The sequence below is a fragment of the Hippichthys cyanospilos genome, chromosome 6 (assembly GCF_059441005.1).
Source record: "Hippichthys cyanospilos isolate Australia breed blue-spotted pipefish chromosome 6, RoL_Hcya_1.0, whole genome shotgun sequence".
In the NCBI taxonomy this organism is placed as follows: Eukaryota; Metazoa; Chordata; class Actinopteri; order Syngnathiformes; family Syngnathidae; genus Hippichthys; species Hippichthys cyanospilos.
In genome coordinates, this window is record NC_142374.1 from 7,049,204 (window position 1) to 7,121,292 (window position 72,089).

At 38.4% G+C, this 72,089-nt stretch overlaps 1 pseudogene; it reads right to left on the reverse strand.

Annotated features, from left to right (window-relative positions):
* Positions 1-43,456: 43,456 nt before the first annotated feature.
* LOC148422007 (uncharacterized) lies at positions 43,457-49,566 on the reverse strand (annotated as a pseudogene).
* Between the last annotated feature and the right edge of the window lie 22,523 nt (positions 49,567-72,089).

A 72,089-nucleotide genomic window follows, 5' to 3' on the forward strand; every position in this document is an offset into this window, starting at 1 on the left:
AGTGTGCATTTTATCCATTCATTAATAGATCATAACCAAAGATAGTCAAACACATAATCTGATTTGAATGTGAGAAACATCTCAATCCATTCTCCACCTGTCAGTTCTCATTTCTTTTGTCTTTCTCTCTCTGGAAATGTGTACTTACAAGAATGTTTTTAAATGTTTGAATGAAATATGATTAACCAGTTGTAACATACAGCAGTTACTTACTTACTGCAATACATGAAGAGTTTTGATATTAACAGCCATAAGTGTGATTAGTCAGAAATGTTTTTTTCAAGATTTGATTATGTCCAACATATGCACTCATAATAAAACTGGTGTGCAGGAAAGCTTGTCAAGTCTGTAGGCTGCCGTCGACAACGGTTCAGCCGACATACCACTGACTTTACCTGACGTATGCACTAAGGTATTATTCGAAGTACAATTAAAATACCTCTCAATCCAAACAATTACCAAGCAATCTATAGTAATTGCAGCCTTCTACTGCACAGATAACAGTCCAGTAGATAACATTTTAGCATGGACAGTGAAGCCTCAAACCTAATGTTCTGGATGTAACATGCAAATTTGAAGCCTCTTCCATTGCTCCAGCTGGTGCACAACTATCAGTCTGTTTCAGGATCAAATGATTTATCATGCCACACGATCTAATTTTTTCACAGGCAGTGGTTAATTTGGCATGACTGCCACTCGATTGAAGCAAAAACACCTGCATGCTTTGCAGACTTCAGAACGTTCTACCTGATCAAAATCTTAAGACCAGTTGAAAAATAGCAAGAATTTATCTTTTGCACATGTGGGCCTTAATGAGGTTTAATGTAGCACAATATGCAAAAGCAAATAGGGGCTTTCACCTGGCCCTTAAATTGGCGAAGGGAGAAATTCGGACAACTGGTGTGTGCAGCATTCACTTCCTTTTTTAACAGCTGTTGAACCGTAATTACTGTGCCAAGATAACAATAATGCATTATTTACTTTTTTTTGGCAGACGAGTTGTGAAGGAAATCATATATTAGGTTGTTATCATTATGTGCTTATTTCTTGTCTAGAATAGTGTGCATTGCTATCCATGTATGCAGTCCTAGTTCATCTTGCCCCAGTCCTTAGATAAAGCTGTTGATGCAGGAAAGTGTGAGCTGGGACCTTGGATCAGCTGTTGGTGGCGCCCGACTTACTCTTTTTGTTATGTCTTGTAATGTGCAATGCTTTGCTGTATGAATGAAAACCAGGCAGGGGAGCTTGAGCAGTGGAATTAGTGCCGGGAACACACGAGTTCGTTCGCCGAAGCTTTTTCCCTTTGCCATGGTATAGAAAAGTCAATCTAGGCTGGTATGAGTTACTCTTTTTGCTGCTTAGCAGCTGGGCTTGTCCTAGTCTTCTTTTAGAGATTTCTCTGACACGAGTATTGCCGCAAAGCGAGAGACACGCAACGTAAAAAAAGAAGAATAAAGGTGCTGTAGTAGAAAATATTGGCTCTGCTACATCCCAGAATAATGAAAGTTCTCAGCAATGCTCTGCTTTCTGGAAACACTAAAGTGCACAGAAAGCTGACTCCCCACCACTTGTGAGACAAAAAGTGATTATCTTGACCCGCGACAAAAGCCTTGCGTAGAGCGTAAATGGTGTGCTTTGTCTCGTTCAGTGTGAATGCAAAATCGCTGAACATTGTCGCGTTCAGTGTGAATGCAAAATCGCTGAACAACACTATATATATATATATATATATATATATATATATATATATATATATATATATATATATATATATATATATATATATATATATATATAAGGTATATATCACGATGTTCAGTAGATGTCAGCCAAAAAGGCTACTGTTTAAAGCTATTTATTATTTTTTAATCTGATGAGAATTAAAGTTTCAATGTTTTCAGGGTTTTTTTCATCAATAAAGTTGAAGTTGAAGTAAAATTATTCTTTACAGTCATTTTTATCTGTCATTTGTCTGACATCTACTGAACATTGTGCTTTTTGAAAGGTAAAATATTATTCTTAATATGGCCTTTATTTCGAGCCTGGAACAAATTAGGCAATTTACGTGTTTCGGAACTCACATAACTACTTGGTATCTCACCGCACATGCGTGAAAAAAAGCTGCCAGCTTTTCGCAAGAAAAAAAAGGTTTAGGACGTGAATTTAAGACCCAAACAGTAGAATTAAAGTACTGTACAATCGAGGACATTGACAAATAAATAATGATAAATATTTTCTGCACTGCATTTATAGCTTACCTCGGCCTCTTGCCACTGCTTCAAGTGCTGTCGTAGTGACAATGGTGTCTGTGTACAAGTGAAATCCGTGTGCCGCACTTGTAAAATACTTGACTTCAACTGACTTTGAGTACCACAGTCCTCCGGTAATTAATGATGTGATGCTCATGACTAAATCAAGTTGAAATATGACGGGTGGATTATAATATGTTAATGAATACTTAATGTTCAGAATTCTGAAGTAATAATCTAACCAAATTCAAAAATGGCAAAACAAAAGTACACAAATGTTTTGACAGATTGTGTATTCGACAGAGCAATGGGCATAAAGTGAAATTAGTTGAAAGTTGCTACCAGAAAAGTGGGATCCATCGTTTAAAGATTTTAGACTCGTGCTGACTCGTCTCTCTTTGATCAGATAAATGGGTACAAACAACAACTATTCATCAAAATGAACCTCTCAAGCATTCCGAATTCTATACACAAATAAAAAAAGAAGGTTTCTGCGGTTGTTTTATTTGTCATGTCTGTTTACATTAGATCCAAATATATTCCATCCGTCCACTGTCGTCATATTTATTTAGCTACTATAAATTTTGAACAAGTATGTCTTTTCTTTCTTTCAATGTTTATTTGGAGTTTTGGTCTTATTTAGGGAACAATATTTTTTTTGGTCCTAAATCTTCACGTGAGGATGTTAATAATTTTGCATGGTAGAGTATATCATCCTGAGACCAGCCCTATGTGTGCCCACTGTTGTATCCATTTTGTCTCAACAAGACAGCAAAGCTAATTGCATCCCATCCAAACACATAAGAGATCTTTGGAAAGGCCAGGTTTTCCTTTATTGAGCACACTAGGAGATACAGTGGAACGATACCTCAAATAAGTCAGACATTAAAAACAAATTTCTTCAACAGTGTGCAAAAATTAATAAGCCAAGTCCCATAAATGAGTTTGCAATTGGGTCCTTGTTGGGGCACTTTAAATCCTAGCCCTTGGCAAAGAGCTGCATATTGCGAAAGGAAATTCTTGTTGACAAAATGTAGCATATACCACATATGATGAGTTGAACAGCCATTGTGAAGAATGTTTGGCAAAAATAATCATACCAATAATAAAATTATACTAATAAAATTGACAGATGTGTCCGTGGTAATTTGGTCTCAATCATTTTTAGGGTACACGCCATTAAACTGTTTAAATGAACTTCCTTCTTAGGGTGGTTGCACTCATATTTGCAAGCCTAACCCAAAAGCCTAACTCTACCCCTAACCAAAACATGCAGGATTTACTCAATGTAGAGTCATTCGATCCAGAACTTTTTTTGACTTATTTTGAATGTTTCCCACATGCCTCCCTGGTGAGGTGTGCGATTCTGTGCAACTGAGAGCGGACCAGAAGTCAAGTCAAGCTGAAGCAGCTTGTCTTATAACAAACTCTAGCACCCGTAGAGGAACACAATCTAGAAAGGGGAAGTCTACTGTAGACATTCCTCTTTAGATTTCTCCCTGCGATTTGGAACCAATTAAGAAGAACTAATGAGGAGATCATTTAATCAACAATATAGTCAAGCAGCCACGAGTTGTCTCATAAAACGGTCATGTCTTTTCACACACTGATCTGGGCAAAATTGGAATGTTTTTCTAGACAAGCTCATTGATGATTGGACCTACACACAAAGAGAAAACCTGCAATCGCTAGTTTGGGATAGACACAATTGCTTGTCAATTGCTTGGCATTTCTAACAAAGTATTAATTTCAAGACTGCCAAGGATTATTTAAATGTGAAAACGTTTTTTTTTTTTTATTTTGGATTATAAATTTATTGTTTGTAATATCGCTTCTGGGAATCTTATCACACACTATGCATTTTCAAAATAAAAAGCGTCAAAACTTTTCAATCTCATTTGAATTTTCTTTTTCCAGATAGAAAGTCAGCACTTTCCTTTTAAGGTCGGTGGCTTTATTGCCTCCAATAAACTCATGTAACTGTCATCCATTAGAAAGCACATGCTTTGCCATAAAAACTTTGCCAGCTGGCCAGTCGCTGCTACCTGGCTGGTCTTTCTATTGCCGTTCCATCCAAGATGCTAAATGAGCTCAATCAGTTAAATTTAAGTCACAGTACTGAGGAACAATTAGCTTGGAGAAATTGAAGCCCTTGACAATTCTGCGATGATTTGACTTGCAACAACATGTTAATACTGTCTGTCTGTTTCATTAATAAAACAATTCCTGCAGGGAACTTCAAGTTGCGTGAGATGCCATCAAAGTGAACAGCAAGGACATCATACTGGCAATGGCAGTGGTGAACAAGGTTCCTGTTAAAATCATTTTCATCCATTTTGAGATTATTTGGAAGACTATTTAGCTGAGATGCTTTGTCACATCTTTCCCGTTGAGGTATTAACAGTGTCTATTACGAGTAACTCCAAAACTCCATTATCAGAACTGACCTTCAAAACACATACAGTATTTCCTTATTGTATTGTTAATACACTGTGCTTTGCCTCATATTTTGTACAGATGATGATGTTATATTTACACTGCACCAAGTGATCTCTGCTGTTAAACTGCTGGTTTAACAGATTTCTCAATAAAAGTTCTTCGACAGACATTTTCGAGCCAAGATAAAAAGAGTTATAGGACATTTTAATGTCACTCAATGTCAAAACGGCATCCCAATTTACGCCAGTTCTAATGTGAAAGATTTTAATTATTTTAAAGCTGTGCTAATATTACACAAGGTATGTCAATGGTATTCTATATATGTTATGACTTTGTTAAGACTATGTGGGACTTGAGCTTGTCATTGCAGTATTCTTTCAATTTTGATGCAATTCCATGAAAGACTCAAAGAGTAATTGCTAAGAGCTCATCAAAAATCAAGCTAACCTAACATAATCAAGCATCCCAATTATGTCAGTAACAGAACAAAATGGAATGAGTGTGAAGGGAATTTTGACATGGAGCAGTGGGAAGAATGATGAGGCACTTTAGACAAAAAGTATAACTTTGTGTTATGTTCGTTCATCAGTCTGTCTATCCATTCATTCATCATCTAAGCTGCTCACCCACACGATGGCCGCGAGTGGGCTGGAACCTATTCCGGCTGTCTTGGTGAAGTAGGCACATTGCATTCTGAACTGGTTGCCTGCCAATTTGCGGTGGACGTAATAATTAAAGAACACTCACAGTCACAAACACACCTAGGGATAATTTTGAGTGTCCAATATTCCTACTTTGCATGTTTTGGGAATGCTGGAGGAAACTAGAATGTCCATCAAAAAGCCACACAGGTACCTGGAGAAAATGCAAACTCCGTACAGGAAGACCAGAGCCAGAAGCAAACCCACAACATCTGGATGTGAGGCAGACATGCATGTGTTATGTCACATATATTATTTGATTAGAATACACTGTAGCATAGGGATGCCAAAACCTTTCTACTTTTCCAACAACCAACCCCAAAAGTAAATTCTGCAATGTAGGATTTGGCCCCTTGTAGCCATTGTACAGACATAATATAGAGTATGAAATGTGTTGAATAAAACCGTGCCTACCTTTCTTCCCTATGACCTAACAGTAGTAGGGAGGCTGATCAGGCATGTGTCTCTTTTTAGATACAAACTCTATTTTCTTTTTGAACACACACCACAGCAAGCGGCCGCTAACTCTCCCTGATGCCAAGAGCACTACCCCCTGCCACCATACTGAACCACAATGATCTTTCCCCACAATGAATGTTTTTTTTTAAAGGGCTAGGTTTGGCCTATGTTGTCTGTTCCCATTGGTGTCCCCTCGCTATAGTTGAGAGAAACAGGGAATGTCCACCCCAGGGGGAGCTTCTATCAGAATAGCGGCTATTGTATGTTGTGCAAACTGGAGCCTGTAGCCTGACAAAAAACAAACAAACAAACAAACAAACAAAAAACAATAGTATGACAAAGACCCGCAGTGCAGCATCCACTTTATTTCAACAGTATGAATACATAAAATACCCTGTTCTCTTTTAGACTCAACAACTTCTCGCAGTGCTGGAAAAAAATGTGAAGCGCAGTTATTGCCATGACTCCATCAACATAGAGCAGGGGTGTCAAAACCCGGTCCTCAAGGAGCAATATCCTGCATCTTTTTCAGGTTTCTTCCCCAGATCAGATCATTTTTTATTAAAGAACTAGAAATTGATCCAGTTTGTTATAAGAAGCCATGCAATTTGCAATTTTTATTTTCTAAACTTCAGTTTAGCTGAAAATAAATAAATATACAGGTCCCAGTTGTCAAATTGAATCTGTTGGTGAATAAAAAGGGCTTAATTTTTTATTTTGTTTCCCCAAACATTTGCAATGGAGATCCTTGGAAAATGTGCTTTCGAAAAGGCGTTCCTGACTCCAAAAAGTTTGAGAACCCCTGCTCTTGGCCAGTGTTATCCAAACTATAGCCGGAAGCCTTTTGCGGTCAAACATGGAAGACAGATTGGATTGTGGCTCAGTTTGAGGACCAGACTGCCTTTTGCGGTCAAACATGGAAGACAGATTGTATTGTGGCTCAGTTTGAGGACCAGACTTGGCCAACGCTGGTTTATATTATCGATTACTCGAAAATTTGTATCATTTACATATGTGAAACAAAGTATTGTTTGTTCTTTAGAAAGTCTTGGGCACTGTTTTGCAAATGTTCAACCACACCTTCGAGGATAGTCATGGGACACACAGTAAGCTGTAAATCTTACCTTGAGAATTTGGAAACAAACAAGGAAAAGACATTCACTAAGAATCGGTAGCTTTAAGGGAAGGGCGGGAGTTGTGATGTTTCTGGGCTCAGGAGGATGACAGATTTGAAAGGGTTAGAAAGTAGCTTGCCGCTCTGAACAACTTTGTTGTGGGGAGTAGATGAGACTCGCCTTTTGCTACTCGTCTCATCTTTTATTGCATCTACACACTGTTAGAAATAACAACACCTTCTAAGCTTGTCAGAGGTTTATAAAAAACAGTAGTGTGACCATTGTCCACAAGGCTTATCCTACCAAAAAAGTGCAATGCTTTGTCAAATAAAAACAAAGCAGCTTCTTCAAACCAGTGCAGTTGTGCAACATCAAATGGGATGGATATTGCTGAAAGGATGCATCTTATCACCACTGAAAATTAAATTCATCACGTATACATGAGTTTAACGTGTCTGCTCCCATCGCTCTCTCTCTCTCATTCTCTCTCTCTCGCTCACTCTCACTGCTGTTGAGAAAGACAGCTGAAATAAATCAGACTGTGGGTCCCAGTGTTGCCTGTGTGGGCTGAGACAGAGATGAAGCCACTCCATGCGGCCTCTGGTTTTAATGATGTGCAGTGAGCCAATGGAGGCGTGTAAATCTGCGGGTGGCATCTCATTCTCTGCAGCCTCAATTCCAACCCAGCTACTGAGCTATCGATGTCAAAATCACCTATGCGCCCCTGTGTCAGGTTCAAGTGTAACAATCTCAATGCTAGGTTAAGGAGATGCTCCAACGACTTTAGTTAAAAGAATTGCAACTTCACACTAACTAATACAAGTTATTTACAATGTAATACAACATTATACAAGGGTTTTCATGACACATAAACTTAAACTTTAAAAGAAAAATAGAGCAGTAAAAAATGGTGAATGAGAATTTATCTAAACCTATCATGAAAATGTTCATGTAGCAAATTATTCGCAATCCGGATTACCTTCATAGAAGCACCGAGTCATAATGAAATCATTCATCAAGTACAAGAGGTCACAACTTAACAATTAAAATCCCTGTTTGTCTTGTTCATTCTTTGTGTTTTTTAACCTGTTGTTTAACCTGTTGCAAAATGCATTCATGAAATCACATTCGTCAGCCAAATGCCAATGGTATATTGCTGTCATCGCAGATTTCCAGAGAGATTCATTCATCCATTTTCCAGAGCAGGGTTGCAGGCTTGCTGGTGCCTATCCCAGCAGGCTTCAGCCTCAAGGCTGTGTGCAGTGCACACAGAGATGAACAACCATTCACGCACCCAATAACACTTAAGGACAATTTAGTGTGTCCAATACACCTGCCATGCATGCTTTTGGAGTGTGGGAGGAAGCCGGAGTGCCCGGAGAGAACCTACGCAGGCTCATGGAGAACATGCAAATGAGGTGGATTTGAACTGGGGGCCCTTAACTGTGAGGCGGACGTTCTAACCACTGCTTCGTTGAGCCGCTGCCGTTAAATTGGCAAGTAATTCAAGTAAAGTAAAGAAATTGACTGGAGGTCAATGGCTTACATGTATTTAATGACACGTAACTATCGAGGTAAAAATTTGGACAAAACATACATGAAGATCTGTGCTTAATTGTTGTAAATCCAGTTCAGGGAGGATGGGATGGTGTCCTGGCCCGAGAACGATTGAGGCATGTTAAACATGCATGTAAACCTGTCATTATGCACTTTACACTTCCGACAACCAGAACAAGTCTGTAGGGGTATTTGTTGACATGTTGATAGCCTATCCACAATTTACCATTATTTTCTGCAAATAGACACCTGTACAATACATTGCTACTTGAGCATGGAAAACATCGGAGGTGACTCAAAATGAGTAACAAATTGGCTGCAGGAAACGGACATAGAATTTATTTTTTTTCCTTTTGAGTCAAATGCCTCATAGCGTATGGTCTTCAGGGAAGAATATTGGGACAGCAACACAAGTGAAGCACACGTACAGACGGAACACCTTAACTGTTTCTGCACATTTGTGAATTTTTGGCTGGCTAATGAGCATTATGTTAAATTGTTAAGTAACCAGTCAACGAAGGCCCTCAAGGCAGTGTATCAACGCTTTGTCGATAAATTTGTTGGTCTCTTACACTGTGCTAGTAAGAAATTTTCCAACGTTTTCATTACACTCACCCTAACCCAGCTATAAAATGGGCATAACATATAGATGCATGGAATTAAAAGGTTACTAAAAGAAAAAAAAAAAGAAAACACCAAAGGTTTTGCCATTGTCTGCCAAGTTCAAATAAACTATTTAAATCGAAAATCAAAACATTACCATAGATTGACATGGCTACATAGCACATTAGGCCAATTATGATTCCAAAAAAGGAATGTGATTGTTTCGTAACGCGCTTTACACAAAACATGATGTAGATGAAGCACACCCCATTCACCAGTTTTCAGTCAAAATAAAATAATTCATGCTTTAATGTTACAGGTGATTGTGTCACCAACAACCAGTAGTATAATAATAACCAGTAGACCGAGATGGAGTGGGTCCAGCAAGAGGGCTAAATCTGTTATGCTTCGGAACAGGCTCGCCACTATTACCAAGCGCTTATGGCTATTGTTAACCGGACTTACAGGTCAGCTAAGAGCCTCACTACCCGTTGTGTCCGCCACCTACAATTACCAAATTACTCTGCTCTAGCTGATGGATGTAGCTCTAGCAGAGAAAGTATCTACATTAGAAGTGTGCAAGTGTTGCAAGTGGCGGAAGTGCATGAAGCCATACTTACATGAAAGACGTACATCAAAGACGGACAAAAACTAAAACAAACAAACAAGGACTCGGTCGCGTTGCTAGTCTAAAAAAAACAGTGAACCCTAACCCTTTGAATGGAGGAGATGTGAGAAGTGTATGGGCGTGGTGCAGGTCCACAATACTGCACCACGAAGAAGCAAAAAGGGACATGTTTAAAAAAAGAAAGAAATTGCTATTGACCCATCTTTTGTGGACAAAAGAGTCTACCCATCTTCCATCTAGTCTATTAAGCCTGCCCATAAGTGAAAACACCCACACGTTTTGAACAAGTTACCATGGAGACGCCACCTTGTTATATGACTTGACACACTCATCCTGGCCTGCAGTTACACATTCACATTTGTTTTGCTTAGCCTTTGCTCAAGCCTGCTTTCTTTCTACACCATCTTGTTGAGTGCCATTGCCATCTGTCATGTTTGGCACCCTCTTTATATGACTTGTGTGTATTTGTTGTAAATAAAATGTTATTTGCTATGGCATTCACCTTATCAATAGTTTTTCACCTTTCTTTCCTTCTTTCTTTCATTCCCACTAATATGATGACCTCTTGAGGATATACATTTTTAGAGCTAGATGGGGCAATTGATTATCTAATGGACCTTGACTATCCTCAGAAACAGTCTGTGGAATCTTTTAGAGCATATCCACACAGTACAGTATTTGATATTGGTGACATCTTTTCTAGGGGTACTACAATTCCAAATAAAAATAAAATAAAAAAGTGTGTACTCATTTTAGATTATAGTACTCCTTGGATTTGCCTCCACCTCTCTTCTGAGCTGATCATCTTGCCAGGCATCATTTAAAATGACTAAAAGAAACTGAAACTGTTTTTGACCCATTCAAATCTAAACATCACGCTGGATGACATTACATGTTTGCTGGTCTAAACCAATATATACGTGGAATTCTGATTAAGTTGTCACTTCTGGGAGATGATTGAATGAAGCGTTACCAAATGAAATCAAGTCATGACATATAACCAGACATGCACGTAAGGTATGCAGGTATGCATGTGTGACAGAAGTCACCTGTGCGTAACATTGCATGCTTCAATGCATGCAGTTGTGTAGACTCTATAACTTTCACTGACGGAAACAACCAATCCTGAGCTGAACTGTTTTTGTCCCTAAAAAGTGCTTCAAGATGTGCCATGGCTTAAAGCACCGGTGTGTTTGATAAAGGGTCGAACATTTTCAGTCAACCTTGACAATCATGAAAAGAACATGTGAATGTAGCGCAACTCGTAGCTCACAAAAAAGCGGATCAAAAATTAATAGCTATTCATTTTAACTTAATTGAACTGATAGAGTCATGACTTCAATAGTAATATATACTGTATATAGTATATAATAGTATATAATAATAGTAAATGTTTGTACACATGTTGCAGTGCTAAAAAGGAGAAAAGCATTTGATCTTTTAGTCTCAATGACAATGGCACAGAGAAGAAGAACCAATTGCTTTTGGGTTCATCCAATCAATCGGAAAAGGAGAAGACAATATTGTCTGTGTGGAGTGCTTTTTCTTTATTCTGTAAATTCTGATGTAGATCACGTTCCAGTTTGCTGCTTTCGGAAATGTAAAATTGACATGGTGCATGGCGGCAGAGCAGGTCTTTCTAGTCTATAAAATTGGTGCATCCCTGCATATAACACTCACTGCGTGCGATTTTTGGATCTTACAAGACAGCTCTAGAAGCATGACTTCAAAAAGGAAAATGTAGGTGCCCTTTTTTTTAAAATCAAATACAGATATTTATGCTCATGTCCGTAGACCGGGGGTTGGGGACCACTGATATAAAGAATAAAACATCTGTTGGCTCATCATCATATTGACCCCCAATAAACGCAGTAGTTAGTGGTGATGGGTGGATTACCTAAAATATGGCTAAATATCAATTCCAAGTCAGAATCATTATCGAATTAATTCTAGAAGGATTAGATAGAGTGATTAAAGTTTTATTCTTTTATGCACTGTGGGTGTTTTTAGTGTCTTCAGACAGGCAAAAGCCTTATCGCTGAACTCGCTTCTTCTCAGCGATGAGCAGGCACATGTGGCCCCCACCCACCTTACGTTTCAATGTTGTGCCTTTCTATGACTTAGCAGTGCAAACATGCAACTGAGCTGCTCGCTGGGATCAGCCCGCCCAAATGCCCACGCGCAGCATATGGATCCACAAAAGGTATGGAGTTCCTCGCTGGAGTTGCTCACAATCCTGTAATTAAAACATTTGCTCAGCACAGTGTGGCTTTTTTAACAACTGTATGTGCTCTGTAGATTGCTTCATTGTTTACATTTATTTTATTCATTTTTTTACAAGTCCAATGTTGTTTTTTCTTCAGAAAGAGAAAATAAGTGCACTTAAACTGAGAAACCCAGCCACGGTAAGGTGCACTCCAAGGGTCAGAGCATCAGACATAAAACCTCGTTTTAGGGAGCTAGCACGTAAGAGGCGTAGACACCACCGTAGAGCAGACAACATTAGTTACTCAGACATAATGATATCTGTCGGCTCCAATGATACTAGGTTAAGGAAATCAGAAACAAAGAAAAACACATCTATGACTTGTCTTGTTATTTGCGTTGCCATCAAGTAATATTCCCACTCTCAGCGAGAGGCAATGATGAGAGGTTTAGCAGATTGTTCTCCCTTAACTGGTGGCTGGCTATTTGTTTTTTTGTAGAGGGCAGGGAATCCAGTTTGCGGTTTGGTCATGTGCTTCAAAAAAAGATATGAATTAAATTTCAAATTTACAGAAACGAGCAGCTCGACTTGCCATGTATTGTCCACAACATACCAATGTGAACCTTATCCATCAGTCCTTGTCATGACTAATGGTGGATAGGAGGCTGCTTGAAAATTTTCTTTAGTTCTTTTATTATATTTATCATCACAAGAAAGCTCAAATTTTACACCCATTTATTTTTTTCAGGCAATGACAGGCATGACGTTTCCACAAGGGAGCAAAATGAAAAATGACAAAAACACCAGCAATGCAGATAAATTAACAGTGCTGTATTGCGCAGCTACTCACTGGACTAAGTTATCCTTGTACGTTTAAAGCTAAACATATTAAGTGTTTCGAAATTATTCTTAAAGAAGAGCTAAAGAAAAGTATTTTAAGCTTTTAAATTCAGTTGTTGATTCTCTATTGTGTCATTGCATACTGTGAAGCCTGTATGGTTTTATTTTTAACCTTTTATTTTATTGTTTAACTTCATTGTCTTTTATTTTTGATTTGTCCTCTTATCCTTGAACCTCATGTTTATTTCTTCATTTAAGTAACTGCCCCCCAGACAGACTAGTTGCTATCTAGTTGAGTATCGACTAACAGGCTCTATACACGGTTTTAATGCGCTCGGCTCCATGGCGCCATTTGGACTCACCCAAAGAGGCTTACTTTGTGCTTTACAGAGAAAACTATGGCCCTTAAATAATCGTATAGGAATCTTGAGCAAAATGGCGTTTGACCGAACTTGAGTTCTTCCTTCAGGCTTGGTGTGATAGCTCGCTGAAATAAAAAGATGCTTTCATTTTAGCTAAAACTAATTATTTGTCCAGAACATTTGATCATAATAAAAACAACCCAAAACACTTTTTTCATAGAGCCGCAGTGCTCATACGGCTCACAAGTTCACACTTTTTTTTTTTTAATTCAGAAGATTCAGCTCATTAAGGATGAAATTAAGGATAATGTGTTAATATGTTATTATGAACAGTCAGACAAATGAGTGACTGATAACCCTCTCCCATTTTGAATAAATATCTTTGTAGAGGCTTACACAACTCGTTAGTGCATCAAAATAGACAACATGCATGCTCAACTGGCTTCCCGGTTACTTGTTAGAGAAGTATTTCCGATTTTAGGACCATCTGCCTTATATATTCATAATCACTTCCTCTACTCTGGCATGAAATCAGAAGGTTTTAAGTCTGCTGTTATTAAACTGAGAAATGTATCATGCCACTACTTCTGAAATAACAGTTCTCTCAATTAGCAAGTGGCATGTCCTGACATCTTGCATTTTTCTCAGGCACCATTGCATCTGTGTCAGTAAAGATGGTAAATATTCCACCAAGCTCCTCTCTAATCACAGTATCCTCAAAGATAAAACTGTCTCTTCTTAGTGTCAGATCATTGACCAATAACTCCTTTCAGGCAAGTGAGCCAATAATCAACATATATATATATATATATATATATATATATATATATATATATATATATATATATATATACACACACACACACACACACACAAATAAACTGCATGTTATTTGTTGAAACCTGGCTTGGTAGCATTGCTGGCACAGCAGTGGTCTTGAGGCCTGTCTTAGAAATCATCAATTCTATCAAACGGGCAGGTAAAATAGGAGCGGAGGGGGAGTTGCAGCAATTACCTCTAAGCAGTTTTGACCGTGCTGGTTTTTATATCATTTGATTATCTTGTTCTTCAAACTTAAGACAAAACGTAACCGACTTCTTGATAACATTTACACCACCTGAATACTTCTCAGCTTTCTCATCAGAATATGCAGGACTTGTCCATATTTCTATCACAAGATGAGAGGATGATACAGTCATCATATGAGACCTGAAAATCTACATTAAGAATCAGAGAGACCCTAATACCATGGAGTTTGTGAAATTGCTTGACACAATTGAGCGCCTCAAACACATAAAGGAGGCTGCCTGTCAACATGTGACTCCCAGGATTTAGTCATAACAGCGGAACAAATGTTGCTCTGTTCATATCTGTTCATATCCGATAATAATGTATGTTTTTCAGTGACCCTTAAGCATAGGCCAAGAGGAAATTCTTAGTTCATAAGAGATGTGATGATGATGATGAAGCTAATGCTAAATTTGTCAGTCTCACAGGAGATTGGCAGCATTACACCTCATTGTTTTTAGGATTTGCTATTGTAACATTCACAAGCTGGGACTGTGGACTTACTTACATCAATTTCATTTGCCAGCAGGTTGTCAGTAAAGGGCAAAATGACAGCTCTCTTGAGATGGATCAAATAGGCATTTTTTTCTGCTTAATGCATACGCCACAAATGAAATATTTTTGAAAAGTTGTGTTCATATTAGCAGGGTCATGTGAATATTTATTTATTTATATGTTGTCTGCTTTAATAGGAAATAACATCCTGGAGGACGTTCCAGTACCAGAAAAAAAACACAGACCTCCAAATATAAGACGTACTATTTTTTCCCCCAAAAAATTAAGGTGAAAAGTATCAGTGCATCCTATTATTATTATTATTATTATTATTATTGTTGTTGTTGTTGTTATTATTATTATTATTATTGTTATTATTATTATTATTATTATTATTATTATTATTATTATTATTATTATTCAACGCCTTTTGAATAAGATTGCATCTGTCAGCCAAAAAGGCCAAGTTTGGAGTTACAGATGCACATTTTTATATCGACCGTATTCTTTCTTAAAATAATTACTGAAATGGGACGAGCTAGAGAACAGGAAGCAGTTGGCTGTTAGCAGCCAGGACCTGAGTTGCAGCTAACAGCCACTCGTGTTAGCTGAGGTAGTTACAGTCATGGCATTATTTTCAATAAAAGATGTGAACAGATTGAACGTCTGAATCCATCGTTGTTCACGCACAGGAATATTACAGTTGGTGCAATCTATACGCGGTAAAATAGAAAATGCCAGAATTGGCCCCTAAAATTAAGGGTGTGTTGTATACACAGCCTATTTGGGGAGTTAAGGGACAATTGCTCTCAAACATATGAAAAGAAGGTCTACTCTCAATTCTTATCTTCTAAGGGGCATATTCTCCCGTGTGCTTAAGTCAGAAAAGGCATGCTGCTGCTGCTGCTGCTGCTCACTTTTTTGGCTGCGCATTTTCCCTGAACAACTTAAGTACTGTATCTCACTTAGGAACTATCATGAAATGAACGCATTCTGGGTGGATCAGCCTTCAGAATCAGGATGATTCCTGAGAAATTTGTCAACACCCGCATTCCCCTGGATGCTTATGTGTTTTGCACATATGATTCCTGCCACAGGAAGTGATGACTGTCAAAGGGAGACTCAGTTGATTCCTACTGAGTGTGCGCGTGTGTCTGTGTGTGTGTGAGTGTGTAAAAAAAAAAAGGTTAGTGCTGGTGGACATTTTTTCTTCAACTGTGAGGAGCATTTCCACGTGCTTACACAAGCTGATGGAGGCTTGGAGTTTTGAAGCACTAATCTCAAAAGAACTACAGTCATCAGCCAATGGTTTGAAGACTTTTTTTTAAAGCGCCCCATGAGCAGTATGTTGCTTAGCAACTTGGTCAACTCTCGATGAAGCATATTCCCACATAGACATTATGTTAATTTCTTGCACCCTTTCAAGGTGATGTGATTCCGTCTCGGCCATTTGCACACCTACCATAAGTAACTCGGAATTTCACACAGAGCCACCAAGAAAGCGGGATTTAGTTTGAGGGTGCCTCTAAATTCTAGATTGTGGACATTTCATGGGGCAGGTCAAATGCATAAAGAGCCACTTTAAAAGTGTTTACCAGTTTTATTGTTGAGTTCCACGTGTGCCATGGATCCGTAAATCATTGTCAGTGATGTGTGCATAGGCTGATGTACAGGCTTCTTTGAAGGGAATTAGCATATGTTTTTACATTCTCTTTAGTTCTAATACAGTACAAGTAATTTAATCAGAATACTGTGCTCATAATGGAATGCTTAGAAGAATGTGCACAATAAGTTGAACAGGTTGCCAAGCAACGCAGTGTAGTGATTTAAAAAAAAAGAAGTTGTTCTCCTCTTTGCATCTTCTCTGGTAAGTGGCAACAAGTGTCAAATGACATGAAAATGAAGATGGTTCAACATCATGCTTAAGGGGGAGGGTACAAAAAGATTTTCAGCTGTCAGTTTCCATGTGAGGAACAGGAGTGGCAGGCCAAGAAAAATCTCAAATAAGCAGAGGAGGAGTATGGTAAGAACAGTCAAACTCAACCCACAGAGCAGCTCCAAAGACCAACAACATGATCTTGCTGAATGTGGTGTCACTGTGCATTGTTCAACTATTCAGCGCACTTTGAGCAAGGAGATGCTGTATGGGAGATTGTTGCAGCAGACGCCTGTCCTGCGCACATGCCCCAGAATCACTTGAGGTATGCTAAAGCACATTTGGACAAGTCAGCTTCATTTTGGAATAAGTGCTGTGGACTGATGAAACTAAAATAGAGTTATTTGGACTTAACAAGGGGTGGTGTGCGTGGCCTGAAAAGAATACAGCATTCCAAGACAAACACTTGCTACCCACGGTAAAATTTGGTGCTGTTTCTTTCATGCTGTGGGCCTGTGTGGCCAATGCACTTAATGGGAATCTTGTTCAAGGATTCCAGTCAGTATCAGCAGATTCTTGCAAACGATGTTCAAGAATCAGTGACAAAGTTGAAGTTGCGCCAGGGATGGATACTTCAACAAGACAACAACTCTGAACACTGCCTAAATTCTCGTAAGGTGTTCATGCAGAGGAACAAGTACAACATTCTGGAATGGCCATTTCAGTCAACAGAGCTGAATATTCTTGAAAATCTGGGGCTGCCCATGCTAGAAAACCCTCAAGCCTGACTAAACTGGAGATGTTTTGTAAAGATGGATGGTCAAAAATAGTTCAACCAGGATCCATACCCTAATTGGAAGCTATAGAACGTGTTTAGAGGCTGTTACCTCTGCAAAAGCAGTCGTCGGAAAATTGTTAATGTGGCCTTTTTTACCAATACCCCCAAGTTCTGGAACTCACTACATTTTTGTCAGAGCAGCCTACTTAATAAATACTGCGAATATCAAAAGTAGGCTAATAATCATCAACAGCTCACAATCATACTTGTTTACATTAGCCTCAGCTTTAAACAAGTCTTGCTGCAGCATTATATGTTTTAAATACCTTGCATGTATGCTTTTTTTCACCGTTCAAAGTGTTTAGTACTAAAGTGGCTATACATCTTTTCAATTACCTACAAAGTAGCTCAACTAAAGCATGTTACGAACAAAACTTTCAACATACTCTTTTTGTGATGTTTATAAAGGCTTTGATTATCGAGGCAAAATCCATTTGTGCATTTATTTTACTTAAACATATCTTAAATTCACCACACAAAAAGTTCAATATTTCAAGCAATTGTTTCAGTGTGGTGGATTATGACAGAAAAAATACTTTTTGTTTTAATCTGCTTTTGAAAACGTTAGTATATAATGGTAAAGTTTACAACTGTAGGCTATGCGTCCCATAGTTATCAGCTATAATAAAAGACCTCTAAAACAATATGCAAAAGCTTAATGCTTATGGATGAATGCAAAAATGTCCCTTGGTTTTGCCTCATGGTTTGCTTCAGTGTCATTTTCTCTGCTGCTGACTGCATTAAGTACTTCAGTTTTGTCATGGAAAACTTTTTTTTTTTGTCTATTGGTTTTATCTTTCGGCTTTTCCACTCCCTATAGAGACTCGTGACAACATGGCTCTTCTTGATAGGGAACTGCAATCTTAACAATTCAATTTGCAACGGAAAACATTTGCTCATTACATTTGCAGAGAAAATGCTTATGTACTGTGTCAGAGTAACTTAAGGCACTTAGATAAATTCATGACTCAGCTGCAGTTTGTGCCATGTTTGCAACGTTCAATTCTCAAAACAGACAAGAAAAGCAACAGTTGCCTCTCAGTGAAGCAATTCCAGGAAGCAATAAAGGCAGTAAAGGAGTGCATTCAACACAAGTAATTTTTGGTACCATCTCCCTTTGGCTTTTCTCACTAACTGAGAGTGATGGTGTGTGAAGCTTAGTTCTCAGGTTAACAGTCCATAAGGTCTCGACCCTCAACATTTCCTTTCACTCTCACATTTTTTTCATAACAACACTAATTTATTTTGCACATCTGAGAAGCAAAAGATGGAACAAAATAAAACAAATTTGTTTAAGGAAATACTGTGTGAACGTTTGCAACAGGTTCTCATTTGAGCCTGATGAACTATCACACTTATCAAATTGTGTCTACATATTGTTGTGGCAGCACCATGTTTTTAATTTAGGCATATCTGAGTCCGAGTTTATCCGAGTCCGAGTTATTCGAGTTTTACATCCAAAGCATCAAAAGTGGATAATGGGACTGATGTAATCTTCCTGCAGTTAATGTGTCCCTTGCTCCTAAAATCAGCAGATGTGGAATTCATACACATATCAAGCTCCTAAATAAATAGACACTGATGAAGGATATCCACAAACCTAATATAATAAAAAACAGTACAGTCTAGGTGATAAGTAGTGTAAAAAATGTTTCTTTACTAAAGATAATATAGTCGGCATTAGTCTTTCAAAAGATCAGTATGAAAACAACTGTTTTGGCATCAGTTATGAGACTTCAAATAGTTCAAGATTCAAAGTGTTTCTTGTCATGTTCATAGTGTAGAAACACCTTTCTCCATACAGTTACATTTTTACTTTGCTGTCCACACGAATGTTGACAAAAAATAACTAAGTTAAGTCAAAAACATGGTATAAACTACAAAAAGGTAGCAGAGCTCATGTATGAACCGTAAATTGGGAGGTTATGTACAGATACCTACAAAAATGTTCAAGTGTGCATGATGAAATAATAAGAGGAAAACTAAAAATATGTCGCATTTTCTGTCCTGCTGTTAGGTGAATGCAATCTAAATGTTAACAACAGACTGTTTATTCTAAGCCTGTACAAACACAGCAACTACGCTGGAGAGATGGTCGCTTTTCCTTCTCTATACCCCCCTGGCTCATTTTGTTTGAGATCAATGTACCTCTACTAGCAATGTTTCCTTCAGAAATATTAATCGGATGTGCGGGCTGCTTTGACTACATAGCATTTTCCGCGATCTCCGTAGCCCTACTTTTCTCTCTCTGTCGCTCTCTATCTCTCTCTCTCTTTTCCTTTTTTTTTGTTCCTCCTAATAGGTTAAGCCATCCCTGAGGGAGAGATATTCAGGGATGGTGCTTCTGTGGATGATTTTAGAGTTGCTGAAGGTCTTTCCTGTCATGGAAACAATACAAATGTGAAAAAGCAGAGCTTTTTCAGGTGTTAGGTGATACTCATTTTATCAAAGCAAAATGACTGCTTCATGATTGGATATGGCTGAATAACAAATTTGTCCCAGTCAACGCCTTTTCATTATGTAACCCACTTAGCAGATATATTTGTCCAAAGCAGCCCAAAATAAACCTTTTCATTTCAATTGCCAATCAACTTGGTGAACTCTTTTGAGGTCAAGTATGGAAAGTGTGGTATATTTCAAAGGTGATTATTGTAGAGGCAAGTGGGGTGAAATTAGTGTCAGCTAACATATAATCATTACCAATGAGCAGCTTAAAATATGGCTTAGTATGTGGGCACTGATGTTTTACATTTAGGGGGTTGTGGAGAAGAGAAATGATAACAATGTATTATGCAGCACTCTGATTTCTCCTTCATGGTGTGCTTGCAAAGGCAAGAAACCCCCAAAAGGTATCCAATATAAGGACTAACAAGCAAATACCTGTCACTCAACTTCAATTTTTCAGGATGCTGAAATATATTTTACAGTATTACTTCTTGTGTCAGTTGGACACAATCCATCCATTTACTCGAAGGTCACGTCACTTCGTCATGCCATGTCATGTCAGACTTCAGCTCAATGAAGACCATCCTCTTGACTTTGGTCAAAAGGTAGTTCTTAACCAGGACAGGTCAGTAGTCAATCACAGGACACAAACCTTCATAAAAATATTGGAAAAAATACTACCTTGGCATTTCACATACTTAATTATGGGGAGACTTGATTACTTTTCATCCCATGAGACGAAATGTCTCTCACTGCCTGTGTGCGCACAGTGACTGCATTACTCAAACCTGCGTCCTTGGAAATGTTCATATGTCCATCAATTTGCGGGTTTCGCTTGGGACCAGGTCTAATTTGTCCAAGTCATCAGTAAATTTTCTCTCATTGTAGAGACAACGTACACAATCTCATTCACTCCTTCACGAGAATGATACGCAGGCCCGACAGCCAGTCGGGGCTGCTTCAGTAAACAAACAAATATTCTCAGAATAGGAAGCCATGGGACAACTGCTGTGCTGCATCATGCTATGCCGTTGTGCCGCGGTCGGCCAACTTTATGCAGGACTTGAAAGATCTGCTGCACCACCATGCGCCATGGTCAATTCCAGAATTCAGAAAGCACCAAATAGGAAAAAAAAAACTAGATCCAGATTTGCAAAAAAAAACAAAAAACACTCCACATGTCGAATGAGTTCAAAAGCGATTGGGTTTTTTTCTCTGTGCCATTGTCATCAAGATAAAGAGAGCAAACACTTTCCTCCTGTTAATTGGCACTGTAACATGCGCACAGATATACATTGCTGTTTGAGTCACGGTTCTATCAATTCACTTAAAAGTTGAAATGAATAGTGAACAGGCTCCACTCTCTAGTAAATGAATAGAAAGATGCATAGAAGTGTTATCCGTAGTTATCCCTATTCCATCACTCCTCAAATGATCCGAATGAACCCAGTTCATTGTTCAAAAATCACTGATGAACACTTTTGGTACCAGGGGTGCACGTGTCATTTTTTCCTGTGTTAAAAGTTACAGTTTTTGTTTTCTTTGGCAGTCCGAGGAAGTCCCGTCAAGTCACAGTTTTAGCCAGTCAGCTGTACACACACAGGTTCAACAAAAAAAATTTAAAAAAAGAAAAGAAAAATCCAACCACCGAATAACATTTGCTTGCATTGATTAGCATAAATTTGACAAACATTTTCATCATTCTTAATTTCTTACTACTGTATATATCATTGCTTGTGATTAGCCTGCATCGTGTACTTTGTTTCATTGTTTATATCAGTGCCAGTTAGAATATTTTTTTATTCATATCTAATTCCTTTACCTTTTTTTTATGCTTGTTTGCTAATGGTCCTGACGGGCCACCCTAAAAGGTGAATAATGAATAAAACAGTGTTTCCAACTTAAACAGTATTTATGTTTGTATTGATTGTGTGTTATTGATCTATTGATGCGCTGAAGTAATAAGTGGATAGAAACATGCTAATGTAGTATCGATCATGAGGGTGCTTCTAGAATTGCACTCTGATGCCCTCTGCCACATGCTGACAGTTTGAAAACACTATGCTCTTGAAATGTGCCATTCCGTTATTCAGAGAGCCATAGTCTGGTTACCAGGAGCACGATCTGGCCACTCTATCAGTGTCAAGAAGGACAAGATGGAAGCTAAAAAAATCAAGATAAATCGATACTTGGGAGGCCAGTCAGAAATGAGACCTAGAATCTGCGAGACGGATGTACAAACCCAGTTGTTCTTAACCTTTTTAAGTGATGTAACTTTTGTGAAATATTATTTCAGCTCAGTACCCCTTAACCAATGCAAAGCATTATGGGGGAAAAAAAAAAATAATAAAACACTTGAAACATGCCATTAGTGCCATCAGTCAAAACAATAATCAACATAAAGTGTCTTTTTTGAAACATAGAGGAGATGTTATCAAAAGAAATAATTCAATAATTAATCAATATTTGTCCACAAAAAAGTAAAATAAACATAAGCGTCCTTTTTTGGATCACAGGAGAGATATTATCAAAAAGAAATAACTTATTAATGAATAAATATTTGTCCATGAAAATATAATAAAAAAAAAGTTTCACATCTGTTCTCAAAAATAAATAATTTAAAATAAATATTTGTCTATAGAAAAGTGTTAAACATAGGATGTCCTCTTTTGGGATTACTGTAGAGAACTGTTCACAAAAAATACATCATTAACTTGACAGGTAACGAGAGGTGGCACATGACAAATGGGGTCGAACCATTCTAGTATGGAGGAGAATTTGTGTTTTTGAAAAAAAAATAACTTGAATATCCTACTGAACATAAAATGTGTTTTATGAACTGTCAGGTTCATTTGTCAGATATTTGTAAGAAACTGCACACAAAAAAGGAGACAAGGCAATCTTCCCAACTCATGCATGAGGGGAGCGCAGAGGAACTGGCCAAGGACAATTCTACTGCGCTCTGCCAATCTCTCCGACTCCCCTTACTTTTATTTGATACAGAGATCCCTAACTACATGAAGGTCCCGGCCCTCAAGGGGCAGGAAAAAACGCAAGTCTATGGCCGGGACCTAATGCATGTATGAAAAAATACATAGCAAAACATTCTGATAATGCATAGCAAAAACATCGATAAGAGTCACAGCTGTGGGAACGCTCCGACTGGCAGGCTTGAGCGGCCTTCCTTCTGCTTGAGAGAAAACAATGACAGGACAGTTATTTTCCCATAAACAGTGTACTCATTCTCCCAGCGTCCCATCAACATACCTAGCAGTACATCAGCAGTTTATTTATTCATTATTATCATTCAGTAAATACTTATTCATTCACACAGGCAAGCATTTCTTCATTGCGAGCATTAATATTTTGTAGCAAATGTATAATCAGATAATATATTTACAACTATTCTAGCAATGATTATTCTAACATGAACTTATATTTTCTTGAATCATTTAATTAAGTCCATAATTATTTTTGTTTGTTTTATTTAAAATCTCGAGTACCCTCTGGAGTTCTTTCAAGGACCCCATTTGAGAACCACTTTGCTAAGCAGTCTGCCACCATCCCAACCATTCTTAAATCGCTGAATTTATCTGTCTCTTTTCTATTGTCGCTTATCCACACTAGGGTCTCTGGTGCCTATCCCAGCTATCTTCCGATAGTAAGCAGAGTATACACTGAGCGGGTTGCCAGCCAAATGCTGGGCACATAGGGATGAGAAATCATTCACGCATCCAATCACACCTAAGCACAATCAAAAGTGTCCAAAAAACCTACCATGCATGTTTTTGGAGTGTGGGAGGAAGCCAGAACGCCAGCAGAGAACCCAGGCAGACATGGAGAACATGTAAGTTTTACACAGGAAGGCCGGAGCGAGCTTGAATTGAATTCTCGACTTGGAACTGTGACACGGATATGCTAACCACTCTTCCACCGAGCTTAATTCATAATTATGTTAATTGATTGTGTATTTATTATGAGGCAGTGCAGTAGTTTAAGTAAATGTTAAAGGTGTGCCTTGGTAAGCAAGATACTCTTTTTTTATCACAGCTGTTTTGAACCAAACATTAAACATCATTCAATGGCTCTCAAGATACATGAATAATTCAACAGACATCCTCAGTGATGTATACTGGGAAAACCAGGTGATTTGGATCTTGCAACATCATACACTCTCTCCTTGGTCACCCAGCTAGGGCTTATTAGGCCCTGATTTGTGCTGAATAACTTGTGTCATCCACAAATCACCCAGCTTGATCCAAAGCCACCTTGATTCCTTTTCAGCAGCATCTGTGAAGTTCCCGATGACCTTCCTGATGTGCAGTGCTTTTCTACTGACAGCTCCCATCTAATCAACGCCCCTGGCGGCGGTGTATTTCCTCCAGCCCTACTTGGACCTCCTTTTTCATCAGCTTATGCCTTTGCTTTCCCTGAGCCCCGTTAAAGTGAGCTTTGGGTTTGGGTTGCCATAGCCAAGACTCACCCTGGTCGACTACTTGTTTTGCCTTCCCCTTTGTGCCAGTTCTGATTTCTATGCCTGCCGAAGAGACCTTGGTGTCTCTGGAGTTTCGTTCCAGTCACAACTCTCTTGAGCAGGTTACCTTACACTCCTCCTACAGGCTACTAAATGGGAGCTTAAGCTTGTTCTTCCTTCAGCTTGTTCTTCTAAGGGGATGATGATACTCTTTTGTAGTAGGCCTAGCAATTTATGCAGGGAACTGCTGACTTTTCTCTCGAAGTGGCAGTGGTAATTGGCATATCATAGGCCATAGTAATCAAGGTAAAATGCCGTGCTGGTAAATCCAAGATTTAAACTTGCCTAGTTGGTCACTATTTGCTCAGGAAGCTTCAGTGTCTCTCAGGCTGCAGTTGAAGACGAAGCCCGGACCTTTGACTGACTTTTCTTCAACAGCTCATATCTAGGTGTCATTTTCTTCATCACCAGAGACCTGGATTTAAATGGTTCAAAGTCTATCCTGGCTCAGTTTAACAAATGCTCCAACCCTTTGAGAATGCATCTGCAGCCAGGTATTGTTCCAGTCATGAATAGATTAGCATCAACTCTTTGACGCTGAGCAGATGTATTCCTGACTTGGTGAGTTGATCTCTGCACACCCCATCAGTCGGCTTTACTAGCATGTTCATGGCTGTGAAGAACAATACCCCTGACATGATGCGTTCAGTGATGATACCCAGCCTAAGCTGGTGAAATGTGGATGTTTCCAAAGATGACTCTCAAGCTGAACTATTTGGAATACTCCAGTAAGAGGTCCTGGAGTTTATCTGGAAGATATGGTCAGTCATTTGAGGTTTCCATCAGTTTGTGTGGGATGGATCAACATAAATTAACAAGATCAAGCCAGGTCACTTTTGCCTCCATGTACCACACAAATGGGTGTAAACAAATGTATGCTTAATGCATCTTGACATGTTCGGTGTCCTCAAACAGTAGGTGTGAGGAGACGCAGAACTGCTCGATGGTGCTTGAATTCTCCTGCTTTTGGAATCCAGACACCCTCTTTGTGCCGCCATTACTGTGTTACATTTCCTCTGCTTCACATCACCTTTACACGTCTCTGTAGTCTCTTCAAGAGTCTTGACACCAGTTTACTGCTCTTGCACTGATCTGTTATTTCTAAAGGCATGTATAGTTGGGTATAATTAGCATAGTAATGAAAACTAATTGCTTGTTTACGTATAATATCGCCAAGAGGGATCATGTAGATGTTAAACAGTAAAAGGACCAAGTACTGACTCCTGCGGGATACCACATGTAACGGAGAAAGATTCAGAGATTGCATTGCCAAAAAAAGAGACCAATAACTAATTGGCGTAAGTATCAGATCAAAAATGCGATTGGCTTGCAACCACTTCAGGCTGTCATCTGCCTACTGCCCTAAGACAGTTGGGATAGGAACCAACACGCCAGCAACCCTTGTGAGGGATAACCGGCTATAGAAAATGGATGTATGGATCGATGGATGGATGATGGAATTCATTTCTTTGGATCCCAAAATAAAAAGGACAATTGGTTTGGCAAGTTTTTTGAAAAGCAAATTACATTCTTATCTAAACCTTTTAGTTGGTTATCTGTCTAATGGCTGTACTCCCCAAAACACATATGCATGAATTTATTGTGTAAGTCATCATTTGCACGAAAGTCTGTTCAAGTGTCAAAAGTAGTCAAGAACTCAATACCATAAACACCATCAAAATTGTTTGGAACATATTCTTTATAGGACTGTAGGCTAGATGTATATTTTATTTACCTTTCCATTTTTTGTTTGTGTTTATTCTTTTATGTGTAGACAAAAATGCATACTTTTTTTTTTTCTTATGTACTCTATAGAAATGTTTCTGTTATCTCTTTGTGTATACCATATTTTTCGGACTATGAGTCACACCGGTATAAACGCTGAACCTGCAAAAACTGTGGGGAAAAAAATGTCACAGATAAACTGCACTGTGTCTCAAATCATGAGAAAAAAGTTGCAGGCTATAGTCAGAAAAATATGGTAACTTTAACCACAGTATGAGTGCAGCGTTTCAAATTTTCGAGGCAGCTGAGTATGAACCCTGCTAAAACGAATAAATAAATAACTGCATAGACGAGCATGGTTTGGTTGTGGTTTTGTGCTGGTCTTGATGGTGATGTTTTCTCAACCTATGACCCTAATGAGGAGGAGGAGTTAGATGTTAAAGAGTGGGGTATTGCTTCTTCAAAACAAATGAAGAAAACCTGTAGACTTAAATTGTTACCCCATCTGTACTTGAACTATGAGAAATCGACTGGCCACCTGCAGAGACCAAAACACCCTGAAGAAAAAAAAAGTCATTGAGACAATGACAAATGTAGGACATCTTATTCGATGTGAAACATGAGAGCCCTTTGGGAAAAGAACATTAAAAGCAGCGTAGTGACAGGGCAAAACATTTCCAATATACACCCATTCTACCTCTCCTCTGGGCTTTAGAAGCACACAGGTTTTCCACCACAGGCAGGTAACCCCCTAACCTTGTCCACCTATCCTTAATCTTCCAAATGCTGCTTGAGCATTTGAATTTCTGTATATCAATCTCAGGGCTTCATCCTGCATTGATTAATGGTCCCATCTATCACAGCACCGTGTGGCACATAAGCCTTTCCCTGCCAGACAGCTTTGCTTTAGAATAATGGGTGCACTCCATCCGAGTCCTGACCATGCAATGATTGTGCATCTTTGTGATCTATCTGTCAACTTCTCTGTCAAAAAGGAACAACGGGGGGGAGAGCAATCAGGGGAGGGCATGCCAAAGCCTTTCATTGTGGCGGCCTCGGCTTACCGATAAAAAGAAACATTTTTCAATATTTCCCTTTCATTCTGCCACACAAGAAGCCTATTTTCCATCAGTGCTAACATCAGACAAAACATATCCATTAAGGGTGAATGCAAGTTTTGCTCATGTACGATTTTGATATGGCTTCCCTTGCAGCTTAATTATACATGAGATCTGTTCCATTTTCACTTGTGAACCACTAAAAAGAAAATTTAAACACTTATCACGTAGGTAGAAAACATCTTCTGTTTTCCATTTGTTAGCATCATTCCATTCCAGTCAGTCAAAATCCAATTCATTCCTTTTACAATGTACTTAACATTGTTTAGGAAACACTTGATTTATTTTTCTTCTAGAATTAATTTGATGTAATTATGTCTGTCCTCATCTACTGTAACTTACCACTGTCCTGTGGAGTCAAGAGCTATTTGTGCTTTTAAAGAAGCAGTCCATCACTAAAAAATGATTACACTCTCTTGATGGTGCTTTTGTGTGAGTGCGTGTGTGCGTGTATGCGTTGTGTCCAGCAGTAGGAAAAAAAAGGCCACAAAAGGAAACAGACAAGCCAAACAAAATGATGCCACTGTTAGAGATCTTTGATGGAAATAGTTAATTTTCAAGTTGCTAAGTTTGGCTTAGCATTAAATAGTGCCAATTTATTTTTTGAGTCTGATATCCTTTGGTATTGCTTTTCATCATTTTTTTTAAATGCCACCGTCCTATTACACTGTCCAGAGATTCATAGCAATATATGAGAATATTCTGTTGCTGCCCATTGCTGACATTTTGGCTGGCTGCATATCTTCCTGCTTTGTTCTCCACTATAGTCTGATGTTCATGTCAATGTGTGGAAAAAAAAGGGGTTCTCCACACTGTAGGATCAAAGTACTTTTTCAAGGTGGTGTAAACAGAGTGCAAGTTTAACTGCCCTTTAAATTGGACTTTCTCCATTTTCCTAAGTCTTACTTTAATTAATTACCATGGGAGCCAGTAATGATAGATGTCGTATTAAAAAAAAAAATTCTACACAATAATGTGCTCTATTTGCCCTCACTGGTCAAAACGTGACATTGTGATTAATATTGCATTTGTTGACTTAAGAGTAAAGCTTTTGTTTGTCACAGGGGGGCGGCAATTTTGCCACTTGCTTTCAAATCAAACAAGCGTCTCAGTTGCTCAGGCCTCGGGTCACAAATCATAATAAGGCTTGTGCCAACTCAAAGATCAAGATGTGTCGATTTTGTCTTGAGCGCAGCTGCATCATCGACAAAATTAGAGCTGGTAAAATCCAAAAAGCTCATCTGAAATTAAATAATTTAGGAAAAGATAATGCCGAAATTGTTATTGTTGGAATAGTACAGTGTATAGCTGAAAATGGTGCATGTGGATCAAAAAGTTAAGCAACAGATTGACAGTGATTACGTGCAGATTCACTCTTTGCCTCTCTGTCAATATTTTCAGTACAAACAGCGTCTCGCAAAAGAATGAAAGGGGTGCTTCAATATAAACAAACACGTGTTCAAACATCAACTGCATGAAAATATGCTGGTACATTATGAAAACACGACCATCATAATCAATTTAATGATTACTACTACTAAAACAACTGAATCAACCAACGGAAACCTGCTAGTGGCTAAAATTGTACTTTTCTTTTTCAATGTAGTGTATATGAGGTGGCAGAATGCTCAAACTCTTCTAAATCGTGTTTTGGCTCTTTTTTTCTAGGTTTCCTGAAGCATTTTACTTAACATCACATATCCTTCCACAGGTGACAGAAAATATCCTGTGGCAAACTTTGCGATTTTCCATCTGTTTATTCCCACCTACACAGAAGCCCAAGATATTTGGCTTCCTATTCTTTATGATACTCTTGCAAACTCTTGCGTTTGACAGAGGGATTTGAAGAGGAGGAAGAGGCAATGTTTAAATCTGTCTGACTCCTACAGTCTGCCAGCAACTCTTAAGTATACGGCCAACTCATGGAATTACAGTCACAAAACTGAGGGAGCAGAATGCCTTATGTTCCTTAACTTAAAACAAACAAACAAAAGATGTAATATTATTGACAAATGGAAAATGAAGACAAAATCAGCATTGACTCCAAAATGAGACTTCTTTTTAAATCGTTATTTTTCTTGTATAGGATTTACATAAAAAATACTCACACACTGTGGGCATATATGCACTGAGCATTCCGTCTGTACAAATGGAAAGCCTTTCACTCCATCACTAACAGAATCTATTATTGCTGACGGACTGAAAAATGAGAGAAACTTTGAAACACTGATGGACCAAATACTAGCGGAAGTGGTTTTTGATCTGTTACCAGAATTGTGTTCTGTGACGGTCTTTCCTTCAGTAAGGGAGTCCTGATTCTCACAGAAATGCGTGTGTCGAGCTGTTTGCTGGGATAATTACACAATGGTTAATTGTTGTGGACTCGTCCTCAGAATAAGAATCTAAGAAAGAAAGAAAGAAAGAACATGGCTAGTAACACGGTATTGTATACACAATCATATCTAGTCAACTGTGGTTGTACCAGCTGCTAATTCTCAGTTCTCATTCCTTAAGCCTGCTCTGATTTTATGTTTGAATATATTGATAAGATGTAGGCAAAATGTTAAAAACAGCATGTTTTCTATAATTCCTAGGGGTATTGACCTGTACATTCAAATAATAAGTAAACATCATTTATTAGCATTTTTTGTGTGCGTGCACGTGAGCGTGTTCTTATGGACCCACCCGATTCAACATGCTTTGTTGTCCCTTAATTCTTCTTCAATGTCCCGCGACAAATTTGAAGGTGACAGCGCATGACAAGTTCAGAGCACCAATGTCGGCTTGGCATGTTGAGGACCTAAAGGGACAATCTCCAGTAGCGGACACATCAATTAAGTTTGATACTCCTGATGTAGAGCACATATAGTTGGCTTATGTCAGAAATGACACCCTTTCTCTGGCTACGGTGGGGAAAGTGTACAAGTAACATCACTCAGATGAAAGCACAAATGAAGAGTTTCACAGACCACAGTGAAAAACATCATTTACACTTATAGCAAGCATGCACATGGGACTAAAGGTGGAAAAGTCTCACCGCCACCTAATTCAACTCCACCGGAGGAGGAAGTGGCATCTATCACTTGATGTGCTCGGAGAGGAAGGTGGAGTTGAGGGAGATGAAACTTAAGTAGTCTACAATCACAATTGCTTTATTGAAACCTGATACAACAACATTTTTTGGAAACACTTTCCATTGAAAACACAGGTAGAACAACCTATTACATAATATATGTGTATCCCAATATGTACATTATGCACAAGAGTGGTGAAATAAAGGCAAAAAAATATGACATTGCCAATTTGAACACATTTGATTGCATTCTGGTCATCTCTTACAATATTATCAATACAAATGTAAAGTATTCTAACTCAAACTGGAATATGGTCTTTCACCACCCAGCGTGCGTGATTTAATACAAACAGAGAAACAGTGCAGGAGGAAAAGAGCTAAAAACAAAGGGGGAATATACAAATAGTCCAATTTGACAGGGGACAGCCATATTTCAAAGTTATTCCTCCCAGAGCACAAATACGGAATGATGTTGTTCGAATGAGACACTTGAGTCAATGGGAGAATCCTTATAGGCAGAAAAGTGCATAGCCATATGCCTTTTCTTTCTTAATCATGAGACACTATGGACCCAAACGACTATTCCAGATGGCAGAACACACAAAAGATGCCTGGGAAAGATACCTTTATCGTGGATGTTTGCATAGGCAGAGAGAGGACCTGACTTGCTGGTGACATTTAGCTGGGGTTGATTGAATCCAAAACATTGTCACATTGTGTTTTGTTTCCTTCACCCCGTTCCATTTGTGTGATTTGTCATCTCTTCAGAGCAACTCTCAGCCTTTTCGCGTCATCAAATCTGAGAAACTCTTCATCAAATTTGCACTGTTATTTACAATTGAACGTGGAAGTCAGTCATCAAAATGAAGACAAAGAGCAAACTTTGTTTCAAAAATGCTATGTGTGCCACTTTCCAAGGTAACGCATTCCTGAAGTAAGGCACTGAATATCCATTTGTGAAATTTTGATTTTTCAGTGAATATTTTATTTGGTGTGTGACTGACTGGCTGGTTGGCTTTTGTGCACATAAATCTTTTGAATAACAAAAAAAGACTCAGCATGCATTTTACCAATTATGAATGGTTCAATGAATGCACGCATCAAACGTGGAGATCGGTACTCCCAACAACTTTGTGAAACACTGAACTGAACTGTTCCATGCATCCATTTTCTACCGCTCATCCGGTGTCAGGTCACGGGACAGCAGTTTCAGCAAGTAAGCCCTGATTTCCCGCTCCCCAGCGACTTTGTCACTTTGTGGAAGTGGCGAACGACCTTTGGTCAGCCCCGGAGATGGGAGAGCCCTCCGTGGAGTTTCCAGTCTCTGATTCCACAGACACGTTAGTGGAATTGAGGTATTCACAGTCCAGTAAGTAATACCTACTATGGAGCTCTGTCAAACGGAAATTCACGAACCAGGAAAAAAAAAATGTATGTTTTAATTTTTCTAGGATTATATAAAATCACATTAACTATCGGAATTTAAGGTATTCGGAAACTGAAAGAAATTCGGAAGACCGCGTTAGCACAAACACAGGAAGTTCCGACTCGATGTAAAGGAAAAGTGTCCGCTCCTTCTTTCACATTTTAAAATGACTGCACAATTATTCGCACATAAAATATGTGGAATGGCACATTTAACATTGAGACAAAAAGGAAAGTGCTGAAGGCTGCAATCTGTGGTACAGATTAATTGGGACCCCACAGATTAATTGGGACTCCCCCCTCGCCAAAATACACGCACGCGCACAAACACACAACCAGATGCTTCTGCTTGTATTTGAAAATTACAATGCGTTTAACGGGTAATTACTGTGTTGGTGCAATAGCACGAGAAAATTCACAGCACCACGATAATGGGCATTTGCTTTGACAATGACAAGAATCTTTTCTGTTGTTGTCTAGGAGTATGCTGGTACAGGTTTGATTAAATGTCTCAATTGTAGAACTGAATGATCTGTTGGGTAAAATCGTGCACTTTGCTTGTTTGGGATGGAAAACAAGGTAGCTTTAGATGAATGGAACTTCTGACAAGGGGTGTCGAAATGGAGCGAATCCAAATACAGTGCCTGGTGGGAACTTGGCATGGAAGGATTTGTAAAGTGAATTGTTGATGATGCTGAACTTGACTGAGGTCAAGGAAAGTGCATGTGTGGAGGTGTGAGAATGAGAACGTCCACATTTAGTGAAGGAGTTGGTAGTCTATAAGAACGTGGCAGAGTTGTAGATGGGCCAGATGTCTAGATGTGTATGACCAAGGTTTTGCAAGGCATCGTGGATGAGTGTGTTAGTTATTAGGCCACTGATGTGAGTCCTTAGTAAAAGAAATGTGACAAAGCAATAATTTGATGTGGGATTGGAAAGAATTAATGGATCCAAAATCACCAAGTTGAACACATCGGGAAAGGTTTGGATGAGGCAATGTTCATGTCAATCTAAACGACGGACTTTATAGATCCTTGTAAAGTCATACAAAATATTTTATTTGTTTATTTGTTTTTTACATTACTATTCAATAAGCTTGTTAAATAAACTTTTTTTTACCATATTGCAAATAATTTGACCTAATTATAACACTAATAAAAAAAGAATACCGTTTTGTTTGCTATTACAGCAGGATCACAATATGAGTAGTGGCTTACTTTTGAGGGCCACTTGTGTCTTACTGCTTTACTATTGTTTTTGATGCTGTGCCTATTGTTTCCCTTGTTCAATAATATATAAGACATATGCTTGTTATGAAGTTGATGTTTTTAGGAAGGGATTTGTGCTGGATTTAGCTTCAAAAGCCTGGCTTGCCGTCCATTGTTCGAGGCTGGCATGCACAGCTCCCTATTGAATTGCTGGGTTGGTGCTGCTAAATAACACGAGAATGGAAACCAAAACTATAAACAGGGATGCACATCTTTTTTTTGTGGATTACTCACATGAATACCAGGACATAATGTTTGATGTGCCCCCTTTCAATGTTTTCTTTAAAGTCTTCCTCAATGTCCACTTCAGTGTCGCTCTGTGTGTGCACAGCGACCATTACATTATTCAAGCCTGGCTCCTTGGAAATGTTCTAAAATCTATTTATAATTGTTTTTTGTGGATCCTTCAGGACCCAGTTTAATTAGTCCAAGAAATTGTCCTTCACTGTAAAGTGACAACATAAACCAGGAGTGTCAAACAAGATGATTATGGGAAGAATTGAAAAATAATGAATAGTTAGAAATGATTATTAATTCATAATTAACAAAAACTGTCCTTGTTGTGTTAGCCACTCAGTTGTGTTTGAATCTGATCACCTCTTTTGTTGATAGAAAAATAGAAACAATTAACAACAATTAACAAGTCTGTTGTCCCAAGCTGTTTGACAACAACGGACTCAGTCCTCATCCACAGGCTTCCTGATGCCGCATTGTCTCAAGCTGCTGTTAGCCACAGCTCAGGGTAGTGTTCGATAACCGCTAACTCGGTACTCCTCCGCAGGCTTCCTTTTGCCGAACAACGAAAGTTACAATGTGCAAAAAAAAAAAAAAAAAAAAAATCTGTCCTTTCCAAAGATCAGCACTGCAACTTACAAAATAAAAAACAACAAAAAAAAAAGTGTTAAGCGCGTAGTCCCAAGATAATGATAGCTGCAAGTCACGATAGTGCTTGGTAATGCCTCATTCCTCTTTCACAGGCTTCTATGGCAAGCCTTTTGAGCATTTATTTGATATCATAGATACCACCCATTTGCATTTTTCACTAGTTCGGTCTTTGCATCGAATAAATGCTCAAAAGGCTTGCCATAGGCTTCCTCATGCTTAACAATAACTGTAACAAAGGGCACAAATGATTAATTTTACAAGCAATGCAAAGATGAGCATTGGAACTGACTAGCTGAAGTGATCAGTTTGCCATGCTTGTGCCAAATAGCTTGCTCATCGCATCGCTGACAAAGTGGAACACTTGCGTTAGCATTACGATTTGGCTTATTCGTGCTACTGCTCAGCGCAGGTAAAATCGCCCTGAAGAGATTCCCAATGAGCGGGGGTCGCCATCTGGGCCACTTTCACCTTTGGTCCCTGTTGTATTATAAACAATCAATCTTATATTTTGTTTTAAATGTACTCTATCTACAGCTCAGCACGTACCTCCAATGTATTAGACATATTTATAGTCGACCCCTGCTATTTGGGTCCAGGCCAGGATGCAGAGCAAATATCTACATGTGATTAACACTGTTTTTCAGGTAGACAGTATAGCATGATTTTTCCTGTCCAGCCCACTTGATGATAGATTTTTCTTCATGTGGCCCCTGAGCCAAAATGAGTTTGAAACCCCGAGGCAAACGATCTCCTTCACACAGATCCAAACCTCTTCAATAAACAAACATGAACACATGAGATACACATCCTTATGTGAATTAAAGGCAAGGAGAAAGCTAATACACACAGCTTGTGTTTTTTCAGCAGATGGTCTCATTTGTCTTGTTTGTTATCAATAAGTTGCTCTTTTCATACTTGTCTAAAAAAGAATGATCATTTTTGCACCCACTGTCAAATGAGCCTGTTTAGTCTGCTATCTGAAGAGGTAGAGTGCCTCGAGCCACTCCAAATCTTGGAGTCACTTTTCATAAAAAAAAAAAAAAAAAAAAACTAAACAAATACAAACAAACATTTATTCAGCTGATTGTCTTGTTGTCATGGATGAAAGTTAAGCAGGTATGCAAATGTGTGAAGTGAAGCATGTGACGTTACACATCTGTGATATCTGTCATGCATGTGTACCATTTATGCATGTGCAGCCCTGACTATATTCATTCTGGGTTAATGTAGTCCATGGTTTGTGAAAGACAATCAGATAAAAAGCTGAAACCAATGCAATTACTATAAATAATAAATGCAATGGCAATGTTGGCAAATCAAGGCCCTATTCTGTCCCACTCTTGTCTCCTGAATGAAAGAACTGATCATGCACACATGTGGCTGGCCCACAGTCTTTTCTAAAAAAATATGCAAGTTGCCTTCCATTTCTGAATACACTAACTGCATACAAACAGATGTCTGTGAAATCTGTGTAGTGTGTGTATATACAATGCTATCTATTCTCTTAACAAGACTGTGGGACAAACACGTTTGATTGTGATAGATTCAGGCCGCTATCTGATCCCCTAGTCATCTGTAAAACACAGGTAACCGCGGATATTTGCTCTGGGTATTTTCATGTCAAAATTATAGTTGGTCTAATGTGTTGTACATTGTTGGTCATCACAATGTGGTCGGTGAAGGCCAACGAGCCGAGAGCATGAGCTTCCGAGATGACAACTAAAGAAAAAAGCTTACAGAAAGCAAGGTACACACACACACACACACACACACACACACCGGCAATCAGAAGAAACTGATCACAAGAGAAGCAAAAATGCTCCTTAGTCACAATAGAGCATTTTTCAAATGGAAATCAAACTGTCACACTAGGGTTCAACCTAACAAGCAACACAGCCTGCAAGCAGAGTGCCCCAGCAGTCTGCTCATCACAAAGGCCTCCAAAAAAGGTAGATACAGGAAAGTAAAACACTCTCTGCACTTCCCCAAATCAGAAATGTGACTGCAGAGCTCAACAGAAACAAATTCTGTGGTGACTGGAGGATATGAGATAACGGTGCCTCCAAAACATCAACTCATCATGGATTGGAGCAACATATGGTCAAGATGGAAGAATTTTCTCGCATGGATGATGTGGTCATCACTGGCAAAAAAAAAAAAAAAAAGCCATGCTCATATGCATGTGTTATGGCTCAGAAACGTCAGCAAAACCAGTAAATTGGAGAGATTCAGTGGAGCAACAGCTGCCTTCCTACGTTCTAAATCAAGGTGATAGAGATTATTGTGAGGCACTCTGAGAAGTGTCACACACTGTCCATGTATAACCAGAGACCATAAGCAGTAACAATTAGGTTTACATCTCAAAAAGCAAGATGGCACTTCTGAACCAAGTACGCAAACTGAAAGACAGTTTTCTAGATAAATAAATACAAAGAAGCAAATATTGCCATCAGTAGAAAGGCTAGACAATATTAACACACTTGTTTAATAAAGAAATATTATTTCTATAAACCAAAATTATGATCCCAAAGAAACTAAACTTTTGACGGTAAAAAGGATCTCCATACATACAACTGACTAATGCACCAAATTGTATTAAGGTAACACATGACTTCCCATATCAGATCAATGCAAAAAATGCAGTCTGCAATCAATGTCTAACATTGATACGTTGCAAAAAACTCTCTTAAACAAGTGGATAGATAAACTGCAAAAATGGCCTCATTACAGAAATAGAAACTGACATTATTATTGATTATTTAGTAAAAGAATGGTAGTTTCACCATTGTGAGAGAGAATATGATCCCTCACAATGTTAAAACTGTGATTCTTTTACTTGCAGAATGAAAACAGTAAAAAAAAAAAAAAAAAAGGAAGAAGACATAGTGGGAAAAAAATGTAATTGTTGGCGTATATTTAGCATTTTGCTCATCTGTTTATAATTTTTACCAACACAAGCTGGTGTAATATACCTAGAAGTATGCATTTGTCTAGATGGCTATGAAATAGTGAGGTGAGTTTGTATTATATCTTCAAATTTGTTTTACCAAATACGGTACTGCAATTGAAAAAATACAGAAAAAAAAATCACAATTGGAGGAACATGTCATCGTTGGCTGTGTTTAAAGGACTCTTTGCTCAAGTATAGGAATGTCGTTCACTAAAGCGATGGAAAAATTCTTAGGCCTTGTCTACACGTAGCCGAGGTTCTTGCAAACGGGCAATGTCTTCATTTTGCCCTATTTGCTATATGTGGCCATTTTTTTTTCCCCCCAAAAAAACAAATTGTTCAAAACCTTTGGTCAAAGTGGAGATTTGCCCAAGTCTCTGGTTTCGTTGTTGAGTGTAACCAGCTTAAACGCAGATTTGTGTCATTGTGCCACTCTTTTTCCCACCAAAGATCCAGATAATGGTGACATTTGTGGCGGAGGTTCTTTCTGATTGGACATGTCAGAGGCAGAAGTTCTTTCTGATTGGACAGAATTTGGAGACACTACTCCCGCCCAGCGACTTGACTCGCTTGTAAGTGAATGAAACCACACTGTGCTGGATTCGTATTGACGCGATTTCTTTAACTAAAAAATCAACAACAACAAGGGAGAGACTGTGGATTTAAATAAATCAGTTACCTGTAGACAAGGGCTTAGACTTACTCTAATGTGCTCATGTGTGGGTATACATTTCTATAAGCCATGGGCAGTCATACAACCGAGAACTGAAGGACCAGGTACAAAATGTTAATGTAGCCCAACACGACTTGTTAGAGCTCTCCGTATTAATATTTTTGGATAGATAGATATTATTGCAATGTGTTTTACGACATTGCCATTTAGTGGTAGTATAGGGACGCACTAGGGACGAGGAAAAAGCGCTCGTTCCTAGTTCCCCGTCTGTATAACAACGCGCTTAGAGCTATGAGGCAGTCGAACAAATGGGAGAATTCGACAAAAGAAAAGTTAATTTAGTAGAATGATTCATTCTCAAACTAACATTTGACAAGCATCGCAGCCTTTTCGAGGATCCTTGGTTGTTTGACTACGTTGAACTGGAATCCAGACATTAACACATGGAGATAACAACTTAAGAGTTGTTATCTTCATGAGTTATTTGACCATAGCACATTGTGCTACGCTTGCAAAATGCTTGCAAACTCAATGAGACCACCGTTAAAAAGCCTACCTATCGTATCGATGGGATATAAACCAGTCGGGGGAAATGTGCAAGTTACAATTTGGTTAGTTCTATGTTTAATGTTAAATCGTAGTTGGATACTGAGCAGGTACGTTAGCTAATACCGCTTAATAGCGAATTTCTGGACATTTTGTGTGGACAGGTTTTTGTTAAGGCTTCCTCTGGACCTGGATTCATGATCTTCTAGTACATTATTAAACCTTCATCATTAACCCTAAGCCTAACCCATCTCATTGTAACTCAACGGTGAATTTGGTTGGATGTTATGGAACCTTTTGGATGTCTTGAGATGATCGTTGAATAATCAACAACCAGTAGACGTATACACATTGGTGTTTTGTTGAGTGCACTCAAGAGGTTTTATACATTTTGGTTGAACTTTGGACTAAATATTTAAAACCCTTTTTTTTTCTAGTTTTTTTTTCTCCTGAAATTGCAAAGGTTTTGGACTAAATACAGTGGGGCCCCCATGTTACAAGATTCACCCATTCTGCGGTTGGGCTCGTAAGGTGAATTAACCATATGGTGGGGCTATCCACATCTATGTTAAATAGCTAATGCGTTTAGAACCCCAGGTAAAACCATCAACATTTTACATAAATATTAACAATTGGTATCAAAATAGTATAGTAAGAACTATGTTTATATAATATACATGTATACAATGAGAAACATCATACATAAAAAATATAGAACACATTCATTTACCTTTGAGTGGCACTTGTTATGCCCATATTCCCTAGTAAGGGTGGCCCAGGCTAGGCTAGCTTTGTATGTCTTGATTATCTCCACCTTTGTTTCGATATAAATCATCTTCTTACTTCTCTCTTTAACATCACTAGCAATCTTGGGACCCAGGCCTAACCCATTCAAGTTTGAATTAAGCAGTAAAATGCACTATAAATACGGTTTTGTAACCACTCACAATAGAACAAAGCTTTGCCATTCCGCCATTTTGAAACGAGTACCTAAAAACACCTGCAGATGGTGACAAAACAACTCAAATACACCAACCCCCTAAGGTCATGACAGTTGTTTTTGTCGCAAAGCAGGGAAAATACTGTAAAGAGGGGACGAAAAAACTCAGCCTTCCACATCCCAACACGAAAAAAACGGAAGCCAGGGACGCTGTAACCCCGGGGTTTAACTGTATTCAAAACCCTTTTTTTCCTAGTTGTTTTTTTTTTTTTTTAATTGCAAAGGTTTTGTCAAGTGTTATGCAGTTATTAATTGTGAATGCACATATTGGTTATACTCAAATATATATGTATACATTGTTGTGTTTCACTTGGGGTGGAACCTCTCTGACAGAATACGGTGATAACCGACCTGCTCAATGAATCTCGCGGTAGTTATTCCTAGCTTTCTTATCAGCACTGTCTTAGGCAGTCTTACCATAAACAGGGCAACACAGGCAACAACTTAACATCACCCTGACCAAAAGTAATAACTTACTGTAAAATGTTGTGCAGACACAAAAAAAAATATTTTTGACACCAGCATGATTGAGACAACAAAAGCATCAACCAATCAAAAACATTTATACCTGCCCTGCTGGTTTTGTGTTGCAGATTCATGATTTAAAAACAAATGATTTTGGTGCAAGGGTTTTCAAGTCCAGCAGCTCATAAATGTTAACAATTTTTGTTACTCACCAGTAGATGTGGCATCCTAGAGTTCTTTTCAATAAAAATGGAAATCCTGTAGATATGTGGTATGTGTTGTTTTAATTTCCAAAAGGGCTATTAGGGGATTAATAAAAAAAGAAAGCAAAAGTCAATAAGGAGTCACTCGTTCAGGTATTCCGGAGGCTTCCTCCAACTGAATGACACACAGCTAGCACATTCACATGATGAGCACACTGTCTTGAGTCCTCTCCGTTTTCTTCTGGTACCAGTGTCTGAGTACTCATTTCCATTCAAGCCACATTTCCCTTGCCATGAATACTCCTTTACAACATGTCAGATGAGACTATCAGGAAGAAAAAAATAAATTAAATACTGGAAGGTAAAGCTGAAGAGCTAAACAACACAGAATTCCAGACATCAATGTTCCCAAGGCATGCCTCCAACTCTTGTCCACATTGTCTTCAGTTGCGGTGTGAACACTTGCATGAAGTGATTGAGTAGTGCTGTTGCTGTTGTCACTGCTCCCTGTCCTTCTTACTACAAATGCAGTCTCTGCTTGAAACTGCCTTGTCTGTCACACTTTTATGCTGCAACGCATCGCATTCACCCTTCCTCTCTTGCATACACTCCCTCCCTTTTTCTGCAGTCCTTCCTCTTTGCTTATCCTCCTTCGTTAACTTGTGCTCAGTCACGTGTATAGTGACAGTGGGAAAGACTGGCATGGAATACAAATATGTACCCTTAAAGATGTGCTAGGAACTTTCTTAATTTCAAATCTTTTCATATACCAACATGGAAGAAAGAATGTTGAGAGCATGTCAATTAGATATGTTTGACTTTTTAGTCTCTTTTTGCCTAAAACAGAACTGGAAGCAAGTAGCTCACGAATGGACACTTAAAAAAAAAAAGATATTAAACTGCTATACTATACTATACTATACTATACTATTTTTTTTTCTGTGGATGCTTATCCCCGCAAGGCTCACAGGCTTTATGGGTCCTATCCTAGCTGTCGTCACACAGGCAAGAGACATTCAATGGCAGGCCACAGAGACTAACAAGCATTCACGCACCCAATTTCATCTAAGGAAGCTGGAGTACACAATGAGAACTTTCAAACTCCTCACAGAGTGACTTGTGTGAGTTGGAATTGAACTTGGGACTCTGAACTGTGTGGTGGACGTGCTGACCACTCTTCTACTGTGTCACCATTATACATATACATATACTAATAAGTGTAATTGGATTCAATATGAAGTGAAGAAATTTGATGTTTAAATTGATCAAATGTATAGTTTTTTGCAAATATTCACTTGATTCCAGCAATACATTTCAATGAATTTGGGACAGGGGCATGTTCACCACTCCTGAAAACACTCAGTAAGCGTTTGGGAACTCAGGTCACCAATTGAAGTTTTTTTTGGTATATTGACCTTATGTGGCCTACATTGTGGAGAACAGATCTGGTCCTCTTCCTTGTTAGTTATGACTACAATGAGTTGTGGCTTGTTTATCATTATGCATGGCAACAAGTGTGGCAGACACAAACCATTGTTCCTCAGGATATTTAAAACATTTAAAAATCAATTGAAATTGGTCAAAAAAGTAGAAAAATAGTAAAGATGTGCCAGCGCCACGTCTCCAATTTATGTATAGCCAAACATGAATTGGAGATGCGGCGCTGTCCAGCAGTCGCAGCACTTGTCACCTCACCAATTACATCATAAACAGGAAATAAGTGCCCCGATGCTGAGTTGAAGCATATTACCGCCACATGCATGCAATGCTGATGGGCATGCCGTGCTATTCATGAGTTCTTGCTGCTCTGTGCTGCTTCACGTCATCAATCCACGAGCTGCAAATGTGCAGTCAAGGGCTGTCGCTAGTCATTTCTGCCCAAGGCAAAACATAGTCATTGCTCCCTCACCCCGCCCTTCAACAGAGTACTTAGGCTTAATTTTGACAGAATGTGAGTTATTTAATTTAGGTCGCTTTGTGCTGCTTTTTAAATCTGTTACAATCCAACAGTTTATTTAATTGCCTGTATCAATTTTCACTTGGAATATTATTGCTTAGCATCTTTTAATCCAAATAATATAATTTAAAGAAAATTTATTGGGCTAAGTCAAGTCTTCAAAATCCTATTTTCTGACAGGTCAAGTATCTCAACACTTCTGCAGTAATTAATAACACCATTATGCAAGATTTAATATATATTTAATATAAACTTTTTCTTCCATTTAATACAGTATTCATTTTTATGACTAATGATGAAAAGCATCACATAATTTTTCTTATAATTTTTTTTAATCACTGCAAATGTGAAAGCCCTTCTATTTGCTTCAGAAACTGTCATTGGGCAGTCATGAATAAATGCCAGTAACTCAAAAATGTATGTATTTACACTTGTGTTGCAAACACAAGCGAGGCTCAGTTGCATATTGCTGAAATTGGTTGCATGATGTGATGTCTCGATCCTATTTGTTTTCGCAGAACTAAATTCCAAATGCAGTCATCTTATGGCTTTGCATGATATTAGCAACAGACTGGTACCCTAATGTCACTCACGTAGAAATGTTCATTCTTTTTTCTTTTGCTGGTTTCTCCTCTTCTTTCTCTGAACTTGGCACCTAATGACTTCTTTGGTATTTTTCTTTGACCCATAATATTCATTTACGTCGCAACGTCATAACGCAACAGTCTTGGTATTACCTTTAGACATCACTGTCAGGTCACCCATCAACAAGTCGGAGCCCATAGTTATAGGACGTAAACAAAGTTCTTCTTCTTTCGGCTTTTCCCTTCAATTGTCACCACGGCGAATCAAGTGCCTCCATCTAAGCCTGTGTCATGCATCCTCTTCTCTAACTCAAACTCCATCAAACATCACAGCTGACACTTTTGTCCACCTGTTCCAGCCTGCCTGCCCTCACTTTTTCATCTCTTTTCTACGATCTCCATTGGTCTGGACTGTTGATCCCAAATACTGTACTTAAAATCCTGCTTGGTTCCTTTCATTCACACACACATTCTCTGTCTTGCTGCAGTTAACCATTCCTTTCTTTTCCAGGGCCAACCTCCACCACTCTAGCTTCTACTCCACCTGGTGCCTACGCTTACTAAAGGTCACAATGTCATGTACAAACATCATAGTTCATGGAGATTCCTCTCTAACCTCGTCTGTCAGTCTGTTCATCACCATAGCAAGTAAGAAGGGGCTCATAGATGATCCCTGATGCAGTACCACCTCCATCTTGAACTCTTCTGTCACACAGGCAGCACATCCTACCACTGTCTTCGTGTCCTTGTACATGACCTGTACTGTTCTGACAGACTTTTCTGCCACTCCAGATCTCCTCATACACTATCAGCATTCATCCCTGGGCACTGTCATAAGCTTTCTCCGGAGCTACAAAGACAGAATGCAGATCCCTCTGACCTTCTCTATACTTTTCTATTAATATCCTCAAGGCAAATACTGCATCTGTAGTTCTCCTTTTTGGCATGAACCATACTGCTAATCACAACTGTTTACTTCTGCCCTTAGTCTAGCTTCAACTACTCTTTCCCATAACTTCATTGTATGGCTTATAAACATTATTCCTCTGTAGTTACCACAACTCTGCACATCTCCCTTGAAACATAAAATGTGCACCGGCACACTTCTCCTTCATTCCTCAGGTATCACTCACTAGCTATGATCATGTTAAACAAACCAGTCAGAAACTCTATTTCAAACTCTGTTTCATCGGGCCAAGTGACTTGCCACTCCTCATCCTCTTCAATGACCTCCTCACCTCATCCGTACTCATCTTTGCTACTTTATGTTCCACCACAGTCACCTCTTCTGCGCTTTGTTCTCGCTCACTTTACTCATTCATCAACTCCTCAAAGCATTCTTTCCATCTTCCTATCACACTACTGGCATCAGTCAGGACGTTTCCATCTCTATCCTTGATCATCCTGACTTGCATATCATTCCCATCGTTGTCCCTTTTTCTTGCTAACCTGGATAGGTCTCTGCCTCCTTACTGTCCAACCTAGCATACAGGTCCTTGTAAGCATTCTGTTTGGCCTTTACCACCTTTACTTTTGCATAACGTTTCACCTCCATGTCCCTGTCTTCTCTCTTCCGTCCTCTCAGTGTCCCACTTCTTCTTAGCAAACCTTTCTCTGTATACACTCCTCCACCTCCTCATTCTACCTCCATGTCCTTATCTATTTCCTTCCAGTTGACATACCAAGTAATCTCCTACCTGTCTCTTTGATCACATTAGCTATAGTTGTCCAGTTGATTGGAAGCACCTCTTGGCCATTCAGAGCCTGTCTCAATTCTTTTCTAAAGGCCATGCAACAACACTTTTCCTATTTTAGCTTCCATCATTTTGTCCTCACCTTCGTGTTTGCTTTCATCTTTTTCACCATCGGCACCATCCTATGATGTTTGGGTACAGTTTCACATACCACTATTTTGCAATCACTGATGTCCTTAAGATTGCATAATCTACACAAGATGTAGTCTATCTGTGCACTCCTACCGCCACTTTTATAGGTCACCCGATGTTCATGACTCTTCTGGAAGAAAGTATTCATTGCAGCCATTTCCATTACATTTGCAAAGTCAATTGCCATCTGACCTTCTGCGATCTTCTCCTGAATTGCAAACCTAACCATCACCTCTTCATCACTTCTGTTTCGTGTCAAACCCGTCTATTGCAGTGCGCAGCAATAACGACAGTCTCATTTCTAGGAATGCTTTGGACTGAACGGCCTGCCACTGATAGTACATTGACATGGCATTGGCACTATAAAGAAATACAGTACTAATATGATTACTTGATTCAAACATTTTTTAAGTAAATCAAAACAGAATGTTTTACAATGTCTACTCTTTAAAATGAAGTGCCTTTTTCTCAGATAACAGCTTTACACATGTTGCTATTGTTTCTTTTATGATGTGGATGATGTTTTATGAACTCGAATGATTTTTATTTCACAACTGTGCATTATCATGAGTGTCGGTGACTGCAAGATTTCCAAACCTTTTTCTGGTATCGACTAAATATGTCGTCATATGCATCTAAACTCCTCGAAGAGGTCACGTTACCTTGTGAAGTACAGATTCAGTAAAACTGCTTGAAGCACCATCCTTCTCAATATTGCCCAGCCCAGACAGCAAACTAAACTATTTTATGTTCTGGAACAGTAAGTCTGTAAATGCATCTGTCCTGACTAGCTGACTAGCTTGGCACCTTGATTCGGAACCTCCTGACACCACCGGCGATGGTCTAGTAAGCCCATGACAAGAAAGAACTACCCCTCAATTTTAACTCCCTTGACCTCTTCAGAACCCAGAAATATTTCCTTCACTCACTTGGGCCCTGGTGTGCACCTGAGCTGGAGCAGCTCTATGGATGATGCCTCGGTCCACCTTGGAGGTTGAACACAGCCATTGTAAATTATGTAAGAATGTTTTTTTTTTCAATCACACACACACACACACACACGCACAAAGCAACACGGCCGCAAAAAAACAGTAGTACTTCAACCTTACTGGCAACCGACAAAGCCTCTTCTGAACTCCATAATTACGGGTGGGAAAATTTTGTCCATCTCACGATTCAATTCTGAATTTAGGGTCTCCACTTCTATTCAAAATCGATTTTTGATTCCAAACTGTTTTGGATTCAAAATGATTAAATTCAATTAATTCAAAATGACTTCTGCTTCAAGCTACAGAGGTGCAAAAATCATACTATTTAAGTCATCTTTGCAAGACAATGACAAAGGGAGACATTGTTTTTTTTTTATTTTACTTTAAGTTTTGATTTGTAAGGAGCATGCCTTTTTCCTCAAATAATGTGAACTGCTATTTTATTAAGCTTGCTATAAGTGGTATAGATTTTATAGTATAAAATAAGATGAAAAATTTTTTTTTAAAAAAAGGTAAGCAGGATATATTGTCATTTCATAGGAAATTGCAGTACCAAGCTATATGAAAACTGCTGCCCAAATGAAAAATAATATTTTTCAGTACATTTATAACAAAGAAAATATGAAAAGAAACTTGAGCAGCGAAATTGAGACTACTTAAGCTGACAAGAATCGTATGATTGCTGTTTTTTGATATCATTTCCTCAATTTGAATTATAGTAAATGAGAATCACGATTCTGATGATTTTTTTTTTTTTTTTTGGCTCACCCCTAAGAAAAATCGCTGACTTCACCCAAATGCACTGCAACATTCATGGAACTGTACTCAAATCATATTTAGCCCTATTAAATTTGGGTCAAAATGCAGAACTTTCGTTTTTCAACATCCTAACATGGAAAACGTAATGGCTAAAGCCCTTGCTGGTACAATGTTTATTTTTCTATGTGCTTCTTACTGGAAGAACATACACTGTATCTTTCTTAAGTGGTCTATTTATCAACTCCTACTCATTTCTTTCCCAAGTAATCCCAGGTAAGGTCAAAAGAAAAATCCAGTAAAAATGCTAATGTGTCCCACTAATGTGATAATTCAGGTCACATTACACATACTTTTTGTTTCTACACACAGCTGCCAGATGAAAATGTAGGACTTGATATTCCTACTCATAGTCTTGTGCCTCCTGTTTTCAGAACTCTGCTTGATAAGCTTGAAAAGCTGGATTTTTCTCAATAATAAGGCTAAAACCCAAATAATAGCTGGCTAATGTTGCACTGGCACGTGGTGACATTGGAAGTTGGGACAGATGGTCCCTCATAAACTGTTGAACTGAAAAGTAATTTAGCATTTTAAAGTTAGATGCTCCTCTGAGCACCATATTTCCAGAACCTGGAGTATCAACAATCCCAATAGATCAGGGAATAATTACAAAAATGTCCATGCACGTGTAGCAGTCCAAGAGTGTACAAACATCATTTAAAAGAAAAAAAAAATGTCTGTAACAGCCATTTTAGAATTCTAAATTTCTTAAAAAGCTTTAAATAAGCTTGCCTGTTTGGGACTAAGAAATGGTAAAAATATGTGCCTAATAAAGGCCATTTTTACCTGTTTTGTTAAATAATTTTCACAATAAATTTTACTATAGTCGTAATTAATTATTCTGAATATGGAGCGTTTCAAACAAGATCTGATTACGACATTGGTTTCTGTCACATTTGGCTGTTACAATTTTGGACTTCGGTTTTTCTCTAGCTTCGTTGTACAAAAATGTCTACCACACTTTATGATTTAAAACAAAAAAGGAAGTAATAGTACATCCGGTTAAGGGCTGAATTTCAAATGCTACCGTGCACGATAAGTGTCTTTTTTCAGGTCTTTCAAATGGAACTGGGTCATTATCATAACATTGCATGAATCATTCAACTTAAAAATCTTATGCAAACAAGTAGACGTAAACAAAGGCCACGCTTCGGCAAAATACTATCCTTGGAGGTACTCAAAGCTTACTTGATCATGTTGAAGACATTGAAGATCTGTAGTATATTACAGCACACCTGGGCGACATAAGCTGACTTTTGATGTACTTTACTGCCTGAGACAAGAAATACACTCACAGCATGAATAGCAAAACACACTTTCTGAAACATGAACACTCTCGTGTGGCTCTTTTCCTTGGTAAGGTAAAATATGTTCCATGGGGAATGATTCACAGAACAGCCAACTCCTACAAATTATCTGCACAGAACTCTCGGAAAATGACATGGTTGCTGCCATAGCGTGATTCAGAAATTAAAAAAAAAAAGGAACATGTTTGAAACAAGCAAAATACCCTACTTTTCAAACCAAAATGCTTACCAGATAATGTGGGGTCTCAATGAACATTTTTTTTTTGGGGGGGGTAGCTGTAGTGAAATAAAATGTCTACTTGGTGATTATTCAGGTTTGGAAACATCAGACTATGAGGCCATGAACCAATGTGTAGCAGGTTTAGAATTGAGTCATATGTCAAAAGGCTAGTATGTATTTCATTATCAATCTTACTGCAGGTGGACTGATGCCCTACATATCGAGCCTTGGTGGCTATCTTTTAATAGGTACAGCTCTCTGTAATAGGTTTTATGGCTTTCAGACCAAAAAGGCCAAGAACTGCACATGTCCAACAATAAATATGATATGTCATATATGTTTCCACCAAGTTGGTTATTCTTCACACAGCTGTAAAAGTATTTCCATACGCTTAGCTATGGAGTAAGATCGCTGTCAAAAAGACGCCTGCGTGTTTCACCACTCATATGAGTACGACTCTCGCGAGACTGGACTTCACATCTTTGCATGAATCTCTCCTTTGGATTCATGAGTCTGATCCTTTGCATGTATGGATCTGAGCCTTTGGGTTTGAGTTGAATATGCAAATTGAAATGACGTCACACCAAGCTACCAGGCAGTCTCATCCATCTCTTCATAATTTATCATGGTAAATATGTTGTTTCAATGTGATACTGTAGAAATTGTCAACCTATCTCAAATTTTGCTGTACTAGCCCCAGATCTCAGGGCTCAGTTGTCCAGACAAGAAGTTAGACGGATGGATCAAACCTTACGAGGAAAAATGTCAATCTATTAATTATTTTAAGGGGTGCCTCAGTATAGACACGTGTAGTCCATCTTACTTAAGGGGTTACTTAACAAACATAGCTGTAACCCTATGTATTCCCCTGTACAGTATTTTAAGGAACTCTGATTTGTATTTACTGTTTAATAAAACCTCAAGCTGTGTCCTGAAACCCACCTTAACTTGCTTCAGAAAAGACACTCCTATGAATTTCCCAATTTATAAGTTAAATCTCCCACATGACTTAAACTCTTCCCTTCCAAATCTCAATATGAAAACACAGCTGCAGAATTCTGACACAGTTAACACGTTTCATTCCATCTCAAATCTCACTTTTCTGTTAGAAATTCTGGAACGAATTGTATTCCTCCTGCTTTAAAATCTCATTGCTGTCTAACTGTTTGCACCATTTCATTTTGGTTTCCACTCAACACAAGATACAGGACTAACCATGCAAAATAGGGTCAGCAGCAATCTCATTCTGTACTTAGAATCTGTCCAAAATCCAATTCCAATTCTCACAGAGCCGCTTTTGAAATCTTTAACCACAACAGTCTGTTGCCTTGCCACTCTCTCAAAATCTAAACTTCCTAGAAGAAACATACAGCTTTACAGCCTCCAATTCTCTAACATCCAGCTCTATACACGTCCACCACCTTCACATTCATCAATACATACTGTAGGCTGGATTTGGCCGATCACATAAAAATGGTACAAAGGTCTATTTTGGAATTCTTATGGATGACAGCCAATCTCCATCCCACAAAATTGCAACAAGTATAGCATTACTATAAACAGACACAAAAACCTTACAAAAAATTCTCACCGTCTGTCCCTTACCATCAACAACCACTGCATTACTCCTCACATCCATAACTCCAAGGTTATGGATGTGAGGAGAGCCTCGAACAGTAATTTCTCTTTTGAAAAACATGCCAGTCAAATCATCAGAAGACCATTTTCCACCTCAAAAGCATTGTTCGTTTCTGCCCATTACTCTCCTTGTCAGCTTCTGCAAATCTTATCTATGCATTTTTGACATTGAGAACAAGACTACTGCAACAGCATTTTATACAGTTCATCTTCCAAAATTCTCAATAAACTATTGTACTTCCCGAACACCGCTGCCAGTCTACTGACTGACACCTATGATCACATTCACCCCTGTCCCCTAAAAACTCTGGCATATCATCTTGAAGTCAAGTCCTCTCCTGCTAGTTTCTACTCCTGTGATGCACTGTGCATGACCAATCACCATACCTGGGGTGACAGAACCTTCACCATCAGTCGCCCCATCCCCCTTGCACTTTCAACAAATCAATGACTCTTCTACCTTGTGCATCTTCAACTTTCCTCTCAAAATCAAGCAGTTCTAATTTGTTTATATTGGTGTGACTTTATGTCATAGTTGTGTCAACTTGTGTCATACACTTCATTGTGTTGCCTGCATTTGCTGTAAATTGCATTTGGCTTCTTTGCAAGTGCTTTATTAATAAAATGTATTTTATTATGAAAATTATTGTTGGACTGAACATACATTACAGCTAAAAACATTGTTTGCATTTTGTAAGTGCAAAAAAAACAAACAAACAAACAAACAAAAAAAAACATTTCATACTTTGTGCGAGACCACCGCTGCGGCCGAATGCATTTCTGACATGTCAGAGATTCGTTCAGTAGTCATATAAAAGATGTCGGGAGCTGCCAATTAGCCCTGAAATTAGCCCTGATTCAAGAATAGGTGGGCTGACTCAGACACAGACTGAAAAAAAGTAGTGAGCCCAACATGTACTGAATGCATTGTATGAATGGCATAACCGAGTGTCTCCAAGAGTTGCACCATTTAGCATTAACCTAAGGACTGAGCTCCTGGCTAGCCTACTTGTCCACCGCTACCCCAATGAAAAAAAAATGATTTTTTTTTTTTTTTTAAATCTACATTTAAAGATTAAATATACAATTGAGATCAATGCAAACTTGACAATGATCTGTTATTGCTATGCATGCATGTCCACCCCTCAATGAGGTATTGTGTCACTCATTCTAGTGTTGTATTGAAGTGAATGTGAGCAACCGAATCACTTCCTGATGTGCTGTCTTCTTCGCTAGGTTATGTCCAATCAGTAGCCAGTGTCAGAGTGTGGATGAATTTTAATGATTCACGAACAAGTTAGTACGTCATTTACCATTCGAGACGTTCAGTGAATGATGTATGACATTTCCTGTTAAGAACAAGTAGTTAGCGTAGTACTTTCAGATTTTCAGTACCTTCATCTAACTGAATCCTTGAGTGAAACATATGTCATTTCAAGTTCAGAATGGATCAATGAGTGAATGTACTGTTATTCTATGATCCGTTCGGTTCTTGGGAACGAGTCAGTGAGTGAACGAACTGCTATTAATAGTTCAGTAGTGAATGTAATTGATTTATGATTCACCAAGGAAGGAACCACAATGTTCCCGCTCGGTGAACCGCCACCTGTTCATCTCACAGGGATATTGTTTCATTGACAGCCGTTTATCTGAGCTAACAGTTGATTCAAACCACATTCAAATAAGAACATTATTTCGAGAGATTTTTTTGAATCAATAATCAATGTTGGGATGCATACATATGTAGTGTCCCCCATATACAGCATCACAGCAGTGATGATCTTTTTGCTATTCAAGGGGGCAGTTATTGACATTTCTGAAAAAATTAAGGCTGCATCTCTGGCATTAACTGATATAGGAATCCTCTGCTAACTGTTGTTGATCAAATTGTTAATGTGGGTGCTGGGATTACAGTGATCCCTCCTACTTCACGGTCTCAGATATCGCAGTCTCAGTACTTCGTGGGTTTTTCCAGGAAAAAAAAAAAAAAATTCAAAATAAAAAATCATTTAAAAAATGTACAAAAATCGAAAAAAGTAAAAAAGTACATTATAAAGTACTGTATTAATCAAATAAGGAAGTAATATTAGTTAATAACTATGTTAAGAATTCTTCAAGCGTTAGAGTTCGTGACGTTTTTTATCTTGTTTTGAAATGTGTGCTTTTAATTTGTCGGGTCGCGTTGCATTTACGTTTCCTGTTTTAGGTTCTCTGTTCGTCATTCGGCTTGTTACGTTGACGTAGTGAATGACAACGTAAGCTCATATTTATAGTTTATTGTCATTTATGTTAACGCACGCTACTGCCTATGTTTAGTAAGCGATAAGTGTTTCTGTTTATCTGTTCGTTTGTGTAGATGTTGCACTTTATAGTTAGTAGATGTTAGTTGTTGCTAACCCGCTAATGTCGGCTAAAAATACAGTAAATTCATAGATTAAGTGTTTATATGTTAGTTGACTGACTTTAAAATTGTTGTTGATTTATTATTCAACAGATACTACATGATACACCATACATGAGCCAAAATAAATGCGAAGTTCAACGTGATGACTTGCGTACTCTTTCACCAGAGTCTTGGTGCAGATAACCAGTCCTGAGAACAAATTCTCAACAAACTAAGTAATATTAGTTATTTAATGAATATACAATAATGTTAATAAGGATAATGTAATGTTAAATAATAGGAGAAAGGAAATAAAATAGGCAAAAAATACAAAAAAAAGAGGATTGTTTATGTTTACTGCGGCTATATTGGGACGTACATAGAAATCTAGGAACTGATACCCTACTTCCCGGGTTACACTTCGCCGGGGGGTTGACAGCCCCCATTAACTGCGAAGTAGAGGGGGGATCACTGTACTGTAATATAGGTTTTAATGTGTATCATTCAGTCTCATGTACTAAATGCAGATCTACGACTGAACACTGACAGAAATATTTACAGTAAAAATGACTTGATGAAGTGCTACCTCTATGAGGGGGGGAAAACAATTAAATGAACAATCGCTTTATTTTCACCCTCGTCCTTGCCTTTTTCCCAGTCTGCAACATCTTTTTTGCACAAGACAGAACTAGAGCATCAAAAATTTCAAGCAGGCTTGATGGTAAGTCAATTTTACCACCAATTACATGAAGCAAAAATAGCTCTTTGCAGGTTCTCGGATACAATCTTATTGCCTTAAAAGTTGACAACAGCAAATCTGAAAGTATCTCATACATGACCCTCCAATTAACTTTGCTTTTAATCCCGACAGTACAGATGAGAAGTGCACTGCATAATTGCTTGACAGCAATTAATGGTTAGATGGCTTGTGGCTCACTGAATGCCACAAAAAGTATTAATTTGCATGTCTGTGGCTCATGCCTCACTGGTCAGACAGGCGGGTATTTTATATATTTTTTTATTTCATTTAATAAACACCCACCAAAATGAAAAAAGATATATAAATAAATATATATGTATGGGGTATGCAAAAAAGGCAATTCACATAAGTAGGGATCCACACCAAGAATGAAAAGTTTGTTGCAAATTATTTTTCTCCATAACTACTACAGAGACAAACTGATTCAAACAAACTACTGTCACACATTAATCATGTTTTAATACCTGATGGCCTCGCCCGCTGTCAAGGCATCTTTGCACTAGACACTTCCTGCCTAATCTGGCACAATGTGTTATTCTTAGCACTCAGCATCCAGTAAAACCTGTTGAGCCTGGAAGTTGGCTCCTCCCACCTGTGTCCCTTCTGAAGGTTTCTTATTTTCCCCAGATGGGGTTTTGAGTTTTCCTTCCCCTTGTGAAATCTTTGTTCAGGGGATGCTGTTGCGTATTTATAATGTTCTATATGATTTCATTTTCACCTGTGAAGCCCTTTGAGACTGTGATGATTCAGGGCTATACAAAAGAATTTCAATTGACTTGTATTAATATGATTTTAAATCGTCTTTTTTGATGACAAGTTATGAGGCTTATTCACCAAATCAAGTATGTTCTAATTAATCTACTTAAGGATTCTTTATGAACTCAAGCACAGCTCTGATTTATTTATTTATTTTGAGGGTGGGGGTTAAAAAAAACACAAAAAAAACAGAGAAAACACTATTATTAAAGGCTGTAGTTGAGTACCGGTAATTTAAATTAAATTTGAGATTAAGTTTATTCTAGACACGCACTTAACGTCAAGATTCAAAGATTCAAGGTTGAAGTATGGACAAAATTCGACCAACAAATGAGGCCTCAATCATGATGATGGAGCAAATTAGACAAGTCAAAAGCTGGACAAATCTCAGGCCAGTTACAGTTGTTTTTTAAGATGTTACTTCTGCAAAATAAAAGGAACATTCTGTGAAGACTTATTGGGCTGAAATCTACTGTCACACTACAGGAGAACAGATATTTGAGACTTATTTTGACGCAAATTGGAGTTGTTTGAGTGACTACAGATGGTACTCTTGCGATGATAGGGATTGGGGGAAGGGGGGACGTTTTTAACATGTGAAAAACCAGTGCTCGTACCTGCGAAAGTACCACTTTAGTACGCCAGTTCGTAGGCTCTAAAAGACTTCAGAGTGGTAAATATTACCTAAGAACATCATGCAAAATTCACCTCATACATACATACCATACAGGAAAGGTATTATCAAACAAAAGGTCGTTAACATCTGCCCTACTTAAATTTTATATCTCTAACAAGTGTTACGTGGCGAAAAAAACAAACAAACAAAAAACAGGTGAACATTTTTACACTGTAAAAAATTGGGAGTGTATGTGCTTGTCTTTGTGTGTGTCTGTGCTGTGAGGGCATGTGCTAGGGCTTGGATTCACCCATAAAATCTTGATTTATTCTACGCGTTGACAGGAACAAAATGACCCCTAGAATCGTTACTCCTTCTATACCCCCCCTCCAAAAAAAGAGAGATTTTGTTGCCCAATGAATGAAAAATCCAATTTGATAGCAGAAATCAAATAATGATTAGTCACATACTCTTTAATTAAATATGTGCCACGCATACAGTATTTTTAGACATGGCACGCACATGTCATACATAAGCAAAACATTTATGAGCAACATGTTTCAAAGTGTTTAAATAAGGAATAACCTATTTGTGCATCGTTTGCCTAGTTCATTATGCTCAAGCATATTAGTAGAATATTTGCTTTTTAGTTTAAGAACACTGTTACAGCTCCTCTTTTTTTCTGATAGGCTGCCTGCAGCACTATCTGCCTCTTCTGCCCTTCACATTGGTGTTCTGAATATCTAATCTTGCGCTACAGTCCCTTGCTTTGCCTTTGCCCAACAGTTGCCTCCTCTCATACCATCAAGAGTGCATCTGCATGAGAACATTACAGGTTCACTGATCAAAGCAAAGGATCCCAATGGAGATATAGCTAGAAAATGAAAGCACCGCTAAAGAGAATTCGAAAAGCCCTCTAGTGTCCATATTTAGTTATCCGTCATCACTTTATGTGCTTTCTGAAGTGTTGGCTTTTTTTTTCTTTTTTTTTTAACTCAATGTTGCCTTGTTTACGCCCCAATGCCCGCCGACAAAAAACACTGCTTTGTTATGACTGAGCATCCAGTGTGTACTATTAATACTTCACCACACTTCTTTTGCAAATTATTTAATAGACTTTGCATATTTGGTTTAATTGTTGAAAATTACTCATTTTATAGAAAGGTACACAATCCATGTCATTTATCTTATGTTCTGTTATCTGTTGTATTTCCAGTAGGTTATCAACTGTGCATAGTTTTAAAAGGCACTTTAACTACAGTCTTTCAAGTTGTGCTCAATTCTCCAACTGTAAGAGGTGCATTTGCCACAAAAAATAAATAAATAAACACTGTAGCGGGGAATGTGGCCTTTGTCTTTAAACCACGCATCTCCAGATTTTTGGCTAGTGCCGTGCTGACAAACCTTCCTCTCCCTCACAATATTAAACAATATAGTTTGTTGACTTAAAATCTCCTCGTTGAATTATATGCATATAAATGATAAAATCTTACCTTTGGCACATTGGCAATTTCATATTTTTATGAAAAATAATTTCTGAAGTTTGAAAATATCTAATTTACTAAAACTATGCCACTAAATCAAAAGTATACTGGCTATGAAATAATGACAACGAAAAAAAAAAAAAAACTACATCAATTGATGTCTGCAACTGTGGTTTAAAACAAAAAAAAAACCCTCAAAAGTACTTGTATAAAATACTTCACATGACTCAGCAAAGAAGTCTGAATTGTCAATGTGCAGTAAAAATTCATCAAATGCAGATAGTTCATTTCTATACAACAAAGCAAATGTGTACTTACGGCTATGGGCTCTCCATCAGGACAATTCTGGGAATTGCACCAACTTTCATTTATATTTTACAGCAAATCCACCACTCAGTGAAAAATCTATTCTCCCCAACTGTCAAAAGAAAATTAAAGTAAGGGGTCAGGGCTCCTCATATAATGTGTGTGTTTGTTTTTGTTTTGTTTTCTACATAAGCAATACAGTGGCTCTGTAGAGGTGGTACAAGGGTCTCCCTCCTCACAGTGACATCATATAAAGAAACTCAAGAGCAGAAGTCCCTAATCTGCTCGGATTGGGACAGTGCTGCATACCAAAAAATGGATCAAGAAAGTAAAATAATAATTTGGGGTTTTTAGGGGTGAGTAGTTAACATTTTATCAAGGTTAAAAGCTCCCAGAAGTTAAATACCCAAAATAGGAGCCCTTGTTGCACATGTACGCTCCGCTCCAATGTACACAGTACAGAAAGACTCGGAGGTGGGAGGTGGTGGAAGTGGATGTGTTGAAGAGCCCATATACCATGTGCCCTGCAGAACAATACTGGGTCTCAGACAGGTGACTGATAACCTTGCATTTACATACTTCTTGCACTTACTGACGTAAAAATGCAACATCCAAATGAAACGCAGCATGAAGGAATATGAAACTTTCTCACCGTTTTTTTTTTAGGTTCAAATAATGAAATCAGAAATATTCCCTCTATTTTATTTACACATTTATGGTCACGGTGACAAATGACGGATGGAAAGGTACTTATTCATGCCAGTGTTGTGATGGGAAAATCGAAACATTACCGTATTTTCCGCACTATAAGGCGCACCGGATTATAAGGCGCACCCTCAATTAATGACATTTTAAAACTTTTTCCATATATGAGGCGCACCCTCAATTAATGACATTTTAAAACTTTTTTCAAATTACAATATAGTAATATTCAATATACTAAAGTAATGATAATAACTCTCAATAGCATAAGTCAATGTCAATATGACCAACCTTGTTCAACTGTAAACACACAAAAGAAACAGGTAAAGCTTACTTTATCAGTTCATTCCCCATCTACGAATCCCAATCTCAATATGGATCCATATATAAGGCGCACCTGATTATAAGACGCACCAGCAGCTTTTTTTTTTTTTTTTTTAAATTAAGGCAAAATTTTAGATGCGGAAAATAAGGTACTTTGAAGAGTTGACAAATTAGGAAAATGAGAGACCAAAACAGAAGTGGTGAGTGTTGTGAAACAGAAAGTAACAAAAGCTACCGTAATTTCACAGCTATAAGGGACTTTAAAAAGGGAGCATGTGTAATTTTTCCCATGCACCTGTGGGAGCTTTAGGGACATTACGGTAAATGCAGCAATAAACACTCCTTCTGTTCGTAGCTATAACAGACCTGGCAGCCTCTGGAGCAGTGCCACCCCCCATGTAATATAATTGAATGATAACTAGAACAACAAATATATGTAAAGCATACTGTTGGTTGCTAAGAACACATTTATTTGCAAGTTTTTTAAATTATAATATATATAATCATTTAGTTTATTCATTTTCAGTGTTGGGAGTATTGCAAAAGTAATATAATTACTGTATGCATTACTTTTTACTGTAACGCAGTATTGTAATATATTTGTCAAGTTTGGGCATGGCGGCTTGAGGCAGTGTGGGACGTAGGAAAGGTGGAACCAAAAGGATGCAGGACACACTGGGATGAGGCTCAAAAGAGGATATTTAATAACAGACGAAAGCAGGGATGCAAAGGACCAAAAAATACAAAGTACAACCAAAAACGCTAAACTCAACTTACTGGGGCAACAAGGAACGGGAGGCAGCAGAGGAAGGATGGATACAAGGGAACGCGAGGCAAGACAGCGGGGGGAAGACATACGACAAGGACCTGGCAGCGCGGAAAATAAACAATGACCCGACAAGAAGCTATTGCAAACTGGGAACTTAAATAGACTACACACTTAACGAGAAGACACGACGCAGCTGGGGGAGAGACGAAGGGCAGGGGAAGCTGATTGGATGAGAAGGAGGGCAGGTAAACAGGCAGGTGGACAAGATCAAACTAATGAGACAGACAGCAAAAGGAGATGCAGGGGGAAACAAAACTTGAAACTAGAAATTAGGAACATGAACAAAACCCAAAGAAAACAACAAACCCCAACCACACATGACAATATTCTCCCCAAATAAATAGTAATATTTTACTCGTTAAAAATGACTGAGGTATGTTTAGCTTGAAAATAGTGTTTTTTGTAGTTGCTTTTTTATGGAGTAAGATCCCTGTCAAAAAGGTGTATCCTTGATTTCAAATAGACGTATGCGTGTTTTCAGATTCGTATCCGTGTTTTCAGATTTGTATTCGTGTTTCAAATTTGTATCAATGTTTTACCACTTGAGTACGACTCTCGCGAGGCACTTGCATGAATCTTCTTTCGCACGCATGGATCTATGGCGTAAGATGGCTGTCAAAAAGACGAATCTGTGTTTTCAAATTTGTATCCGTGTTTTCAAATGGGTATCCGTGTTTTCAGATTTGCATCCGTGTTTCCAGATTGGTATCCGTGTTTCCAGATTTGCATCCGTGTTTTACCACTCGTATGAGTACGACTCTCGCGAGACAGGTGCGAGAATCTCTCCTTTGGATGCAACAAACTTCCTTTGCACGTATGGGTGTATGGTGTAAGATAACTGTCAAAAAGATGTGTTTCAGGCAATGCCAGTCGATCGAGTCAATGGCGCCACGCATGTGTAGAGCAGAAAAAAATAGCCGAATTGAAAGCGAAATGAACGCCAAGTGGAAGCTTTCAATGGCCTCAGTCTTAAGGATAATCTCATCTGTTTTGACAAACAGTATACACAGATTTACAAATAGAAGACAAATATTCATGTACATTTTCAACACACTTATCTGTTTTGAAAATGTACATCAACATTTTTCTTTAATTTGTAAAGTTAGTAGTTTTCAGATGTAAAATGAACACTGCTTACCAGTACTTTGTTCAGCAGTTATATAATGACTTGTAACAAAAATGTTTTTTTTTTTTATTGTTAAATGTTTTTATTTTACTGTTAGACACATTTGCATATTGTCTAACTTGAAATCATTTTAATAAACCTTTTCAAAAGGATGGGCTCACTCAAAAAACCTATGTCGTCGCAATATTGATTCGAGTAATAGTTTTTTTTTTTAATGTTTTGATGGTAATCGTCATTTCCTGTCATGTTTTTAAGTGATACTTTGGCAACACGGAATGATGTCTTGCTGCTACCAGAATCAGTAAATTATGATCTTTTTGAATGTTCCATGTTTGGTTGGAAAACAGGCACACAAAACTGCAATTCCAGCTGCTCTGGTATAACTGCTTTGAACAATGGTTGCAAATGTAACAATACTTGAACTTCAAACCATTAAATCAGTCGACCGTTTCTATCTGTCCTGTCCCTGAGTAGACAGCACTACTGGGTGCAGTATGCGCAGTATGTGCAGTTTCCCCCAAAATATTGGAATAAGCTTAAACTCCCTAAGACACTCAACATGATAAGTGCTGTTGACAACCGATGAATGTACAGCCTGTTCTGTGTAGTGGCGTGGGAGGAGAACAATTGGTCTCAATTAACCTTTGTGATCTGCAGTGTCATTAATGTCAGTTGGAGGCTGTCACCAGAGATGAGCATGGGCTGAAATAAATGGGTCAGAAATGAGAAAGTTAAAAGCACTAAAACACTGAGGACTGATAAGGAGAAGTGAGCAACAATTCACAGGTTTCAGTGCCGAACAAGAAACAGAAAATAACATTAAAATTTGTGTATTATGTGTATTGTGTATTATATTTGTGTAGACACTTGAGGAATAGTAACTTCCTATTATGGTATTAATATAATCAAATTGTTTTTGTTTTGTAGGTAGTTTTCTAGTAAACATGACATATTTGTACAATGTTTTTAGTACTGTGTGGCCTTTACGGCTAAGTTAACGAAATGTTTGTTTATTGTTATTGTTTTGTTGGGGAGTAGAGTTAATCCCGACAAGTACTTCCCGTTTACGATGACGTACTTCCTAGTCGCGATGGCTACTTCCGTTTCCGGTGAGGGTCGCGGGTGAAAGGGAAGATGACCGTCGTGAGGCATTGAGTTCATCCGACGCCATCTGGGGTGAATTTATCAGGCAGGAACGCCGTAAGTCTTATTTTATTATAGTTTACTTATGTAAGAGTCGATGTTTGGATATATTTGTCGAGTTGTTTCTTGTAAAACGATCGATGCACCTTTTGTTTGTTATTTCAGTTTTCACCACAAATTCGAGGATTCACAAACTCCCAATAAACTGGGCAAGCAAAGCCGCGAAAGAAGGATTCTCTTTGTGGTTTAACTTGGTGTCACCAACAATCAATGTTGAAAACACCACAAGTACAAATGGCATATATGTTCAATATGTGTTTTGGTGACTCATCAATTATCAAACAATAATGTCAGACAAACAGTGTTAATACAATCATAGAATGGACCCAAAAGCACGCAGACAAAGGCAAGGCGGTTACTAAGCTATGTGTCTACTCATCATTTCTTTTAGATAAAACAAATCAGCCTTGGATGTTCACATCCACGTAAATACTCAAAATAATGCTTTATGATGCAAAGCTTTAAAAGAATACATGGACTGAGGGCCAACTATACAGCAGGTTCACATCCGTCGATTGGGGTCAGTGCCCATGATCCTTATCAGTCCGTGTATTTTTATGAGGCTTCTGTCCAAAGCACCGAAAGTGTGAAAGTGCTAGTTCCTACAGCGATCCGTAGCTTTGTGGATGAATTGCACAGCTCTAATATAGTCTATCAATTTATTAGTGTCTAGCCGAGCTGGATATGAATAAAGAAAATGGCTCCATTATTGCGCAGTGTGTCACAGCAAATGACAATACATTTTTGTTCATCATCCTGCTTGTTTGTCATCCCTGCTGCCGATGAGCCATTAACATTTTCCATTGCCTATTATTTGGGACCGGACAATGAATTAAGGCAACCCTTAGGAGGCATTGTACGATGGAGCAGGTCGACCGGCTCAAGCCTTTGCTTAAATCACGTGGCGGTCATGATACTCAAGCAGGATCCCTCAGAAATCTACAAGCCGGATTCAGTTGAAGTTGGGAAATTGTGTAAAATTTAAATGAAAACAAACAAAAAAAACCTATTTGAAAATCCTTCTCAACCCATATTCAATTGAATACGCTACAAACATATTTAATGTTCAAACTGATAAACTTATTATTATTTTTTTGCCAAATAATAACTTAGAATTACGTTAACTTAGAATAAAACACAAACACACACACACGGATTTTCAGCTATCACGGCCGGTTCCGGAACCTATCTACCACGATAAACGAGGGGTCACTGTACATAGTTCAAATGAAAGTGGCTTGGAATCATCAGCCTATATTTTATGATTATTATTTTGCCTGTAAATTAATGGCTGGTGATAACATATTCGACTCTCAAGTGGTGTACAATCATCATTACAGCTGCTGGCATGCTGTGATCACCTACATTTTTAACAACTATAGAGCAATAAATTAAGCCATAAAGTAATTGATTGACTCTTTAATTATCATGCCTCATTGAAGTGCAGCCCATCCAAACAGTAAACATTACTCATGTTTAGTGATATAAACTACACATGTTATGTAAGTACATCCTCTCTATTATAAGGAAAACAAATAGTCAGCATCCACTCTAAATTCTGATGTATATGAAGATAGATGGCTGTAAAGTGCGCAGCTCCATCCTTGCCCTCTCCTCATGAGTGAATCCTTGGGCTCTTCAGTCGCACCTGGAAAAGCGGGTACAGGTCTTCAATATGGTAATGACGTACAAAGTGAGCTCAAATGCTAGACATCTCACCGTTTGGGAAATCAGTGATGTAACAACAAGGAATGGAATAATCTGTAATGTTCAGTAAATTTAATAAACTTCTATTTGTGAGTATTCTCTTAAATGTGTAGGTAGAGTCACTTAAGGCAATGGTTTCCAACCTTTTTATCAACGATTGAGATTTTTACTTTTACATTTTAATCTAAAATGTGTTATAGTAAACAGTACGTATCCTTTTGGAAGTCTGTTTTGGGGTCAATCCCATAGCCTGTCTGTTTACTTCTCATTGTAAGAACTATTGTTATTGTTTTTCAGTCTTGTATAGTTATTGTGTTATTAATTTAGATGTTTTCTAAAACTTCAACTTGTAAAATACTGAAACTTTCGGCATACTACATCCCTACTTCACACAAATCAATGAATGCCAAATCAAAGTATCGTAAACGTGAGCTTGGAGCTCACCCTAGTATAGTAGTTTTGTTTATAGCAACACAATGCTGCTGATGTTTATAGCAACACAATGCTGCTGAATAAACATTCGGAAGGATTCTTTCCAGGGACTGATAATTCTACACCAGCCAATTATTTGGTGTCACTCCTATAGACTTTGAACGCTCAGCCGCATTAGTGTTGCCCACAAAACAACAGGGGTTGGGTCATTTGCACACATTGCAAACTGCTGTTTTTGTGTGTATTTGGTGTCTGTGTTTTCCCTCCCATACTTGTGGACAATGAGGTTATTATTTGGTTATTAAGGTTATTAAGAGTTTTCATTCTAGTTTAGTTATGCTGTCTGCTATTTCAGTTTTTTTTGGCATATATTTGTTATGTTTTAGTGTTAATTCTTAGACAAAATGCTTTGTTTCAATTTAGTGATTATTATTTTTTGTTCTTTTCTAAGGTTGTGCAATAAATTGCCTTAATTTATGGGTGTGTGTGTGTATGTATATATATATATATATATATATATATATATATATGTTTAAAAACTACATTGATGAAATTTGATACAGTTGCCTGACACTGTTGCCTGAAAAGTGAACTTTATCTTCAACTCGTGACAAAACGCCTTGCGTAGAGCGTAAACAACACGCTCCATCTGAAAGCGGCATGAATAAGTTCGTGATGATTCTAAAATGAAATAGCTGATATATATAAATATATATTTACACACACGCACACACACTCTAAACTCAGCTAAAGTTACACCGAATGTTGAGTCAATCCACACCTGTTCAAATGCCAGCTTTCGTTCAAGAAATGAGACCAAGATAAATCATAACAAAACTAATTTCACTAAGATATTGACCTTTAGCACGATGTATATAGTCATCTTCCAGAGTTTCCCTGTTTAAAATTGAAAGCACACGGATATGCTTGAAAACACATGTGAGCAAGACACACTGGCCTTGAGCAGTGGTTCTCAAGTAAGGTTACATGGCGATGATCGATGAAGTAGGATACTTAGTTGTTGGGATTAACACCCTTTGGTGTACCCCACCAATTAAAAAAAAAAAAACACAAAATTAAAAAAAAAATGCTCTTTAAATTATGTCAATGATTCTCACAACCGTTCTGTAAGAATAGAAAAAAAAAAAAGCTTGGATGACATAAGGGAAAGGAAAGCAGCTCTAAAGAATGATGGACTACTGTATACCTCCACAAACAATGGTTGGAAAAATTCCAAAAGAAAAAAAGCTAAAGACCCCCCCCCCCCCCCCCCCCCAAAAAAAAAAAAAAAAACTAAAACCTAATCCGTTACCAGGTGTAACACTTTACAAGTGCTTACAGTAAGTTCTGATAATTGGACTAGTGGTAAGTTCGTCTACTAGAGAAGTGATTAAATAAACACCAAATAAATGATCACGGACCAGGAAAAATAAGTTGAACAGCTGGCTTATTTTAGTTGAATAGAAAACACAATTAACATACAGCAACATACACACAGATAAACATAGAATTCAACATGTGTGAGAAAATACAGTACTATTTCCCTCTTCTGTTGATTTTGGTTATCTATCTTAATAAATTGACTTCTTTCTGAACCCTGGTTGTTATATTATTCAATTCGAACTTTATGTCTTTAATCGATATTGAGTACACTGTAATTTAAACCATTAAGTATTATTGTTGTTTTACAAAAGAATAATACTTCACAGCATTACAATGGGAAATAGAAGTGACAACGTTCAAGTCCAACAATTTGCGAATACGTAACTTCAAATGTTCAATGTCTATCGTTCCAAGATTAAATCCTGATTTATAGTTCTTCTGGCGTCCTGAATGTTCAATCCTTATGACTGTAATCCACAGTGATGAAGGAAAAAATTGGATAGATCCTACCAGGTTCGTAGAAGGAGCTCAAGGGTAGCTCGCCATCTTGAATCGCACAACTTGGAAGTCCACCGTCAAAGAATATATCGTCCAGTGGGTTCTGAACCGATTTAAAGATGTGGAAGACAAGTTGTGAACGGTACAAAAATCCTTCGTCGTGGCAAAAAGAATTAACAAAAGATTTCCATTGACTTTCTCTGTAGTTGCTCAAAAAAAGTTCTCGCTGTGATACAAAAACACACGCGACTTCTCCAAAAGCCAGAACGAAGAGAGAAAGTCAAGTGCGCAATCATGGTCATGTGCGCCATCCTGCTACGTGACTTTCAAAATAAAAATGAAGAAGGGTCATTTAATAATTTAAATTGACCATGAAAATAATACCACATTTTATTTGGAATGTTTTAATCTTTTAACATGCTTTTCAGTCATGGTAATCTATTTTGTGTTTACCGGGAAAGTAATTTATGACTATTTTATTAATAGACTTTTACTTTGGAAGGTCCATCTTAACCAGGGTTACACGGTAAAGGAACATAAGAGTTTGAGCTTAAAGTAGTTCATTTGACATTGCTACATCCTGTGTATGTGTAGGGTGAAACTGTAAATTGCTGGGCGTGTGACTGGTGGGGCAGGACAGGGCAGGATGTGTGATGCAAGGGGGTGCAAGAATGGAATGTTACAGAACAAAAGGTGCTAGTCACAAGGAAGATGCAGACACGAGATAACACCGAGGCAGCTGATGGAAAACTACAACCAGGAGGAGCAAGCAAGCGACTCCACAGGGGAAGAAAGACCAATGAGAGCAAGCTAAAGTTAACTGTAGTATACACATAGCCAATAGAATATTGCCAGGATACCTTTATTGCTGTGCCATTTGCATATTGTGTAGTATAAGTCATGGCTGGGCAACTCGGATGGAGAGTACGTCTGCTGGTGGCAACAGAGGCATACAGAGCTGTATTGAGAGGGACCCGAGACCCAGGTGCTTGTATTAGATCTGTGTGTTAGGAATAAATCCACTCGTGTGTGAAAATGCCGGCTTCCTGATACCTTTCTATTGCAGAACGAGCGCGCAAATTGTTGGATGAATGGCAGTTGGGTAAGGTCACAAATTGGAGTCAGATTACTAACTTGAATTTATGTTGATTTAGAAATAAAATTCCAACAACGGGCATTAAACTGTCAGGTACATTAATTGTCAAAACAGTATGTTTAATACACAACATATCTGTAATATTCTAACTTTGGAAAAACATGACTTTATTAGAATTTTTATATTGCTCGATAAGTAATTGTCATGTTCTGTTGTGGGTTTCTGCTTCTTTTCTATTTGTGTGGTTCCTCTTCTGGCATCAGCCCTCATTAGTAGGAGTGTCCACCAATCAGCTTCATCTGCCTCTTGTCCTCTTCCAGCTGTTCTGTGTTACCTGATTAGCATTGATAGTATATAATACGTGGTTTCCTTTCAGTCACTGTCGAATCAATGTCTTATGGCTCATGTCTATTGTCACTTCATGTCTCTCTTCCTGGAAGCAGTTATTCCCAATTACCTGCCTGCTTGTAATTTTTTGTCAACTGTCTCGTGTTTTCCACATTATATTTTTGCTCTACTTTTTATTTCTTGCCAACACTGTTGGGCATTACACCTCCACTTGTCACAAACTGTTGAAAGTGTCATTTGATGGCCATTGTTACATAAACGTTGCTAAAGGATCACCCTTGGCGAAGTCGAAAGAGTCGAAAGCATCGTGAAGATTAATTCTGGTTTTAGTCTTACGTCTGAACATCTTTGCACAAAATAAGCGTAGAGGCAGATAAGGTGTTGTTTTTATGACGTGCAAAATGGCTAGACATCAGAAATAGGTCAAGGTTGTGCGCATGCATTAAATTGGGGCTGGCAGAGGTGGCGGATGTTGCGTAATTTGAGCTGGCAGAGGTGGCGTGGATTAATTCCCTGTGTGGACTTTTTGCATTAGTGGAGCGGTTTATCAGTTTTCAGTATCATCTGCCACAAGGCAATAAATACACAAGGCTATCTGCTCTAAAAAAAAAAAAAAAAAAAAAAAAACACCTTGTCACTTGTCACATCATCCTTGTCACTACGCCTCAGATTGATATTGATTTATATTGCGGACTGGGGGGGGGGGGGGGGGGGCTGCTTTAAAAACCACATCACAAACGTATGGACGGGGTATGGTATGGACTTTTTGTCCACTTTCTTTTTAATCGCGAGAGGAGAGGGGAGGGGAGCGAGCTTGCAGTGCACTTCACGGTAGATCCGGAAAAAAGAGTATTGCTGAGGACTTTCACTTTTCTGGGATGTGACAGAGCCAATATTTTCACTACAGCACCTATATTTTTTGCGGCAATACTCGTCTGCCAAAAAATAAAAGTTTCAATGTTGCAATCAAGTGGCCGTGACCGTGCTAAATATTGTGCTGACAATGCTGCGCTATCGTTAGCTTAGCACAGTAACAATGGTTCAACAGCTGTTAAGTGAAGCAAACGCTGCACATACCAGTTGTCCCAAGTTCTCGCTTCCGCCTTTTGAAAAGCCAGGTGAGGGCTCTTGCTTGGCTCTGTTTTGTATTGAAAGCTCAGCTGGCCGTGTTGGATCGCTCCCGGTGACCGCAAAGCGGCCGCCATGATTCATTCCTGCCTCCTGCGTGAGCCGTTGAATGTTCCCGAAGTTCATTGGCTGTGGCGACTCGAAACGCGGAAAAAGTAAATAATAATAATAAATAGTAAATAGTTGATCCACGGACCGGACTGCGGGTTGGGGACCAATGGTCTAGAACAGGGGTGGGCAACTCCAGCCCTTGAGGGCCGGTGTCCTGCATGTTTTCCAGTTTTCTCTCCCTAACACACCTGATTTAAACCATTAGCTCATCAACAAGCTCTGCTGGAGCTTGAGAATAATCCTAATCATTTGAATCAGGTGTGTTTGAGAGAAAAAACAGGAAAACATGCAGGACACCGGCCCCCGAGGCCTGGAATTGCCCACCCCTGGTCTAGAATAGATCATGGTATTTTTCCATTTCCCACAGCTAAATATATGCATATCAATTACATTTGGCACATCAGTGATTAAATTTCTTGTTTAAAATGAGTTTTATGGTACCGATATTTCTCACCAGGATGTAAAACTCTCTGTTTGCAGAGAAATTTACCACATGGCTGCCTCGCCCCTTTCATGTTGTCGTTCATTGCAGACAGGCCACGAAAAAAGCATCCATCCATCCATCTTGACCTCTCATCGTCACAAGTCTCACTGCTAATGGAGTCTATTTCGACAGCGTGAATAACGGGTCCACAAACAGCTATATTAATGCCATTAAAATGCAAATCGCACCCGCATTCTTCTTAGCAAATCAGTATCCTTGGGAACCCAGTATTCATAACCTGGGTGAATTATTTACTACTGACATTGACTGTATAGCTAATTTGTCCCAAACACACATTTTTGATTAGTCAGCATTTTCTACATGAAAACATTGCAGTCAATAAATGAAATATTGTGTACTTGGCCGATCCAGTGCAAAATCTTGCATCCTCAACTCCGGAAAACAAAACTAAAAAACGTGGATAAGGTTGGTGTGTATTTTCGCGTGCACAGACGATATGAGGAGGTGTAGGGGAGGTACAACTTGCTCCTGTCATCATAAACGTGCTTCAAGCCATTTCATCTGCACGGGCAGGACCGGTGTGAGAGTGCAGAATAAGGAATGCTTAGAAATGCATCAACGAAGGGTGAGAAATCAACAAAGGAACATGCTTAAAAGTTCCAACAAGTTGACTTTTCATGGTATGACCACTTTAAATAAATATATATTTTTTTATCATGGTCATACTTTGATCAGTGAGATAGTGTTCACATAACAGTATTCAGGACTAATGTAATGTTTGCAACCTAGGAGCACAAATGATGCAGTCAAGGCCTGATTGATGAAGTATGATGGATCAAAAAAGCAATGTCCTACAAATGTGTAACTGATTTTGAAAAGGCATCTTCATTTTCAGTTTTGGGGTAGTGACCGATGACTGTATGAAATCATTGTTGATGAATTTTCACCTTTGAAAATGTTCATATACAGTCATTCAAAGCATTAGTATTAATCCTGTAAGGGACCACAGCCTATGCATAAGCAAAAGCACCTATATTGTCTACAACTGACATAAGCATGACATTATAAATTATCCTATGGGTTAGGTTGACATGTCGGCATAATTAATGGCTTAATGAGAGAAATGAACAACTGAGTCGTTCTCCTTTTAATTCCTCATCATTCACCAGACACAATGGATTGGTTATTATAAATCAAAACAGTACCCCCAAGGCTGAGTATACATTTGCTGTCTAATTTGCAGGGTGCGCTTATAAAAGGTAATGATTGTCAATGGCAATGAAAGTCATTCATTAGGCCACACAACCATGAACCACCAGGTTGAAAAAAAAAAATGCATAACAATTCCTTTGCTTTAGAAAAAGACTAAAATACTCATTTACTCTATAAACTGCGCAACAGTGTTTTGTTGCTGTCACAAAATTCGAGACAGAACACAACTGATTTGTATAACAGTGCAAAATGTTAATGGTCATGCGTTATTAAAAGTCTGTACAGTAAAGGGTGTAATTAAGGCAACAGCTTGATAACAACATTAATTTTTATATTCTCTAACCCAAGTCTCATAAAAAATATGTATATATCTAAATATGAACATACATGAAGTCAATGTGATTTTATTTTACCTTAGTTCCGCAGTTTTCAACTAAAATTACAAATTAAATTAAGAGGAGTCCTATTGATGGTCTTTTCTAAAACGGAATTAGTTTTATCTATGTTTACCTATTATCTTAGAGAGGGTATTTTCTACTTTAATTAAAAAGTTAAAACAACAACAATTTGTCTTTGTTGCAATTTCAATGAAATCTCACCAACAGGGCCCTCATTATTTTTTGTCTTCCTACACCAGCCACTTAACGGGATTACTTCCGATTCACTCAGTTGCAGTGCTAGAAGACCTGTCGCATCTTTTTCCTTTTCGGCATTGAACTGGGTCCTTGTTACATTGTCGAGTTAACGCACAGATCAGGGTTTCCTAGCCTCGACGAGTTGAGTGGCAATGATATGGGATAGCATCACCTCCTTATCTGACCACTGCTACAGTCTTCTGTGTTTCCAGACCAGAGGGAGTTGATCAGTTGGCTAACAAAGCATTTATCTGCAGTGACACACTGAATCTCTCCTTAGAGGATGTCCGGCCCCGCGAAGCAATCTAAGAGCAAAGCACACTGCTGCTAAAGTAACACAATAAGTGAGTAAAAGTTGTATGGAGAGAAGGTGGCAAAAAAAAAGAGACAAGGAAGTAAAGTTACGCAAAATGAGGAAAATAATGTGACACAGACCTATTAACCTGAAGCCTAGGTTGACAAAACCTAGCTTTATTTCATGGTTTCAACACTTGCAATGGCAGTCGATACTAGCATTGGCTGGTCCCTTGATGCAGGAGATCAGCTCGGGCGAGGGGGCACCCTGAATTGGTTGCCAGCCAATCGTTCACGCTCACATACAGAACAAACCTAATAGCAAATTGGAATTTGTCCAATGTCCCTACAAAGAAAGTGACCGTACTTCTCCGTGTACAAGTCGACCTCACCCCCCCTTTTTTGTCTACCCCTGCTGTTAGCGGTTACACTTACCATGGCTGTCCAATTAAAACACATGGTGTGTGATATTAAAATGACCAAATTAAGTTACTTTGAGACACAGTTTTTCACGTATATCGAATAATACACTGTTGTATTTATGGGGGGAGGGGGTGGGGCCGGAACGAGACAAGTGTGAGGTAATATACACCAGTGGTGGGCTGTCTCTGCAAGGCCTTCTCTGCTAGCCTAAAATAACCTGATATTATCATAACTATAATAAACTATAATTATTATAGTAACTATAGTAAAAGTCAATTTCATTTAACATGTATTTTTACTAAACATGTATTTTATATATAAAATTATTCTCCGTATTCTGTTCTTTTCATGTCTTTTTATATCCATTTGATTACGCTCCTTGCAGTGCAGTAGTTTTATGTTAAAGTTTTCAGCCAATTAGAATGCAGCTAACTTATGTCACGATGCTGTGTGGAATCATGTTTAACGTGACGTCACTGGATGCTCACTGCACAAAGGCGATGCTATATTAATCCACCATGTTTAAGGTTGGAAGTAGTTAAATAAGGTTATTGAAAGAGAAACAACAAAAAAGAAAAAAAATATGTTGCTCAACCGTAAGCTAACGGCAGCCATGATACAACTGAATATGAATTTGCCGAACAGCCCTCAAAGTCATCATCACTATCTGACACGCGAACGAGCTCCTCCTATTTTAATGCATGGCATCTCGGACGCACTCCCCGTTGCATAATACAGTATAAAATGTTTTTTTTCTGCATTTGCGTTGCACTGAAATTAACTATGATGAAAACAAGCCTGCAGGAAAAGTCTTACTTGTTTTATACTTGACACGCCGGCATTGCGTTTTGCAGCACTGTATACTCGGAGAACCTTAGCAAGAGCTCATCCGCCATGTTGCCAGCTTTGACATGTTGCAGGCCAATTGCAGGGCACAGAGAGACCAACAACCATCGACGCACCCAATCACACCTAAGGACAATTTAGTATGTCCAATAAACCAGGACTGCATGTTCATGGAGTGTGCGAGGAAGCCAGTGCTAACGACTGTGCAAAACTAATAATTTAAAAACTATATATACACACTTAGATCCAAATAAAGGCAGTTCCATTGATTTCAAATGAAGAAATATGATTTGAAATGCAATTGTTACCGAAAAGCATTAAAACCACATATATTACCCCAGTACAAAGCTGAGTAAGCCTCCTTTGACAAATTCATTGAAAAATATTTTCTTTGGAAAATAAAGTGCTTATTTCTCCTGTGTGCGCACAATGTTCCAGTCACAATTTACATAATCAGTATCTTGCTCTGGTGCACTGACAACGTTGGTTTGTGGGAGAATAAAAGCCCATTGCATACCTGAATTGCACAAAGATGTTTAGGTGCAGTAGAGTCATCAGTTCTGCATTCCCCAGGGCCTGGAAGACAAAGGCAGGACCCACCCCACAAATGTCAAAGGGAGCACCTGCTGCCACAATTAACTACATAGTTTACAAATAGAACACGTGTCTAACTGCTGGAAGGGCACACACCAGCTGCAGTGGGTCAAAGAAGCATGAGGAGATTGAAGAAAACAGACCAAGATCATTAGGTGTTTAACATTATTATCTACACTTCCCTCTTAAGCAGTGTTTCTCAAATAGTGGGGCGATGTCAGTGGGGGGGGCGTAAGACCCCAGGAAAAAGGATTTGTTTTTGCCATGTGAAGTGTAACTGTGACAAAATGAGGATTAGCATCTTTTTTTTTTTTTTGGTCAGGCACTTTGATACACTTGTTGTTGTTTTTTTTAAACAAACCTTTAACCTGCATAAATCCTTTAAAACAAAAATAGAAGTTAACAGCTGTTAGTTTTTCAGTTTTTATTTTTATTTATATACAAAGTACAAAGACTTTTTTCATCCTCTCTCTATATTTTTCCGGTTTTGCGCCCAAAACAACTGTCATGACCCTGGGGGGTTGGATGTATTTGTGTTGTTTCGTCTCCATCTGCAGGCGTTTTTAGGGAATTACACTTATTTTCAGTTGATGTCCTTTTCTACATTTTTTATGATTTTTTTCTGATTGTATATATATATATATATATATATTATATATACGTAGCACTTACCATACTATCATGGTACCAATTTTTAATATGCGTGTACAATTTTGATGTTTTTTTTCCTGGAGTTCTAAACGCATTAGCTATTAAACATAGGTTTGGATTGCCAGCCATACGATGAATTTGCCTGACGAGCCCAACCGGGGAATGGATTAATCTCGTAACACAGGGGCCCACTGAGTGTGCGTGTGTGTGTGTGTAACAGGTTTCCACTATTTATTTACAAAAACAAAGCAGAACTAACAGCAAACATACTAAGCAGTTCTATCGAGGAGTGTACAAGTTATCTTCTGACAAAGCCTTCACAAAATACAAGATACAAAACAAGATAAAGGGCTTAATTTTTTGACAAGTTAGCACAGCGAATGGCATGTTAATACAGGGGACTCAGCGCCTGAGTGTGTCAAGTTAAGATGGATGCATTATAGTTTTTTCTCATCTGATATATGCAAAGATATCGACAGCATCTCTTTTACCTGACAGTTAATTCTTCATGTATGGTATCATCTAACTTTTGTTGCCACAACACTTGCAGCATGCACACTATGATACTGTGCTCACAGGCGGTGACCTTGACATCATGTCTGACAGTCAACTCACAAAGCTGCCCCTGCCCTGAGGTTATACACAGGTGGTCTG